Source organism: Ziziphus jujuba, chromosome 1 (assembly GCF_031755915.1).
Source record: "Ziziphus jujuba cultivar Dongzao chromosome 1, ASM3175591v1".
Classification (NCBI taxonomy): Eukaryota; Viridiplantae; Streptophyta; class Magnoliopsida; order Rosales; family Rhamnaceae; genus Ziziphus; species Ziziphus jujuba.
In genome coordinates, this window is record NC_083379.1 from 28,874,554 (window position 1) to 28,946,642 (window position 72,089).

A 72,089-nucleotide genomic window follows, 5' to 3' on the forward strand; every position below is an offset into this window, starting at 1 on the left:
ACCATGGAAAAATGATCAATAATATTGAAACGAAAAGGAGTGTTGCTACTCATAACGGAGGGGGAAATTTTTTCTTTAACACCGGAAATAAAACAAAGGAAAGAAAGAATCTATCCAAGTTAATTATAAGTCAAAATGGATAAGACAAAAAAACATTTACCAAAAAAATAAATCTCTCACCTTTTTATCAAAGCAAAAGCTACTGAAGATGATCAGTGACACAGTTTACCCAAAAATATATATTACATATATCAAAAAACTAATGGTAAAAATATCAACAAAGGCCAGAAAAAGTAGAACGAGTTATTTACAGGGGACATCCTCCAGCACTAAGGGTCCTATTATCGGCAATAAAAATCATATTACCCACAATAAGACCTTAGACGGCCAGCATAAACTGGTTGAAGTTCTCCCTAGTAGAAAATTGTGTATCTATATATATATATATATAATTAATTTATTCATGTACCTTGGTAAATTACACCCGGTGGGCTGCCATCTAAGCTTCAGATAAAGTTTATCTGGACGACCATTCTTCTGGCAATCAAACTCCTTCTCAATGAAAGGACATTCTGATGTATCATAAAGAGGATATGATGCATCATAAACCCAGTGTCCCTTGTAAATATCACATCCATTAGTATTACTACTACTTCCAGATTTTCCTCCAAATTTATTCAATAACTCAAACCCATTTACATGGTCAAGAAGAAAAAGCACCACAAATAATTTTTCAACAATGGCGCCTAGTGCTTCCATGAAAGAGAAATAGACAAAGGGAGATGAGAGAAAAATATTTTTGTGGAACTCACAACGTATATGTGAGATAGAGCAGACATATATATATATATATATATATTTATATATTTATATTTATATGTGTGTGTGTATATGAATAATAGAGGGGTTTAATGAAAGGGACAAGAAGTAAAAGAGGGGGAGATGTAAGATTTTCTATGTGCTCGGTTTTCTGATCACTCTCTGTCCTGCTCAAGAATCCTTTTAATTTTTCGAAATTCAATAATAAATAATTTTGAAAACAAGTAAAACCCACGTCCCAGGCAAATTTGAAGCGGTTGGTGAATTGGTGGATGAGTGGATGACACCAAAACTGTGGCCAAAATGGGTTTACCAAAAAGTAAGTGTAAATTGAAAGCAATCTATAGTCAATCCCATGGATCATTAACAGTAACTGTCTTATATAAACATTTTTTTTTTTTTTTGCATTGATGGGCTTGAACTTTTTCCTATTTCTCAATTTAGTCCCTAAGTTTTTCTGTATATGGAATTAATCCTCTAAACTTCAGCAACAGTGTAATTACACCCATAAATGCAATTTAAATTTAGATATTTAAAAGTACCAATTTTTACGTGTGAAAGGTTAAATTAAGGAAGCAATTTATACAAGCTCAAAAAACAGCACTAAATGGTATTTGTAAGCTTGGCCTTGAATACGACCCCACCCCACATCCTAAGTACAATGTGACCTTGGTGAAATTCTCTTCTTCTTTTTTTTTCTTTTTTTTTTTTCCTTGAAAAAAAAAAAAAAGAAAAGACCAAAAATAACTTATGTTTAAATTTTGGAAGTTTGAAAGTTTTAATGCAAAAGTTTAAAAAATGATTTAGGAACTGAAGTGTGAAATCAGAAAAAGAAAAAAAAAAAAACTAAATAGGGATATTGAATGAAAACTACTTTATTTATATATATATATATACATTGATTAAATAAAGGAAATAAACATCACCATATTGGCAAAATGTCATTTCTGGAATAAAAATAATCCTAGCTAATTCTACGAATTGAAGAAAATAAATTTTGGTTGTCTATTCTCAATTAAGCCACACTTTGCTACCAAATACTAAATAAAGTCGTAAAGGTTCTTAATAATACATATTTAACACAAAATATGAAGGGAGATTAATAAAATTGTTCATTTTGTAGTTAGACATTCGTTAAAGTGTTATGATATGGTTAGAAGATGGGTATTTTCAGCTTTCCAAAAAGCTACTGTTCTTTTGAAAAAGTCATGAGTTTGGGCCTCACGTTTTTTATATCCACCAAAAAAAAAAAAGGCTATGGAACGATGTAATAATCTCGATATCTTTTAACGAATATATATATATATATATATAAACATCAAGCAAATAATCAAAAATAATTATTATAAAAATGAGTTAGAATAATATACACTTTATTTACATACTCTTGCTATTTCTCATTACTTGCAATCTATCATTACCAATGACACTGTTAAATTGTCATGTCAATATTTAAAAGCTCATTGTTCATCATAACCATTTATCAAAAGTTATAATTTTTCAAATTTATAAGGATGATTAATCAATTGGAAATTGCAAACATAATGCCTGAATGATTTTGACGTGATAAAAAGAAAGCTTTATGATTATTGCTTGATAACATGGCTCATTTATGCGGCGCATGCCCATTATGAAAATCCATAACCCAATGATGTATGGGTAATAATTAACTGGAGACACATATGAAAATCCTACATGTGATAATAAAAGTTATTCAGGTATATACATCATCAATATGTTACATGTCATCAAATGTTGTAATGGCAAAAAACCTCGGTAAAAAAGGTTAGTAAGTATAAACCGAATAAAAATTATTCGAGATAACTTAGCTTCGAGATCCGACATAAATATTGGATTACCAAAAATAAAATACATGAGCCCATCTATCTTTGAACAAATATCGGGATATTATTAATAAAGATCCTAAAGCTCAGGAGTCAAATGGGTAATAGACAATTGAAATGGGAAATTAAAGCATTAATTAAAAGAGGGTACTTGAAGGAGTTCAAGCCAAAAGGAAAGAAGCCAGACATGGAGGAAGATACACCTCAGAAGAAGTATAATAATATTATAAACACCATCCATGGTGGATTTACTTGTGATGGAGCCTCAATGAAAGAAAGAGCAAAGCATATTAGACTGGCAGAAATGGCATCAGTAAGTACCCCTAATCAAAAGTTGCCTAGATTAGAATCAACCCCTTCAATTGTATTTACAGATCAGGATACAAGAGGATTGCACATGTCGCATGAGGACGCATTGATCATCAAGATCGACATAGTAAGCAATTAGGTTTCGAGAATCCTGGTAGACTATGATAGCTCAGTCGACATCATTTTTCTGTCAACGTTAACCAAAATGAAGTGGAAGAGTGATGATATTGAAAAAGTTGACGCAATGAATCTAGTTGGATTCAATGGTGAGACAAGCCAAGTCATGGGAAAGATAATTGTGCCTATTTTGACAAAGGGCAAAATGGTGATTGATGCGGACTCCGCATACAATGCTATCCTTAGAAGACCGTGGATCTATTCCATGGAAGCTGTGCCATCTTCCTATCATCAGGTGGTGAAATTCCCCATTGGTGATCAAATCGTGACCGTGAAGGGTGATCAAATCAGTGCCCAAATCTGCTATGTGGTGACCATGAAAGGAAAAACGCATGGCGACAAATAGCAATCATAATACTTTGAGACTACAACTATGGAGTTAAATGAAGTTGAGAAACCTAGAACTGTAGTTGAAGTAGCATTGGATAAAGGGAAGCCGGATCAAAAAGTAAGAATTGGTGCAAGATTGCCTGAAGAAATGAAAAAACAATTTCTCAAATTCCTAAGAGAAATAGAACATTGCTTCGCATGGGATGTCTCGGACATGGAAGGAATAGATCCAGAGATAATCACTCACCGACTAAACATAGATCCGAGTTATAAGCCAGTAAAATAGAAAAGAAGGAAATTTACACCCGAAAAAAGTCGAATCATCAACGAAGAGGTGTAAAAATTGGAAGATAGTGGACTTATTATTGCAGTACACTACCCGAAATGTCTTGCAAATGTGGTAGTGGTGATGAATAAGAATGGGAAGCCACGGGTTTACATCGATTTCGTAGACTTTAATAAAGCTTACTCGAAGGACAGTTTCCCTTTCCCAATGATCGAAACCTTGGTGGATGCAACAGTTGGTCACGAGATGTTTACCTTTCTAGATGCATACTTAGGATACAACCAAATTTTGATGCATCCAAAGGATCAAGAGGAGACTTCATTATGACTGATAGAGGAATATATAGCTACAAGGTAATGCCCTTCGGACTAAAAAATGCAGGAGTAACTTACTAGAGGTTGGTAAACAAGATGTTTAAAGATCAGATCGGGAAAATGATGGAGGTCTATATAGATGACATGCCCGTGAAATAAGCAAAAGTGGAAGATCATCTAGATCACTTGGGACAAACTTTTAATGTATTGGAGAAGTACATGATGAAATTGAACCGAACAAAGTGTACTTTCAGAGTTCTAGGGGAACATTCCTCGGACATGTAGTCATTCAAAAGGGGATCGAAGCAAACCCAAGTCAGATCAAAGCTTTGATTGACATGCTATCTCTTCAAACTAAAAAAGAGGTAATGAAGCTAAATGGCAGAATCGCAGCTTTAAGCCGATTCATATCAAGGTCCTCAAATGAAAGCTATAAATTCTTCAACATCCTTAAAGGATGTCAAGATTTCGTTTGGACCAATGAATGTGAAGTAGGGTTTCAAGAGTTGAAGGCGTTTCTCGGTTTACCTCCCCTTTTGGTAAAACTGAATCTTAGAGATGTACTTTAGTTGTATCTCACAGTGTCAGACAAGGCAGTCAGTTTAGGTTTAACAAAAACCGAAGGAAGAAGACAACATCCAATCTTTTATGTAAGCAAAGTTTTGTCAGACGCTGAAACCCGATATACTAACACGAAGAAACTAGTTTTGGCACTAGTAGTAACAATCCGAAAGATCAAGCCATACTTTCAGAGCAACAAAGTAGAAGTCATATCATCATATCCCATATGATCTCTACTACACAAGCCTGATATAACAAGAAGAATGGTAATCTGGGCAGTAGAGCTAGCTGATCATGGAATTGAATACGTCCTAAGGTCAACCATCAAATCCTAAGTGATGAGAATCCACTCGAACTCGTACAACCGACAACTTATTGGGGTATTGACACGATACGTATGAAGACTGGGCCGATCTCTAGGGCTCAAGCTAAAAGATTTAAGGACAACTTAACTGCTTTTATCCAAGAAGTAATTAATTCTTAAAGGGGTTTGTAAATACTCGAAGATACAAGACCTATTTTAAACATCTAAGTGGTGAAGGTCGATACAGACTCGAGTAGCTGTTTTTGTGCAAATATGGACTCCGTGTAGCAAGAAATGGTTCCAAAACTTTATGGATTCAATTAATATCATTAAGAGGACATGGAATCTAACCAAGGTAGAATCAAAAGCATCTAAAATGGCCTTGTATGAATAGCAAGTAAATTTGATCGAAAATGTGATGTTTGCCGCTGGTTTTTATTGTTCTTCTTGTTCAAGCAAGTTTGATTTATTCCAATCAAGGAGCTACATGTGTGAATCATTATTAATCATATTTGGCATCCTACATGGTATATAAAAGCTGATTTGGAGCCCAAACAAGCTGAAGATTGGTTAAAGTTAGCTTACTTAGAAAGATAGTCAATTTGTTTCCTAATTTGATTTTGACTTTTTGTTTTAGGGAAGTTGTCTTTTATTTGGTTTCTATTTATTTATTCACTAGACAAATTAAGTTAGGAAAGTTATTATTTTATTATTTTCATTGTAAATTAATTAATTTCTATTTCCAAAATTAAGGAATTAATTAATCCAAATTAGATTAGGAAAGGAGGTGATTTTCGGCCATCATTAGATTTCCTATTCTATGTGGCCGATTTTACCTAGTTAATGAGGATTTTATTTTGTAACTTTTTAGCCTATTTAAGGGCTTGTTTTATCAATAATATTCAGTACATTATTCATATAGAAAATTATTTGTGAGGTTGAATTTCTCTTTGTTCTTTTGAATACCCAAAACACCATTAGAGAATGAGTATTTTAGTCTTGACTTATCAATAGGATATCCATCACCTATTGTGGCATCTTCATTGTACCAAGATTTCTAATCACAAGTTGGTTAGGGGTTGAGGTCAATCCATTAAAATCTGAACTTAATTGAGATCTGTGCTAATAGAATGCGGGAATAGGTTCATGTCGAACTAGGTTCATATCACTAAGTATTGGCATATTTTATAGCTGAATTTGCAGTATCAGAAGCCAAATCATAAGAAGGATCCGAGCAAGAAAACACTGAATCATGGAACCTATTTGTTGATGGATCTTCAAACGAAAGAGGCTGGGGAGCAGGAATTTTACTAAAAGCTCCGATTGGAGAACTTCTTGAGCATTCTCTTTGATTCGAATTTGAAGCCTCGAACAATGAGGTAGAAGATAAGGCATTGATTGTAGGATTAAACCTAGCCTACAAATTTGAAGTAAAAAGGCTAAAGATACACAACATTTCGGCACTTGTAGAAACCAGGTAAGTGGAAGTTTTATGGCAACCAACCTAATGATGGCGACTTACCTGAAGAAAGTGAAACAGCTGCTAGAAAAATTTAAAGAAGCTGAAGTAAGACAACTTTCAATAGATGAAAATAGTCATGCAGATGCTTTGGCAAATATAGCTTCTTCAGTTAAGTATAATAAGAGAATACCTTCCTAACAAAAGCATAACCGAGGAAGAAGATCTCTCGGTTAATGACCAAATTGATAAGGAAAGCTGGATGACTCTAATCAAAGGGTACATAAATAATGGCATTCAACCATCGGACAAGTCTGAAGTAAGGAAATTGTGAATTAGATCAACCAAGTATTGCATCCTCATGGGAGAACTGTGTTGAAGATCATACCAAGGGCCATTATTGAAATGCTTGGGTTCAACTATAGCCTTAAAAGTCATGGCCACAGTACATGAAGGCCACTATGGCAATCACTCAAGAGGAAGAGTGTTATCTCGAAAGGTGATGCTACATGGTTTCTATTGGCAGACTTTAATGAAAGACTGCGAAAGGTACGTGAGAATGTGACAAGTGTCAAAGGTTCACACCTCTACACCACGTACCATAAAATAAACTCATAAGTGTATCAAATCCTTGCCCTTTCATACAGTAGGGGCTTGATATCATGGGACCGTTCCCTATGGCAACAAAACAAAGGAGGTTCATCCTTGTAGCAACTTACTATGTCTCGAAATGGATTAAGGCCAATGCATATCCAAAGGTTAAAGAGTCACACCTAACAAATTACATATCGAAGTTCATCATACGTAGATTTGGATTGCCAATGGTAATAATCTTTGACAACAAGCCCCAATTCATCAGCAAAGGTTTAAGAGATTTTTGTAAGGAATGGAAGATAGAGCTCTGATATTCTTCACCAAGACATCCAAAGGGGAATGGCCAGGCTGAAGCGTAGAACAAAAGTATATTAAATACTCTGAAAAAATGACTCGACGACTCGAAAGGTTTATGAGTTGAAGAATGTCTAAGAGTCCTTTGGGCTTATAGAACGACCATATGAGCTCCAATAAACCAAGCTTCGTTCTCTCTCGTCTATAGAGCTGAAGAAGTTATACCAGCCAAGATATCAGAAAGAAATTTATGCACAAATGGAAACCTCGGACAACATAATAACCAAATGATGAACCGGACCTTGATGAAGCTGAAGAGACGAGAGAAGCTGCATCTGTCAGACTCGCCCAATATCAACAAATAGTAGCAAAGCATTACAACTCAATGGTCAAGCCTTGGATCTTTCAAGTTGGTGATTTAGTCCTTACGGAAGTTTTTTCTAGGAGAAAAGGAGCACAATATGGAGAAGCTAGGGCCAAACTGGGAAGGACCTTACAAAATTATCTTGGTTGTTCGGCCTAGAACTTACAAAATTCAGGATCTTAAAGGAAAAATTATTCCAAGAAACTAGCATTCAGAAAATCTAAGAATCTACCACTTAACTTCTTTTTTCTAAAGATCGAGCGCCACAAATTGTAAACGATGTATTTACATTATGATAAATTTTGTATTACATTCGTTAAAGCAATAAAAGCAACAAAGTTAATTAAAAAAGACACAATAAATGCAATGAAGTAAAAAGGATTTTATTTATTTTTCAATAAAATTTACAAAGCATAGCTATAAAACCAAAAACCCTGGGTATACATCGGGTACATTTATTTGATATACATATAAAAAAATTATTATATCTTGGATCAGCAGCTTTCACAACTTTCCTCTTCAAACACCAGTTCTTCTACAACTTCGAGATTCCGTTAGATGAGAAGGGGCTCTCTTGGATCAGTGGTTTTCATCTTCTGAGGGATTTCTCCTCTGAAGAAAGTCTCCGCCTCTCTTTCTCCTCATCTCCTCATATGATCAAAAATATTCCTTTTGAACAACTATGAACACTGGGGAAATATTTTTGAGATATGACTACCTCATGAATTCTGTCAATAGTCATCCCGAAATGCAAGAGGTAGTCGAGTGGTTTCATAATATAAGAGAAGTGTGGATAATTTCATTGATTTGGAAGTGAAATTATCCACACTTCCCACTAAAATATCAGACCACCCAAAAAGGTCGAGGACCCTATTATAAGCCCTCGACCGTTGAGATCAATATTTCCAGTACTTTATTGCCATCACCGAGAGAATAAAATCATCAGTACTAGCATCCCCCTAAACGTTTCCACTCTTCAGTAAAAACATAAAAGATACTAGCAATGATGAACTCATTGCCTAGGTGAAGCAAAGCTAACAAAAGCAATAATTTTTCTAACAGAAAAAAGAAGAGAAGAAGAAGACGAACAAAGAAGATAGATAACAAACCTGAAAGGAAATGCCACATTTATAGGAGAGCAGCATAGCCACCTCACCCTATATTTACGCATCTTTAGAACATGCCTCCTCAAAATCTACGGCCTAACATGCACCTTGAAAATAAGGAAGCAATTCACACCGTATACGTAAGTAAAAGTTTTTTAATCTAGATAATTATGTCTACTGTCATAATTATCTCCAACTGTGATGACCCTTGAAAATCAAAACATCACGACATTATCAAGAAAGATATGGAACGACCCACATAAGGAACGTTTGACCTAAAAACTCGAGCCTCCACATAAAAGGCTCAGTTAACCCCAGCTACAAACTAGTCTGGGACTAGATCAACTAAAAGATAATTCGGCATGCACACACAGGATGAAAGATAAGCTGGACTACACTTGTTGAAAGCATCAACTAGTCTCAGACTAGACCAACTAAAGATAGTTCAGTACGAAAGATAATCCTATTCATTCCGATTTAAAGCGACAAACAATCTCAGACTGAGCAACAAAAATCATAAAAGGCTTGATTTGGTATGCAAACGAAAGGGTTTAACAAAACATAATTGAGCAACAAAAGAGTTAAAACATATGTCATTTTAGAATGCGTCAACCCAACAACAACAGCATGCATTTATTTCAGAATGCTTATATATCCAATCAAGTATGCATTTCATCCATAAACAATATTCCAAGATATCAAAATTTCCATCCCAAATAGATATTTAAATATGTAATAACAAAATAAACATGATCAAAGACACACAAAAAAATTTAACAATTATAGTCTAACTGGAACAAAAATTAAGTTATAACCTCAAATAAACCTACCCAAATTTTCCGTACCTATTTTTTCACTCTCAATAGGAAGAAAAAATGAAAACACAAAGCAAATTTTCCTAAATCCTAAACCCAAATAATTTTCCAAATTTTCTATTTTTAAATGAAACCTTAAATTTTGAGGATAATTTTCAAATATCTAAAGCACAAAACAAAAACCTAACCCTAGCATAAATCTAAAACCTAACCCTTACCTAAAACAAAAATCAAAACATGAAACAAAAACCCAAACAAAAACTAAATTTCCTAAAGAATTAGCTTCATATTATCCTTTTTTTTTTCCTAAAACAAAATCCGAAAAGAAAAAAAGGAAAAAAAAAAAGAAAGAAAAGAAAACCTAAAAACCCAAACTAAATCACAATTGAAAAGCTAACTGAGTAAGGGTGCCAGATCCTTGTGTTCTTTGCTTTCAGTATCGAACCCAAATCCTTATCTATCTTCAAACCCACAATAGCACTCGATGCACTTCCTTACTTTTCCTATGCAATCTCATAAGCATTGTAGGAGTAGGATAGAAGGAAAAACATCTTTTATCCACATCAAATTAACCAAGCATAAAGGCAACAAAATGTTAAGAAGAATAACATTATGTAGATCACCTTTTCTAAGTTGAGGCATACAAACAGTTAAGTTTAAACCTCACCATAGAAGGGTGAAAGCGATAAACATACGGCTACGACTTAAAGATAAGAATTAAAGGTAATCGAGTGTTTTTATATCGATCTTCGGACTTAAAGATCATAAGACTTAAAGTTGGAATACAATATAGCGACATAGATAAAATCACAACGAGGTATCAAATCCAATTCATTTTTAACAAAATGAAGTTTTATTCCATTTATGAATAAATCAATTACAAAATAAGATCAGACAATCAATTACAATAGTAAACTTGAGTGCCACGTAAAAGCTACAAAAAAAAGAAAAAGAAAAAATAGAAAAGCTACAAAAATTGCAGAAACATCGGTGTCATACATCGGTGTCATACGATTTCACTAAGCTGCTTAAAATCATCTTCAGGAGTGGAAGGACAAAAGTTTTCCACCTTAGAGTAGATGAACAAATCCACTTCTCAGTTGGATCCCTTCTCGTTGAAGAACCAAAAAGCTTAGAACTTTGAAGCCTTTTTCAAAAGATACTCATGGAACTTGAGGAAGGGCCATCTGAAATTGAAGTAATAATCTTCAAAAAGAACATTGCAACAGTATTTTTATTATCCAATCAAGCTTTGGAGAAGTTATTCAAAAGCAACGGCTTGAAAAACATTGATTTGTTTGAAGGCATAAAACAAAAGATCTAGCTCTCATTTTATTGTCCAAATAAGCACAGGAGCAAAAGATGGAACTTTTAGTTTCCACCGCATTTTGCCAAGTCAAAAGCTTGATTGAATAATAAAACAAAAGCTAGTCGTTTGATAGGAGAAAGTATGAAATTCAATATGGCGACACAGGCTATAAATAAGTAGTCTAAGGAGAATTTTAAATTTCACAGCAGATAGAGAAACTAAGAATTTAAAATTCAAAATCAAGAATTATCCATAAATAAGATAAGGAAAAGCTACGGATTATGTTCATCAACAAACATAGTTATCAGAAGTATGAATTCATCCCACTGTTATCAGAAAAAAAATAAATAAATCAAATCCTGCAAGTTGAAGATTTCCAGCCACAGCGTCAAAGTTTTCATCCTCATCAATCATGATTGGTGACTTCGGATCCACTGAACTAGATGAAACTGAGCTATCGTTCGGGTTTGCCAAATTAAGAGGAATTAAGCTGGGATTGATCACTTCTATCTTGGGATTTGTAATAAGCTCAGAATCCCCTTAAAAACTTTATTTTGATTCGGATGTGAAACTTCCTCTTCACTTTCAACGTCTAAGAGATTGAAAATAGCATCGCTTGATAGAGAAGCATCGAGAGACGAAACTAAAGAGCCCTCGATCGCATACTTCTTTTCGCACTCACTCCAGCCGCCACGATATCCTTTGTCTAAGCAGTCAATCTTAATGAGACTTGCTAAAGCCATAGCCTTCTTCAAATCCTTTGAAAGTTTTAAGGCCTCAGCAGTCTTTATTTCCAATGCACTAGCATTATTCTCAGCTACTACTGTTCTCTCTTTCAAATACCTTTACAAGGTCTCGGACTCGGATCGCAGTTTGTCCCTCTCCTTTTCAACCATGGCAATTTTATCCTTAGCAACATGCAATGTAGCCTCAACCTCACGGTTCTTCTGAGTTAAAGACGAGTTTAATATGGTCAACCTTTTCACATTATCTTCCAATGATTTAACCCTGTCAGCAGTCACCGTGCAATTTTGAGCCATTACGTACATGTGAACGGCGGCCTGCTTCATGAGTGCCGAAGTAGTGTTGCTCGACATCATGGCTCTCATCCTCAAGAGGTACCATAGCATAGTGAAATTAAGCAAGTCTTGATCCGATTTGCGAATCGAAAAGCCTTCTGGAAAAGTAATAACAACCTCATTTTCAGTAGACGATTCAGATTGGAGAATTCTTCAGACATCACCAACACCTTCGGATCTCACTTAATTTGAAGGAAGACCTTTCTCCCTTTGACTTGCAAAAGGACCACTTAAGTTTGCAGAACCAATAGAAGGGTTCGAAGATGTGACTTGAGCTTTGTCAATAGCTCGGGAAGCCATGGAAACAGCATGACGCTTCTCACGCGAAACTTCCTCAACATGAGATGTCTGGAGATTTTTTCCTCTTTTGCACCCTGGCTTTCTTAACTTCTTTAATATTTTGTAGTCTAGATGGATCCATGTCAGCCACAACTCTTTCACTAGCCATACAGAGACCAGCTTTCTCAAAATTCCCGACAGTAAGAATTATAGGCAAATAGAGACTCTCTACTGTTACCAGTTGAATTAAAGCTGCAATTTGTTCTTCAGAATATTCTGGAGGAGTATTTAAAGCAGGATCCGCAAAAGGAAAAACATATGGTTAAAATCAAAGTAAGAAATATCTGCATATTTGCGGAGAGACACAAAATAACGAAAAGCTCACCAAAATGAAAATTTCAAGCTATCCTAAGTGGCCTTGAATCTAGGACCTCACAACCCCACTCACCTGAAATAAAGAAATATTTCTTCTTCCAATATTTATCACCAAAAGAATCTTCCGTGAATAATTTCTTGTTTTGGCGGGCATGCAAAATGTATCGGTGATAGTCCAGAGAATTCTCTCTAACCTCATACCACATCAACAAAGTGTTTACGTTAAGTTTGATGTTATAGTGATTTACCAAAATCTGAGTAACCAAGAGAACACGCCATGTGTTAGGCATTAATTAACCAGGGGCGAGGTTGAAATATGAAAGAAACTCACGAATGAAAGGTGACAGAGGAAAATGGAGCCCTAAGTAAAGAAAGTATTCATACATACATGCGTAACCAGCCCGATATGAAGGCGCACGATCATTACCCTCAGCCAGAGATAGCCTAACTGAGTTGGGAATCCTATATTTAGCTCATATACTATTAAGGTCTTCTACAGATTTATAAATGGTTCTAAGACTAAATGGATCAGTCTTTTTCCCTTTACCTAAAGGAACCGATTCATCTTCTTCATCATCTTCCTTGAATTCTTTATAAGGAATAGGGTCATGAACATAAGGGTCATGAAGATGCTTAGTTCTAGTTTCGGCCCAAGAAACATCAAAGTCATCATTAGAAGAAGAAGATTCGCTACTTCCAGTAGGAGGATCTCTATACTGGATGAAATTTTCAATATTACCCTTAGGGGTTGACATTTTAGCTAAGAAAAGGACAGACACGCAACAATGAAAAGGAAAAGTTAGACTAAAGGTAATGGTGAGAGAATTAACTCGAAGTCAAAAGAAAAACTTTGAAGGCACCAAACGCAAGCACTCTGTGACAAGTAAAAGAAGTGAATGCCTGAGGACCCATGCCAAATCTCCTATGAATGTCACTATTTTAAGAAAATAATAAAGAAGATCTCTCTAGGGCTCCACAAGACATTGGGGGATGAGATAAAAGAAGAAAATCCTCTTATATCCTCAATGAAAGATGATGACCATTCATTTCGTATCCAACAGTTCAAATCGAAAATGCCTTCTCCAAGAAAATTGAAAAGACATATATTGAACATATGTCCGACGCACAAGAGCCATAAAGGCGAAAAGGCACCAATAAATGAGGCATTTTAATTCCGGTTACAGCTTTTCCAAGTGAGCCAACCAATCACTAGCAAGAGTTCGGGGGGGCTAGCTGTGTGGGTAAAATAATTAACCAGAGACACATCATGAAAATCAAGCCACTACTGTGATAATCATAGTTATTCAGGGATATACATCATCAATATGTTACATGTCATCAAATGTTGTAACGGCAACAAAGCCTCGGTAAAGGAGGTTAGTAAGTATAGACACAATAAAAGCTATTCGAGATAACTCCTCAAGATCTGAGATAACTTAGCTCCGAGATCCGACATAAATATTGGATTACAAAAAATAAAAGACATAAACCCAACTATCTTTGAATAAATATCGGGATTTTATTAACAAATACCCTGAAGACCAGGTGTCAAGCGGGTAAGGCAACAACTGAGATTCTCTTCAGGAAGGAAATCAAATCAAATTCGAATTGGGTCAACAGAACCCCTCAAATCCTCCTGAGATTAGGCTATTCAATATATTCAAAATATTTGAACTCAAACTACTATAAAAGATACAAAGGCATCCCATTTAAAGGTATGAGAAAATCAACCAACAAAAAAATACTTCAAATTCAACAATTCATTATCTGACTTAAGCATGGGAGTGCCTTTGGCAGTACCACACCGATGCCTATGTAACTTGTCATTCATTCTCCTATCTTGCACGTGTTCATGTTCTGCTCTAGTTGCCATATCCTTAGCCCTCATGTCAATATTTTGCTGAGTTGGAGGTTAGCCGAATTTTGACATCAACAAATGACCGGCCAATTCCATAGTCGAAAAATTCACCAAAAAAAATTCCATAGCCGAAAAAACCAAAAACATAAAACAACAGCTATTAGCACCTAAACCTCTAATACAACTATGCCATTTATAATCAAGATTCAAAATTTCGATATCAATGAAAAAATCAAATATTGAAAATATAAAATTTTTCATGAAAATATCAAAAAATATTGAATATCGATAAATATTAAAAAAATGATAAAAATTTATTTAAAAAATTAGAAATTTTTGTTGAAATTTTAGCATTAGTTTATTTGACCAATCAAATATCAAATTTATTATAAAAACTGAAAAAATTTTGAATCTATATTATATTTCTCTTAATCAATTTAATTTATAATAAACAGTAACAATCGTAAATAAACTATTATTGATAAAAATATGTAAAAAAGAAGAAGTATATATTTGATAAAATTATTTATTAATTAAGTTAAAGCAATTATTACAATTACATTATATTTCATAGATATCATCTTACTACTCATAGAACTCTTAGTTAATTGAAAATTATTGGTTTCTTCCTCGTTCTTATTTTGAAATATGAAACATAAAAACTAATTATTAAAAGATGCATATCCTTAATAATTTTCATGTAATTATTAAAATGTAAACTATAAAAAATATTTGTTAAATATAGTTTTCATTGACGTTTAGTATAATATATTTTATCAATTTTTTTTATTTGCATAATGTTATTAATTTAAATACTATCAATACCAATTGTACGTGATATTGTATTTTGATGTTATTATTTTATATTATTATTTTCATTTTTATATAATCAATTATTAACTTGTAATTATAGGATTTTAATGAATCCATCTTCTACAAAATGTATAGCAAGTATATATACATATATATTATTAATGAATAGATACCATCAAGGTTATTGAATTTAATTTGCTTTGTTTTTTTATATCATTAAATACTTAAAAGACAATCTAAAGGTAAAAAAAAAAAAAAAGTTTCATTAAAGTTAATTTGATAAAATAATTTACTAAATATCAATAACATTTTTGAATTTTTTATAAATTTTTTTTAAAAAATTTCATAGATATTTTCAAAATTTTTATAGAAATTTCAGAAATTTACATGTAAATTTTTTATCGATATATGGATTTTTTAATTAAATTGTTAAGGATTTGATATAGATATTTTGATAGAAATTTCCATGAAAATTTTTGACAACATTTCTAAAATTTCGATGGATATTATATAAATTCTACTCGTTTTCATTTGAAACCTGAATTTCCTTTTGATCCCTTAAAAAATGGAAATTTTCAAGAAATTGAGAGGAAAATTTCATATTTAAAGTCTTGTTTATAACCAGCCTTAAAATATTTTCAATAACTAATTCAATTAACAGAAAATCTGTGTGTACAAAAATGCAACAATTTTCTTTTATCCAGACATACAATCCTTTTTTTATTCTCCTCACACTCCCAATATCTGAAGCTAAACGTTTCAAAGTGGTTCGTCATCTAAGACACACAATTTGAACCTACACTTTTTCCTCATAGAAATTTCTATAAAAATGATATTAAGTTGTTGGGTTAACTTGGAATTAATCGCAGCATAACAGGATTGGCTACTGTATCATTGCCCTACAACTTTTTTTAAATATTTATTGTCCTCACTTTCATTGCTGTTTAAATAAAAAGGCAAGACTGGAAGTCTTTATTTATTTATTTATTTATTCTTGGGTCAATGACAAGATTGGATGTCTGGATCATGGAAAATCATAACAAAGATTTAATATCCCCCTTTTTTCTTTTTATTTATCTTTTAAAATACAAAAAAATAAAATAATAATAATAATAATAATATAACCTACCCAACAAATGTCTTATATAAAAATAAATAATGGAATATATCTTTTAAAATATGCAAATAATAATAATAATAATAATATAACCTAGCCTTCCATTCAAATCATATCAACTAGATCCGATAACATGATGGTTTCTTAATAAGAATCAATGGAATAAAATTAATCTATACATGATTGGATTAATATTAAGATGATCTATAATTTAATACATATCTATTGCATGTTATTCATTTACATAATTAGAGCATGAAGAGTGTTTATTACTTAGTGTTTTTTTATATTGAAGTTTCGTGCATTAGAGATAAGGTATAACAAAGCAATACCAATGGAAAACAATTAATGGTCAATGCATATGCAGTCATGGATGCGATCATTAGCACTCAATTAGCACCGTCAGCACCAAAAGGTGTAGGTCATTGAAGAGTCATAATACATTATGTAAATACATGGTAGTTAATGTGATTTTTCTCATAAAAAACACAATAGATCATCCTGCATAATTCAAGGGAAATTGATAAATATACATATATAGTCCGTCAATCGTGCAGACATCTGCATATTTTTATCATGTGGACTTTAATATTGAAGATGTTTTTGAAAAAACTATCGTCAATACTATCATACAGAAACAAATATCGATGACGGTTTCTTCAAAAATCATTGTCAATACTGAGGTCTGCATCTCGTTATGGTGCGACATCCTTAAAGACGATAGTTTTGTTTTTCAAAAACCATCATCAATACTATAAACAAAGACGACAGTTATTTAAAATTGTCATCTTTGAAGAGATCTGCAAATGTCCGCATCATGTTATGGTGCGAACATCCTTAAAGATGATAGTTTTTTTTTCAAAAACCGTCATTAATACTATACACAAAGACGACAGTTATTTAAAATTATCATCTTTGAAGAGATCCGCACTATAGAATCCTTTCATTTATGTGTATATTTATATATATAATATTTAGTTTTACAATACTAGCATTACCCTTCTTTCAATTATGCAACTTAGACATAATCGAGGGAGTATTGGTCCAAATAACCCCAATGCTTTTGGACAAGGTCTTAATTAATCAAAAACTTATTACATATAAATATTTTTATCAGGAATAGAACAACAATAGATTAAAATCAATCAATTCAGATATGTATATATTATATATGCAGTCTCTTAAAAGTCGAACAATTAGATTTCTTCCACTTTGTTTAATTGGGTTTGACTTATTTTAAAATTATCTCTGAAGCCTAAATGTTCATAGTGGTTCATTATCTAAGACACGTAATTTCAACTACACTTTTTCCTCATAGAAATTTCCATAAAAATGACCTTAATTTATTGGGTTACGAACTAATAGCAGGATAACAAGACTCCCTACTTTGCCTTGCCCAAGAACTTGTTTTAATATTTATTGACTTTGCTTTTATTTCTGTTTTGGAAAAAGGCAACATTGGAAGTCTATATTTTTTTATTTGTTTATTTTTTGGTTCAATGGCAAGATTGGAAGTCTGGAACAAGGAAAATTAGAATGAAGGTTCCATATCCCTTTTTGTCTTTAGATATATTTTCTAAAATATAATAATACCAATAAGAATAAGAATAAGAATAAGAACAACAACAACAACATATCCTACACAGCAAATATGACTTATAAAATTGATCAATTGTATAGAATACATCCATACATGAGCAGATCAAATATTAAGATTGATCTATAGTTCTTTACATATATATATATATATATATATATGTATGTGTGTATTAATGCATCTTGTCCATTTATATACTAAGATAGTAAAGAGTGTTTGTTACGAAGTTTTTATATTGAAGTTTCATGCATAAGACTTGAGGTAAAACAAAGCAATACCAATGAAAAACAATGGTCAATGCATATAGTCATAGATGTGATCATCATTAGTATATATGCAATTAGCATTGAAAAATGCAGGTCACCGAAAAATCATCATGCTTGATGTAAATACATGATAGCCAATGAGATTTATGTCAGGCATAAAATTTGTCTATTTTATAACCTATTTTTATATTTATTATTTTTTTAATAATTTGAATAAAAATGTATTGTTGATTCGGCCAGAACCAAACTTACCACTCAATTTTGATGCTTGTGTTGATTCGGCCAGATTGTCTCTCCTTGGCCGATTGGAACTTCCTTCCTCCAGCTTCGATTTTGGCCTTAATTCAAATGCGGGATTTCATTACCAACCACTTGAACTAGTCCTCCCACTATTTGAAACACCTCTAAATCATGAGCTACTACCCCTCCTCTTGAGTTCTCAATTTTTATGGCGACATGTAGCATCTCTTCCAACTCCACATATTGTTGTAATTTCACTTGGTTAGCAATCTTTTGGTCTAAACATCTAAGAAACCTAGTCATTGTTGCCTCACGGTCTTCATTCAAACTTAACCTCATCATGAGCATCTCCTTCTCCTTATAATAGTCCTCCACGGTCCTACTTCTTTAGGATAAAGATTGTAACCTTTGATGCAACAACCTATGGTAATGGCTTGGTACAAACCTTTTTCCACATGGCTCCTTTCCTTTGTCTCTCAGTGGTTATTAATTCATCTCTAACTCTCCTTCGGGTAGTTTACTCATTGCTCCACCATTGTAAAGCATAATTTCCAAATTCCAATAAGGCCAACTTAACCTTTTTAGCCTTTGAATAATTATGACAATGAAAGATCATTTCCATTCTTTCTTCCCATTCTAAGTAAGCCTCCAGATCACTCTTACCCAAAAATGGTGCTATGTGTACCTTAATATTTTTGAGATCATCATCTTCTTCTTGGGTTTGCCTTCTATGGTTTTTCCTTCCTTGGAGTGCAAATATGTCTTCCTACTCCTCCTCAAGGTTATCTCCAAAATCACCTTCTCCAAATTCTTTCCTAAAATGTCTGTGGCCTCCTCGACCTTGACCACGGCCTCCATGTAACTCCATCCTTGGGTTCGATCCTCCTTTGGAATTTTCAAATCTATCCATTCTTTGATCTATTTGATCAAAGCAAGCATCCATCATTTGTAATTGCTCCAAAACCACTTGCATGTCGATAGGTGCGGATGAACTCCCGAAAGCTCTAGATTCTCCTTTGAACCCAATAAAATCCTCTCCAAGTTCTCTTATTGAATCATCTCCTTTTCTAATCCTTGAATCTGACATGTTAGTGAAATAATACAAGAAAACCTCACCAAAATTCACTCCCTCAAATATATCACTCGAACAAGGTCTCGTTCACTCGTGTTTACACATTAGTTTCAGTTTTTGATCCTTTTTTAAGCTCACACTCTCTTGCCTTTTCCATTCATAAGAATATCTCAAAGTTCGTTGTAAAACACACTTAAACAACAACTAAATCACAAGTACGTCTGGTTAAACTTATAAAAAAAAAGTAGCAACAAAGCAAGCAAATACCAAGTGAATTTTTAACACCTAATTCTTGGCTTTCTAACCAAAAAGAAGGAAAATTAACAAAGGAAATTTTTCGATTTAGCAAGGAAATAAACCAAAATATTAAGGACCAAAAATTTGAAGATCAAATTTAGAAAAAGATTCAATCAATTAATAACAAAAAGAAAAAGTGGAATAAAGTATGAGATAGTTGTCGGTTGTAGTTCTCGTAATTTAAGTCTATGTTTCAAATCCTTAAACCAATTTTAATCCAATCAATTAACACCAATATTGAAAAATCCAGCAACCAATATTGAATGAATAAACAGCAACTCCAACAAACACAATTGAATTTCCAAATCCAAATTAAATTCAAATTTTCAACTTCTGCAAATCAACCTTTTTACAATTTTTTTTTTAACTTCAGCTTTTTTTTTTTAATCACAAATCATAATAATATCAACACAAGCTCCAACAGCTCAATCACCATAAAAATCATAAATTTCAATGCCAAACAACTTCCCAGAACCGAATCTATCTTCCAAGTAAAACAAATTGCAAATTTTAAGGTTTATGCAGTATGTTTTCAATTTATTTATTTATTTTTTAATATATGAGTGCAACTAATTAAGATTAAAACTAGCAAAAGAAAGTCAACAATCCAAATTACCAAGAACTAACACGCAAAAAACCCAACAAACTAGAAAACAACAATTTGGCCAAACAAAAAAATCCTAATTTGGCTATGAATTTTTATTTTTTTTTAATATGCAGAATGTGTATTAGTAGGAAACAACCTTATCTTAATGTTAAAATTGCAGAATGACACAAAACAAAAACAAAGCAAATAAGATCGATCAAAATGAACAAAAATTCAGTTATGATACCAAATGATACGAACCTACGTCGACTTACTATTAAACCCATATTATATTAACCCAGATCGTAATTAAGTTCAGACTCTTATCGTCGCCTTGACCCCTAATTAACTTGTAATTAGAAACCTTGGTACATGATGAAGACACAACTATTTGATGTTTTAGGTGTTCAAAGAGACCAAAGAGAATTCTTTCTCACAAATAAATTTTCTAAATAATGTTGTAATGTCTTTTCCACTAAAAAATAATCCCTTAGATAGGTTTGACTTACAAAACAAAAACCCTAAAACAACTAGGTTTAATACCAACCAATAGTGACTAACCATGGTATGGCCGAATTTCCAAGTCTTTCCTAAACTAATTTGGATTAATTAATTCCTTAGTTTTGAAATAGAAATTAATTAATTTACAATAAAAATAATAAAATATAAACCCCTAATTTAATTTTTTTCAGCAAATAATTAAATAAAAACCAAAATAAAATACTATTTCCTAAAACAAAAAGTCAAATTTCATATTTGGGAAATAGTTGACTAGTTTTTCGAATAAGCTATCTTTGTCCAATCAATAGCCAATTTAAGCTCCAAATCAGATCCAATATGCCTTGTAGGATGCCTAGTAGGATTAGAATTGATCCCCACATGTTGCCATTGATTGGAATGATCAAAGCTTGCTTGGATTACAAGAACCACCTTTGAAGTGCCAAAACAAGCAAAACCAGTCACTATTGAAATGCGTGTGCAAATGTGGCATTTGAACAACTTTGCTTCTACCTTGGAATGATTCCATGATCCCTTGGTGAGCTTAATCACATTCACAAGTTAACAAATCGATCCCTTGCTGCCTAAAGTCCATAGATGCACCAAAACAACTTCCTGGGTCCATTTCCGCCTTCAAAACTTAGATGCTTAGCACGGGCTTGCAATCTTCGGGTATAATCATGCCTTCTAAAGATTTAATCACACATTGTATGAAGCTAATCAGATTTTCCTTAAACCTCTTGGCATGTACCCTAATAATTGGCCCGATCTTCAATTACACATGATCAATACCCCAGTGAGTTGTAGGTTGTGTAGGTGTAGGTGGATTCTCATCACCAAAAACCGGATTAAAGGTTGTGCATAAGACTAACACCTTGTGTACAATACTCTTGGCCAAGTGAACCCAAAACTATGCTAAAATCCAACAGGTATCTGATACGAACCTGGGTCGACTCGCACCCAAACTTATATTATATTAGCCCGGATCTTAATTAAGTTCAAGTTTTTATAGGAAAACCTTAACCCTTAATGAAACTATGATTAGAAACCTTGGTATGATGAAGACATCACAATAGGTTATGGAAGTCCTATTGATAAGTCAAAACTAAAACACTCACTCTCTAATGGTGTTTAACGTGTTCAAAGAGAACAAAAAGAATTCTATCTCACAATTAATTTTCTGAATATTATTGAAGGTGCATTCTCATTGAAAAATAACCCTTAAATAGGTTAAACTCACAAAGCAATAAACTCTAAAAATCTAAGAGGAAACCAGCCATACAATGTCAATTTCCTAATGTGGCCGAAATTCCATTCCTTTCCTAATTCTAATTATGATAAATTAATTCATTTATTTTGAATTAGCAATTAATTAATTTACAAAGAAAATAATAAAATAATAATTTTCCTAAGTTGTTTTTTCTAGCAAATAAATAAATAGAAACCAAATAAAAGACTAATTTTCCAAAACAAAAAGTCAAAATCAAATTAGGAAACTGGTTGACTAGTTTGACCACTAAGCTATCTTTGACCTAATTCCAGCTTGCAAAGGCTCCAAGTTAGCTCCCATATGCCATGTAGGATGCCAAATAGGATTATTTATGAGTTCCACACGTTTCCCTTGCTTGGAACAAAGAGAAAATGTCAAATCAACAAAATACGGTAAAGCTAGCAACAAATACAGCAAAACCGACCAACTATTCCCTCTGTGCGCAAATGCCCATTGTGGTTGCTTTTGATTCTGCTTTAGCTTGATTCCATGACCTCTTAATGATATTCATTGAATCCATGAAGTTTTGAATCCATTCCATGCTGTCCGGAATCCATATTTGCACGAAAATAGCTACTCGGGTCCGTATCGGCCTCAACCACTTAGATGCTTAAAACAGGCTTTGTATTTTCAGGTATGGGAAAGCCTTTTTGAGAATTGATAACTTCCTATATAAAGGCAGCTATATTGTCCTTAAATCTCTTGCCTTGAGCCCTAGTGATAAGCTCGGACTTCATCTGTACCCTAGCGGGTAGTCAATTGTGCAGACACGGGTGGATTCTCATCATTCCTCTCCTCTTGAAAAGGATTTGCTCTCGAATCAAAATTATCACCTACAGCAAAAGAAGATAAGTTAGTAACATTAAATGTAGCACTAACATTATATTCACCCGGTAAGCCAAGTTTGTAAGCATTCTCATTAATTTGCTCCAAGACTTGAAAAAGGTCAATCCCCATGCCGTATAAGCTTAGACTTTCTTTGCTTGGGAAACCTCTCCTTTCTTAAGTGCAACCAAATCCAATCTCCTGGAAATACAACAAATCCTAGAAATACAAGTTTATTTTGGCAAAAATCAAGCTCATCAAATTCCTGTAAAAAAGAAGATATAGAACTTGGCAATACAAGTTCTTCACGATTAGCTTGATCATTTAAATATGCATCTTTATAAATCACAATCAGCAATGGTTTCTTATTAAAAATTGCTTTATTAACATTACCAAAGCTAAGATAAAAAAATTTATTTTTCTTCTCTTTTCTTTCTTTTTCTTTCCCACTCACGGGTTCGACTTTTGCACTCTCACTCTCGACTTTTTTAGATTTCCTCACACTCTCGAGTTTTGCTCTCTCTTTCTTTCCCATCAATTTTGAGTTTAGGATACTTACCTGGTTAATCATGTTCGGCTTTTCCCCCTTGGATAGGAGTTGAAGCCATGGGTGCCACACTTGTTCTTTCTTTAAACTTTTCGGCCTCCCTCCTTTGTTGTATTTGAAGGTGGTCTCTAAGTACCTCATTGGAGTCAATGGTTCTGGCTTGACCTTTTTACCTTTAAATCTAAAAACAGTAGCATTCTCTCGACCATAATGTAGATTATCTTTATCAAATTGCCATGGTCTACCTTATAAAAGATATTCGGCATGCATAGGCACAACATCACACAAAACAACATCCACATATTTATCAATGCTGAATTTTACTTTGGCTTGTTTGTTTACTTTCATTTCACCATTATCATTAAGCCATTGTAATCTATATGGTTTGAGATGTTTAATTGTTGTTAAGCCTAATTTTTCCATAAAATTATTACTAATTACAGTTGCACAACTTCCATTATCAATTATCATGCTACAAACCTTACCTTGGATTTTACAACAAGTTTGGAAAATGTTCTCTCTTTGAATTTGATCCTCATCTTTGTACATGGTCAAGACTTTCCTAGATACCAAACTCAAGTCGGCATGTGAAGCATTTAAGGTCTTGGGTTCATCTTCAAGTTCTTCCTTTTCTTACTCGGTTTCACCCCCATTTTCTTCACTTTCGGATTCTAACTCACCATTACCTTTCAGCACCATGATTCTCCTATTCTGGCATTGATCGGCAATGTGTCCTCATCCGTAGCACTTAAAATAAATAATATCATGAGTTCTAGAAGGTTTAGGATAAGATTTACCTTCATTCCTTGGTGCTTGGACAGATTCGGCCTTGGCTTCCCTTTTTGGCCGATTGGAGCTTTCTTCACCTAGTTTCTGTTTTGGCTTGTAATTATATGTGCGGTTGCTTCTCCAAGCACTTGGATTTGACCTCCCACTGTTGGATACTCCTCCAAGCTGTGTATTTATGCCCTTCCTCTTGAATTGATTCTCAAGTTTGATAGCCACATACAACATCTCTTCCAATTCCACGTATTGTTGTAATTCCAATTGATTGGCTATCTCTCAATTCAAACCACTTGGAAACCGTGCCGTGGTTACATATCTTTCATCATTCATACTCAATCTCATCATGAGAATCTCCATCTCCTTGTAATAATCCTTCACGGACCTACTACCTTGTGATAATGATTGGAGTCTTTGATGCAACAACTTATGGTAATGACTTGGTACACACCTCTTTCTCATGGCTCCTTTCATTTGTCGCCAAATAGTGATGTGTTCATCTCCAACTCTTCTTTAAGTACTTTGCTAATTTTTCTACCATTGGAGTGCATAATGACCAAATTCCAAAGCTGCCAATATAACTTTCTTGGCCTCCGAATAGTTATGACAGTTGAATATCATATCCATTCGCTCCTCCCACTCTAGGTAAGCCTTCGGATCACTTTTTCCCATAAAAGGTGGTATGTTAACCTTAATATTTCCAAGATCATCATCCTCATTCCTTACTAGTCTCCCACAGGTTGGTCTTCCTTAGAGTGCAAAAAGATCATCAATTTCTTCTTTAAGATTATCTCTAAAATTACCTTCTCCGAATTCCTCTCTAGGTTGCCCTCGGCCTCCTCGACCTCGCCCTCGGCCTCCTCGACCTATATGTACATCAAATCTTGTAATCTACCACCTTGTGATGTTTCTAACCTATCCATCCTTTAATCTAGATGATCAAGGCAAGCATTCATCCGTTGAAGTTGTTTTAGAACCACTATCATGTCGGTAGGTTCACCTCCAATTCCTATAGCTCGAGAATTACCCTAGAATCCTATGGATTCCTCTCCATTAATTCTCAATGATCTATCTCCTTGCCTTATCCTTGAATCTACCATGTTAGTAAAGAATAATACAAAAAAATCCTCACCAAACTCACGCCTTCACGTGTTTCACTCAAATAAGGTCTCGATACTCGTGTTTGCACACTAATTTTGGCTTTTAACCCTCTTTTAAGCCCACACACTCTTGCCTTTTTACACTCAAAGTTCTAATTAAAACACATTTAAACAACTAGATCATAAGTGTACCTTAGTTTAAATTTATCAGCAAAACAACAAGCAAAAATAATCAATTACTGAGCAAATTGATAAAACCTAGTCTCGACCTTTCTAAGCAAAAACAAAGTAAATCAACAAACAAATTTTCAGAATGAATAAAGATCTAGATAGAATAAAAATAAACCAATAAATCAAGGATAAAATCTAGAAAAGAGATTCAAACAATGAACAAGAAATAATTCGAACAAATATGGAATAATTGTTGGTTGTTGTTCTTGCAATTTAAGTCTTGTCTCAATTCCTTTAACTAATTTCAATCCATTCAATTTAAGCACTCAAAATTCAAATATCCAGTAGCAAGATTGAATTTCTAGCAACTCCAAATATGAATAAATAAGCAATAACTCAGCAGCTCCAACAAATTTCCAGCAAACAAATTCAAACTCCAAGTTTAACCAAATCGGCCTTTTTCAATTTTTTTTTATTATTATTCAGCTTTTCTTCTTCTTCTTCTTCTTCTTCTTCTTCTTCTTCTTCTTCTTCTTCTTTTAACTCATAAAATATAATCTAAACTGCAGTAGCAAGAGTTAACAACAAAATTGCAATTCCAACACCAAAATTCCTCCAAACCCGAGATCTCACTCTAATAATTACAAATTGCACAATTTTTAGGTTTTTATGCAATATGCTTTCAAAATCTCCTTTTTTTTTTTTCAGAAAATCTAAGAGAAAACCGGCCATACAATGTCAATTTCCTAATGTGGCCAAAATTCCATTCCTTTCCTAATTCTAATTTTGATTAATTAATTCCTTTATTTTGAATTAGGAATTAAATAATTTACAATCAAAATAATAAAATAATAACTTTCCTAAGTTTTTTTTTTCCAGAAAATAAATAAATAGAAACCAAATAAAAGACTAATTTCCTAACATAAAAAGTCAAAATCAAATTTGGAAACTAGTTGACTAGTTTGACTACTAAGCTTTCTTTGACCAAATTCCAGCTTGCAAAGGCTCCAAAGCAACTTCCATATGCCATGTAGGATGCCAAATAGGATTATCTATGATTCCCACATGTTTCTCTTCCTTGGCATAAAGAGAAAATGTCAAATCAACAAAATACACTAAAACCAGCAGCAAATACAGCAAAACGGCCAACTATTCCCTCTATGTGCAAATTCCCATTGTGGTCGCTTTTGATTCTACCTTGGCTTGATTCCATGATCTCCTAATGATATTCATTGAATCCATGAACTGTTGGATCCATTCCATGCTGCCCGAAGTCCATATTTGCACGAAAACAGCTACTCGGGTCCTTATCGGTCTCAACCAATTGGATGCTTAAAACAAGCTTTGTATATTTGGGTGTGGACAAGCCCTTTTGAGAATTGATAACTTCCTATATAAAGGCAGCCAGGTTGTCCTTAAATCTCTTGGCTTAAGCCCTAGTTATCAGCCCAGACTTCATCCGTATTGGATTAGCATCGACAGATTCTCATCAGTATCAGAGCTTTGTTTGAACCATTGAGTGACCTTTTGAAATTTTTATCTAGCCTATTTTCTTATGTGAGAACCCCCCATTTCATTTTTGGTTTGAAATGCTACAAAAATCTAGCTAGAAAGCTCACTAAAATCTAACCCGAGAGCTACTTCTTCAAAATTTGATTTTGTGTCATGGCTTCTCAAAGTTTTACACCACCCACTCCATTAAAATTTGAGGGCCAAAATTACTCCATTTGGAGCATAAAGATGAAATCCTACCTATAAGCCTTTGGACTTTGGGATGTGATGGAAGAAGGTTATGAAGTTGAGAAGTTAAGAGTAAATGTCACACAAGCACAAAGACTTGCACATGAGGCCGAGATAGCTAAAGGATTCAAGGCCTTAATAGCCCTTCATTCTTTGGCGAGTGATGCCATCTTCACTAGAGTCATGTCTTGTACAAGTGCTAGAGAAATTTGGTTAAAGTTGCAAGAAGAATTTCAAGGAAACACTAGGACTAGAAAAATGCAAGTTTTGAACTTAAGAAGAGAGTTTGAAACAATTAAAATGAAAGAAAATGAGTTGGTTGAGGACTTAACTGATAGACTACTAAGAGTTATAAACTAAATTAGAGTCCTTGGAGAGCCATTGACCAACCAAAGGGTTATAGAGAAGGTATTAATGAGCTTACCCAAAAAATTTGAAGCTAAGATTTCTTCCCTTGAGGAATCAAGGAATTTTAATGAGATTACTTTGACTAAGCTTATCAATGACCTCCAAGCAGCTGAATGAAGAAACGCCATAAGAAAGAAGGAGTTTTTGCAAAGTGCTTTTATGTCTAGTCGAAGCAAAAAGAAGAACAAAAGGAATAAGAATAAGAACAAAGGAGGAACCGGCCCTAGAGGTTTCAACAACAACAACAACAACAATTTCAATAACAACAACAATGTAAGGCAACAACAAGGAGGACAACAATAAAATCGTGGGGGTTATCCACCATGCTCCATTGCAAAAAGCATGGACATGTACCAAACAAGTGCTTTTGGAGACCAAATGCAACTTGTGATAAATGTGAGAAAGAAGATATGTTGGCAAAGTATGCAAGCAAGGACGGCAACAAGCAAATGTTGTAAATGAGGAGGCTGAGACCTTGTTTGTGGCTACATGCCTTAAAGATACAAGTAGTGGTCTTGGTTGGTTAGTGGATAGGGGTTGCTCACATACATGACTTTTGAAGAAACCAACTTTATGGAGCTTGACCGATCATACAAGACAAGGGTGAAGATTGGGAATGGAAGCTTCATGGATGTAGAAGGAAAAGTAGACATCTCTTTGAACACCAATAAAGGTACAAAACTTATCCAAAATGTTCTATTGCCTTCAGTGTGTGAAAACTTGTTGAGTGTTGCACAATTGGTTGAAAAGGGTTATGTTTTGAACTTTGGTTATGATGGTTGTTTGATATTGGATGTTTTTGGAAATGAGTTGTTTAAAGTTGCCTTAAAAGAGAAAAGCTATAGGTTGAATTTACTAGATAGTGAACAAGCTTTGAAAGGCAAAGTTGAGTCAATTTCTCAACTTTGGCATAAAAGGCTTTGTCACTCTAGTGGTGCAATGAAGAATACTAATGCTTTAGTGAATGATATGCCCTTGATTAATGATATGAAAAATATTTGTGAAGTTTTTCAACTTTGAAAGTCCACTAAGTTTCCATTTCCTAATATTGGTGCATGGAGAGCCAAGGAGAAGTTAGAACTTGTTCATTCGGATGTGTGTGGTCCTATGAGTGTGTCTTCCTTGAGTGGTTGTAGATACTTTCACACCTTTATTGATGACTACTCTAGGATATGTAGGGTTTATTTTCTCACACATAAGTCATAAATTCTAGAAAAACTTAGTGGTGAATACCCTTCGAAGTGCTTGAGGATCGACAATGGTGGTGAATACCCTAGCCTAGGTCTTAAAGATTTTTACAAAGAAATGGTATAATTTATCAATTTACCACACCATACACACCATAACAAAATAGTGTGTGTGAGAGGAAGAATAGGACATTGATAGAGATGGCTAGTGTATGATACATCAAAAGAACATGTCAAAGAAATTTTAGGCCGAGGCTATCTATACTAGTTCTTACATTAAAATCTAATGCTTCACCAAATCCATTGAAGGCAAGACACCCTATGAGTTGTGGTTTGGAGAGAAACCATCTTTGGAGAATATTAAAGTGTTTAGTAGTGTGTGCTTTCTCCATATTCACTCATACATGAGAGATAAGTCTGACAAGAAAGCAAATGTTGGTGTCTTGGTGGGATATAGTAAGGTTACCAAGGGTTTTAGAGTCTATAAAGACCAAAAAGCTTATTGTAACTAAAGATGTGAAGATTGATGAGAATACAAAATGGGATTGGATTAAGGAGGAGCTATTAGTGAATGAGGATGAGCCATGGTTTGAAGAAGAAAATGAAGAAAGAAATGTTGAAAACAACACTGATGAAGGTGACCATGATGAACAAAGAATAAAAAACCAAAAAAAAAAAATACAAAATACAAAATACAAACAGAAAAAACCTCCACTTTATAATTTGTAGACTTGTTTAATTGCACATGTATACTAGGGAAAAAAAGTACCTTTCATTGTTATTCAATATTCCAAATAAATTTGCTTTGTTGCACACATTTAGTAGGAAAAGGAAAGAATTGTCCTGTTAATCATTTAGATTAAAGCATTAAAGCTATGTACTAAAGCATATTCTGCCAGTACCATAATAGAAGATATTGTTTGAATATCCATATTAAGCATATAGATCAAGCATTATTACTTGCCATAGTAACTTGCTCTGTTACACAATACACAAGGAAAAAAAAAACTCATAATCTTTGACTGTCAATATTCCAAACAAACTTACTCTATTACACACATATACCAAGAATTTCAGAATTTATGGACTTGGTCAATACATAATACTATTCAATATTCCAAACAAACTTACTATGCTACACACAAACACTGGAAATTTTAGAATTTGTGAACTTGGTCAATACATAATAGCAACTAGACTTGAATAAGAAATATGAATATTTCGTCATTTAAATTTTTGTAGATATTATAATTAGAATTAATATAAGCTAAACCTCTAAACCTAAACACTTAGCCAAATTTAAAATCTTAGCATGAAAACTTAGCCAAATTTAAAATCCTAATTGTCTAACCCCAATCCTAACCAACTTCCAAAAGGTTGAATGCATTCTTTCACTTTTCAATATATACATTTAATTCAAAAACAAAGAAATCATTTGAAACATAAAAATAGAGCAAATCACAAAAAAAAAAAAAAAACAAAACAAAACAAAACAAAAAAAAAAAAAACAAAACAAAACAAAAACAAAAAAAAAAAACAAAAAACAAAAAACTAAATAAAACAAAGCTAAACTAAAATAATAATAGTTAACCATAAAAAATTAAAGCATGGTTAAGTGAACGATATAAAAAACCATATTAAAAAAATTAATAGAACACAGGTAACTCCATTTGCAAACTTTTGACTTATTGAACAAAAAATAAATGTAAACAAAATAAGTTTTTCTTACACTTTGGGCGTCAACGCTTATGATTGTCTTCTTCAAATCATATACCATATCAAATAGAAAATACATATATATATATATATATATGTATAATAATGAGCTTAAGAAAAATTGCTTACCAAGTTTAGCTTTGATGTGGTTTGCTTCTACCATTAAGGGAAGATAGAAAATTTATGTTTGTGCAAAATAGGGAAGACTAAGAATTTGTTTGTAGATTTCATCTACAACCCAAATCTATAGAGTTTTTAATGGAAAGAATAAGCCACCAGATATTATCATGCGAGCATAGAGGAAAATGAAAAGATGGAAATTGTTAAAGTGGAGTGAAAAAAAGGGAAAACTAACCTCACTTGATATGTTAAAGCCCAACCAAATCTTGACCATCAGATCTGATAGTTTTGTGAGATCCAACGGCCAATATTAGAATCTTAGATGTTAATAAAATCCAGGAATCATGGATAAGAGCCTCTTTAATTAAATAATACTATTGTTTTTAAATAAATTAGTAAAAAAAACCTACAAAATTACAAATGTAATTTTTCAAAAATAAAATAAAAATATTTATATATACTAGATATCTTAAAAAAAAATAAAGACCAACAAAAAATTAAAACATGCATGAAATAATATTTACTACAAAAGTAAAAATTTTATTAAAAAAAATGCATATTAGAAAAACTTATAAGCATCTTTTTTCCAAATAATAAATATAAATAACCTTGATAATTGCATCATTATGCCTAGGCTGTGAGGGCTTCTTGCCACATGGATAGTTCAATGTGCTCATCAACCTCTAACCTAAGATATTGATCATCCAAGGCACATTAAGCATGGCATACTTCTTCTGTTTGAATTGGGGTTTGAAACTAAACTTCTCCTCTTAAGGATAGATGGAGTGATTCAAGTGAAATCAAATATATATTCAACTTTCTTATACACTTGTGGAATTTGGGCTGTCTAGGAGGGACCACCATGGTTCCTATCTTCTCTAGAATCCATATATCTCTTATCAATAAATGGACACCTATCTCTCGAGCACATATTTAGGTTCAGCCTCAATGGGAAAATAAAATGGAACACCTACAATGTATATTCACAGACCAAGAACTATAAGATCGCCCTTTCATTTTGTTATGACAGTGCTGATAATATAAAGAGCACATATGGATATGTGTTTTCTCTTGGTTCAAAAGTATTTTCTTGGTAGTCAAAGAAGCAAAAAAATATGGCTCAATCATCTGCAGAAGCTAAATATATATATATATATATATATCAGCATCTCTAGCATCTTCTAAAGCAATTAGCTTAGAAGAATTTTAGAAGACATTGGTAAGAAACAAGTTGAAGCCACTGAGTTATATTGTCACAACAAATCAATAATAGCAATGGCAAAGAATGTTGTTTTTCACAAGAGAGCAAGGCACTTCAAGATTAAGTATCATTTCATAAGAGACACAATTGAAGATGGTGTAAATCAAGTTCAATGTTGCAAGTCTAAAAATCAAAATGTTGATATTATGACCAAGGTTTTTCCTAAAGACAAGTCTCAATCTAAGAGTTACATTGGAAGTTCAAGAACACATATTAAGTGAGAATGTTACTGCCTAATGTGTTATAAAAGAAAAATCTAAATTAGCTTGGTTGAAGTAACTCAACTTTAGTTAATTTAATACATTTTTTTTTTGGCCGAAGTAATTGTTTTGTAAACCAAAACCTGAAGACATGAGCCTACAAGGAGGAGTCCGCATGATGGCCACTCTTCTAGGTAACTAAAGCAAAGAACATGCTAGAAAAAGTATCCAACGACAAGACTCCTATGGTGAAGTTCTTTAAACACCAATTACACACAAAGGGTGCTAAGAAATTAGCATTCCTTGGAACCGTGAGAAAGACATTTCCTAAAACCAACTTTTAATCTTCAAAATATCATTGAAAACTCCTTCTTATGCCTAATGTATAGTTTGAAGGTTAGGAATATTCAGATTGAGATCAAAATTCCTGATATTTGATTCACATCAAACTCTAGTCTACCTTTCTTCATGCGCCATAATCAAGGCATGTAAAACCCCAAATGCTTCAGCCAACTCTGGTATGTCAGTATGTAATTGGACAGCCTTGATTTTTATCACTTTTTCGAAATGGTCTATCGCAACAACTCAAACTATGCTAACTCCATCATTAATAGCAGCATCTGAATTGATTTTAATAACCTGCACAGGGGCGTGCACCACTTGGGTCTACTAGATAAAGCACGCATACCTTCGATAAAGTGGCTGGAAGTCACCCCTTGGCCTCTTTAAAGCTGTGCTTCAACAAAACCATAGTATTCTCAAGGGAGAATACCTTATTGTCAAAAACAGCTTTGTTTTTAATTTTCCATAGCTAATCCAGAATGAGAGAAGCATAAAGAAAGAAGTCATCTTTATCATTAGTATAGACTAGGAGAAATCCAACAAGATTGCTTAGAAAATTAAGCTTTTTTTTTTTTTTTTTTTTTTGGGAGAGACCAACCAATCTATCCTACTTAATGCTCCAAGGCATGGCAAACCAGATGGCTTTAGCGACACAACAATGGAAGAACAAGTGGTAAATGGATTATAAACAACCACAGCCATGCACACAATCGCCATTTTCAACAACGAATTTACAAGTGAGTAGGGTGGAAGCAATCGGTAGTCCATGATCCAATTTTCATAAAAAATAAAAAAATAAAAAAATAAAAAAATAAAAAAAAATAAAAAATAAAAAACTTAAATCTCTCATGGATTTTGGAAGTGTAAAGATATTTCCACTAAGGGAAAGCAAGAATGTTGTCACAGAACCCCATGTTGTAGTTGACTTTACAGAAAAACAGCCATTGCTATTTCTATACCAAATTAAAGTTTGTACAAAGGATCTTATAAATATTTGAGACTGTATCTCTATCAAACAAACACTGAAGTTCCAATTACCATCCAAAAGCCTAAGAGCATTAATTATGCCACAAACAACACTAGCATCCTTGAAAACAAGAGTTGGTTGGAAGTTTGGGTTATTGGGAACCCATATGTTAATTCCATCCCTTCTGCCCAAATAAACTTCCTAGAAAGGAGGATGTTATTCCAAGTCCAAAGGCTGCTCTTCTTCCCGCTACACCTCATGAAAGAACTTCTAGGAAAGTATTTGGACTTTAAGCTAGAATCTGTGGATGATAACCACCCCAACTTACTAAGGAAAACCAAATTCATATCCTTCAATCTTCTTAAACCAAGACTTCTAGAAACTTTAGGCCTACAAATTTTTAACCAAGAGATTGGGTTGTAAATACTACCATTCAACCCTCCACCGCCAAAAAACTTACTCTCCATGTTTTCAATACTTCAACACCATTTCACTGGAAGCTTTGTAGTGACGGTTGACTTGATCAGGGTAAACCTGCTTGCCAGCATAAAAGCATGGACTTCCATCCTTGAGTTTAGCCTTCACTTTCCTTTTCAAGTCCTAATAAGCCTTTGAATGGTTTCTTCTGATAAACATTAGGTTGCCAAGATACTTGGCCTTTTTCGGCAACTCATTCATTTTGATAATCCTTTTAATGCGTGACTTAACTTTCCTTGTACATTTTAGAGAAGAAGCACCCAGACTTAGAGTAGTTAATCTTCTGACCCGTTCATCTACAATAAAGATTGAGGCACTTCTTTACCTCTCGAACCTCATCAAAGTTAGCACTGCAGAAAAGTAATATGTCATCCATGAAAAAACAAGTGAGAAAGGTAGAACTAGAGTAATCCAAAAATCACTTTTTTGTTCATCTAATACTTGTGTTTCTCTAACATTGACATTTATGTGGCTAGAATTGTATATCTAGAATAATCCAAAGATCGCTTTTTTGGTTTCACAATGTAACCCAAGGTGTGGGTGTAGTAAGAAAGGTGGAACCATTAGATGTGTATATATACAATGTTGTTAAAAAAGGACGATTCACAATTCGAATCGTCCAATTCATATCGTAATGGATGTTAAATGATACAAATTGTTTATTTGAATTGTTTTACAGGTGAATGGCACGTTTCATCGAATTGAATCTCACGATTCGATTGAATTGTAAATTCACCGATTTCAAACTTTTCATTCTTTAATTGATTTTAACCCACTAATTGCAAAATAATTTAGAAAAAAATATATTTAAGAAGTGGAGAAGAAGATAATAACGATAGACGATCTATAAATAAGTAGAAAAGATGGAGAAGAAAAGAAGATGATTATTCATGATGAAAATAGAGAAGATTCAGAAGAAGAAGATGCAGAAGCAGAGAGAAAAATACGCAAAGAAGACGAAGAGTCGAAGATGATAATGAATAAAATTTATTATTTTTTTATTAATTTTTATTGGTTAAGGGGATGGTGATAAGATGGCAAAGCACGTGGTGCAAGTGAATAAAGAATAAATAAAATAATAAAAAATTTATTATTATTTTATTTTATTTTTTTAATTTTTATTGGTTCAAGAAATTGATGGGATGGGAGACCTCGTGAAATAACAAGTGAATAAAATTTTTTATTTTTTTATTATTTATCAAGGTGTGACATTTTAAATTTGCGGCACTTTATCTCAAGCTCCACATGCAATTTCAAAAACAAAATTCTTTTTAATATTTTAAATAAATAATAAAATAATAAATGATAGTGATGAATTTTTTAATATTAATAATAATTTTTTAAAAAATCATCATAAAAAACCGTCACACCATAAACAAACTAATATAAATATAAATATGTAAATATAATATAATAATAAACTGATATCAGATTTTTAAATATCTTACTCTTCATATTTTGTTTCGATATATGTTTTAAAATTTTAATAAAAAAATTTATGTTTATGATTTGATAATATTGTGTATATCTATATATATATATATATATATATTGAATGGGATAGAAAGAGGGGTGAGCTCTCTAGTTATCAACCATTTTTAGCTTATTTCGTAACCAATCAACAGATATAGAAAAAAGGTTGCATTTCACTCTCGGTCATTCTCAACACATTTCTACAAATTACGATACACTTCTTCCTTCCTCTGTATTGTTCTTTGCCAACAACTCCGTCTTGATTCAATATTTAAAAGCTAGCAAATATATTTCAGATTTTCGATATAGAAATAGACTTGAGTTTGCGGCCATATATATCTTGTGTGGTATTTTCACTGCAGTTCACACCTTGCTGTCAGCAACCAACAGTAACCACAATGCAAATTTACTTCCAGTTTCTTTATGCTTGGTGTGATAACCAAATCAAGAAAGAAAGTCTTCATTTTGCTGCACCACCTCTCAACTTGAACTCATTCAATTAATGGCTATTGAAAAGTATCTTTACCTTGGAAGAAACATGCGAGCTTGGGCAAAAGATTAATAAGTGTCAAAGAGCTTATCCGAGAAAGCATAATCTTACCTTCTATTTCTTCGCTCACCTTTTTACGGTGTAGTGATTACTTATTTATTAAATGCTGTATTAGTATTTTTAATTAGTAAAATAATAACACTTTATCATTTCCTAAATAGATTTTTTAATGCATCTAAAATTTTTCTTGAATAAAGTGCAAAACTACACGATAGTAGGGGAAAAATCTATTTTTCCCTGTTTTCATGAAAGGAAAAATATATAACGAAATTAATTGAATGTAACTTCAACAAATATTCTCAAAATTTGATGGAGTATTTTTTTTTTATATTTTATTTTTTTTCCCATTAAAAGTTTAAAGTTTAATTAATGAATTTGATGCGCGTATAGTATTTTTGTATTATGAAAAAACCTCTTTTTTTATTTTATTTTATTTATTTATTTTTTTTTTTTGTTGTCCTTTGTCGAAATTGAAGCGTGAAGCGGATTGTAATTTGAGCTTCCCGCGCAGTGCATTGCGGCTCTCAGGGAGAGAAGAATGTCGTCGGGAAGCGAACAGCCCGAAAATGGAGGAGCGGACGACAAGTCGCTGAAGCTCGCCGTAGCGATCTCTCTTCTCCGTTATAAGTTCCTCCAAAAGCAACCTCCTTTTCCCAATCCTTCCGAATCCGATGCTCACCGATGGAAGCGAAAGGTCTTGCTCTCTGTCCCTCTCTTAACCTCCTAAGTTGTACTCTTTGTTTGGTTGCCGAGAAAGTTTTCTCTCTCTAAATTAATTCTGTTTCGTTGTTGTTATCCTATGCGACAGCCTTTATTAAACTTTTTAGTCAACTAATTTGTTAGTTTTGAGATTTAGGCTAAAGAGCGAAAGCAAGAGATTTTAAGACTCAGAGAAGATCTCAAGCAAGCTGAAGGTACAAAAACGATACTCTCTTCTCTCTCGGTCTATCTTCGAGTCTTTGCATCTTATAAGTGTTAATGAATTGCTTTTTAAGTGCAGATGCTTCACAATTCGATTTATTCCCGCAGAGTTCTTCTTGCAAGTGCTATTTCTTTGATCGCTTGGGGAAATTAAGCCCTAAGCCACTTTCAGATTCAGATTGCTCTGATCGCCGATTCAATGACGTTTTGCGACGGAGGTTTATCAGACAAGGTTCTTAATCAATCATCATCTTCTCCAGTGGATGGGCTTTTTATATCTGACATGAATGTCGAAATTTATTTCAATTTTTATTTGCAGTAAGGTTCAAGGAAAGGAGAAAAAAAACAGGTTGCTCGGTACAGGGACGTTGTTTATCAGGTTTCTATTAAATGACTATTTGAGAATCTCGTAGAATTATCTTTGTTTGCCTGTGTCTTATTCAATTTAATCCTCAAATAGTTCTATTAACTTCGATATGTATTACAAGCGCAGCCCTTAGCAATGAAAATGAATTGGAGCAGCTTGGGGCCTCGGTTGATTTCATTGTTGAGCTTTGCAACACTGTTTCTCCCGTCAGATCGCATAACTTTGTCTTTCATCTTAATTTTTGTTCTAGAGCATAAAATGTAACAATTTTTCATTTGGAAATTTTAAGCCCATTGTTGTTTCAGGTGGAGGCAAATTTTGCAAACTGGTCTCACCAAGCTGTAGACTTCATTTTAGGTAGTGATGCTTTTTTTTTTTTTTTTTTTTTTTAAATAAATAATTGTTTATTTATTATTATTATTAATTATTAATTTTTTTATTTATTATTATTATTATTTTTTTTTTATATTTTGGCGCGGTTGGGACGGTTTAGAAGGGGGCAACAAGGCATCTCTGCTATGGCTTGTAGAAGCTGATTCTACTTTGCTATCCATAAGACTCAATAGAGTTTGGCATGCCATGAATGGATATCTCTAATTCATATAGCTAGTTTAATTATTTGTTGCATATTTCTGTAACTTTTTTGAGGTTTCAAGCACATAGATATTATATTTTACTTTATTTCATGGTCGAGATTAAAAAATATGTCTATAGTAGTTGAATATGTGACTGTCACAGTAGAAGGGATGGGAACACCAATAATAGCATCAAGTATCTTCTCGGATAAATATTCATTGATTTTGTTAGGAGTTACAAACTCCAAGCTTTATGTGGTTATATCAATTAAGATATAAAGCAATTGAGTTATTACTTATAACTGGAAGTAGAATAGCTTATCAATAAGATCAGGAATGTCTTACATCAGGAATGTCTTACATACTTTTAATTATAGTATTCTACGATTCTGAATAGAAAGCTCCAATAGAGGAAGACCCTTTCGCCTGTGCTAATTGAGCCCTCTTATTCTGCGATGAATTTTTCATTGTATTTTGTATGCGCTCTTCTTTCTTTTTAAGTATCTTGTTTTCCCCCTTTTAAGGCTGCAATATTGGCCGCTACTTTCCTAGCTGACTTTTCTCAGTAAATGATCTTTGTGGCCTTTTTAAGCTTCATTGAAGAGTTTGTTATCAATGGAAAAGAGCATGGAACTCATTGAAGGAATTATTAGCAGCTTAATTTCACGGTTGGTTAAAAGGATGTGTTCCCCCATACAAGAAAATGGTAATCTGTTTTTTGTGGCTAGATTCTCTTTTGCAAATCTAAGATCTAAATATTGGAGGAGTTCTTTTATCGACTTCTAAATAATTTTCAGCCTGCTGGGCATGCTATGACTTCTTTTTATACAATGGTTTCTTTCTTTTCATTTTCCATGTTCTGTGCAGGATCAAATTGTAACAACATGGATGCTCAGTTCTATTTTCAGCATTTGATTCGTAAGCTTGGAAGTGAGCCCTATATTGGACAACGTGTGATACTCTTCATTTCTCAGAGAATTTCTGTTCTTGCAGAAAGCTTACTTTTCACAGATCCATTTGATATTGCCTTTCCTCACATGCATGAATGTATGTTCACAATGTAAGTGTATTATTATAAAACAATTATGGCCATAATAATCTCTTCAGTCATTTCAAGTTTGTTTTCTGTTAATGACAGAAACTTGGCAGTGTAATATTAGAATGAAAGTGTTTTTTTCATCTAGTTAACATTGAAATCCCTGAATTGTTTGATAGTTTGGCTCCATTATTTGCAACCATTAAAGAAAGAAATTTCTTCAAATGGATGTGTCAGTTGCTTCTTTTATGTGGCCAAAGTGTCTTACAAGGTCGATTTGGTTCCTGCACTCAAGGAGGTTTTCCTTCCTCTCCAAGAATCTACAGAAATGTAGATGATTACTCACCTCAGTTGCATTAGTTTTAAACTGCATTGTATGTTTCAGAGGTTTTCCAAACAGGAAACTACTTTTCAACGAGTTCTGGATATCACTTTATTTTCACCAATTGGCCTTGTTGTTTACAGTCGGTTCAGACTTCTTCACCATGTTACAAATTGCTATTTCCCTCAAATCTTGTTATCATTATGTATTGCTTTTTCTTTAGAGTCAGATCCTCATTATATATTTAGGACTTTCGGGATAACTTCTTATTTTGATTTATTATATGGTAATTTCAGCTTATAAGTCTAATCGGTTTCTATAAATAACAGGATCCAGCTAATTGAGTTTTTGGAATCTGACTACTTATCAATTTGGTCAAAGGATGAAGGCTTTGATAAGAGTATGTTCAGCTTCATATGTTCATTCACTAAACCTATTTTGCATTCCAGCTTAATTTTTTGCTAAACAATTTCAGCTCTAGCATAGTTTAGTTTATGGACAGACTCTTCGGTTTGTATCTGGCACCATGAAATCAAATGTAGTACATAAATGCTCACTGTCTCCTATATGCATCTTGCAACTTTGAAATATTTCTTTGATTACTAGCCCATAAGTTTATTGTATGGACAAATTTGTGCGCATACAACTACAATCGAGGAATGATAACCATAATTGTTTTGCAGTGCTCTTTGAAGAATGGGTGGCATCAATCCTTCACGCCAGAAAAGCGTTAGAATTGTTGGAAAGCAGAAATGGACTATATGTGCTCTACATGGATCGAGTCACAGGTGAATTGGCTAAACAAGTAGGCCAGATTTTATCACTCCATGATATAGGACCGGAGATTCTTGATAAGCTGCAGCGCTAACCACAACTTTTGGAGAAAATCTTAAGAAGTGAGCCATTGAATCTTTTCTCCAGCCAAAGATTATGAAGCTAATCTTGTGACTTCAGGGATGCCGGATATACTTGTAAGTGGTTGCACTTGTCTGATTAAAATCTTTGCATGCTTTGAGTGTGTTTGGGTGCTTAAGAGTTTTGATATTGGGTTTTCCATATATCGGGCCCGCTTTTTCTAGTGAAGTTGCACACCACATGCCGGGCGACAGCCATCAGAAAAACCACATGATCTATCTGATTCGACTCTACGGATAGATGTCCACCTCCATCTGATGGTCACCTTTCTCCGCCATAGCATTTTTACTCCATATATATATATATATATATATATAATGTATATATGCACCTCATCTTCCCTCTTTCCCACTCTCTTAACTCCTTGTGCTGACTTCGCTTTCCATTTCTTTACAAATCCCATCACAGTAGACATTTTTTTTTTTTTTTAAGCTAAATCCATCGCATAGACTTACATCTTCTCAATTACGCTGCCCTAATGCACTTAAATATTAGGGATTTCGTTAGTGCTTTTTATTTTTATGTTTTTTTTCCTTTCGAAAATTCTTCACCAAGACTTTGCCACTCTGTCTTCCACACCCAGCAAATAAGCTTTCAACAATGTTAGTATGCATAAAAATAAAATAAAATAAAATAATTAATTAAAGGTGTTTTCGTGTATTACACTCCAAAAATACAAAAGCTACTCCCGCGGAACCGACTTAAGAAGTCAACAGAGTGGAAGACTTTGTTCTTCCAGCCAAACCAGGACCCTGAGAAAATGTAGGAGGTAAAAGGAAAGTTTTACCATGAGCCACTCGAATTCAACTGAGGGACACCGTCTGTGATCCACTTGTCATATCTTTTTACATTATAATTCTAGCAAGGAGTAAGATGTGAATAAGTCCTCTCCCACTGTACCTGTAGAGGCAGATAAAAATTGGGTTCAATGAGTATAAATAAGAAAAATGCTCAGGAAAAAGACAATTCAAAGTTTGTGCTAACAAATACTTTTTCTAAAACCTTTTTCATTTATTTGTTTTCTTCTTATTTGAAACCCTCTGCATTTTTGCTTAAATTTTTTTCCAAAACGCTTCGTATCCCCCATCGTTCCTCCCACACCTCCCATACCTTTTTTGTTACAGTGAGAAGCCATTAGGACTGTTTTTGCTCTTCCTCTTCTTCTTTTAAGGATAAAAATGGTCTAAAAAAACTAAAATTTAATTTTATTAACTTATGCATTGTTCTCAAGGTTTTAAATATCTGAAATTTTTATCGAAATTTTTTTACAATTTTATTTTTTTAAAAGGGTAAAAAAAAATTTAAATTTCAAATAGAAACAGATATTATTATCTATAAAAAAATTCATAAATATTACTGATGTTTAATAAATTATTTTACTAAATTAATTTTAATTATAGTTTTTTTAAATTATTTTTTAAATATTTAATGATATAAATAAAATATAGTGAATTAAATTGAATAATCTTGATAGGTTTTATTTATCGATAAAGTATATATATATATATATATATATATACTTGCTATACATTTTGTATAAGATAAGTTTATTAGAATTGCATAATTATAAGTTAATAGTTGATTATATAAAAATAGAAAATAATAACATGGAAGTAAAATATTATTTACAATTGATATTGATAGCATTTAAATTAATAATATTAAGCAAATAAAAATAAAAAGATGATAGAATATATTATACTAAATATCAAAGGAAACTATATTTAATATAAGATTTTTATTATTAATATATTAATAATTTCATGAAAAATTATTAAAGGGATACATTTTTAATAATTACTTTTTACATTTTACATGTTAAAATAAAGTGGAGGAAAAAATCAATAATTTTCAATCACCTAACAATTCTATGAATATCAAGAAGATATTTACGAAATATAGTATAATTGTAATAATTATTTTATTTTAATTAATAAACAAGTTTTATTAAATATATACTTTTTTTTATATATTTTATTAATAATTATTTATTTATGATCATTACTATTTACTATAAATTAAATTGATTAAGAAAAATATAATATATATATATATTTAATATTTTTATAATCAATTTGATAATTAATTGATTAAATAAGTTAATCTAAAATTTTAACAAAAAATTTTATTTTTTAAAATAGTTTTTATATATTTTTATCGATATTTGATATTTCTAAATAAAATTCTATAGTTTAAAATTTTGATATTTTCATCTATACAGAAAATTTAAACTTTGATCGTTTTAAGTGGTTCAATATTTTTTTTAACTTAATAAATGATGATGGTAGAGGAAGCGTTTTGAAAACAAAACAAAAATTAAAAAAAGGCCGAGGGTTTTTTTTTAAAGAAAGAGTAGAAGCAACTGAGTAGCCATTTTGGAAAAATAAAATAAAAATTCTAGCGTTAAATTGAATTGTCAAGAAACAGAGGGCAAACGGAGTAAGAGAGAGATAAGGGTAGATGAGGTGGAATTTCAAATTATATGTCAATCTCTGCCTAGTAAGGCAGGATTTAAAAAAAAAAAAAAAAAAATCAAACTGAATCCCATTTTCACGCATATCTTAACCAGTCAAGCATATCTTTGACTTATATTTCTTTACGTGGGACAGTGTCCCTCCACTCTTCTGAATATATCTTTGACCCTTTAATATGTGCTTGACTTTGTTCATTGTCGCTATGAAACGGATCTTCCTTGTTCCTGCTTTTAACACATGTTCATATTGTTCTTTACCCAAATATGGCAACTCGCATAGTAAGAGAGAAGAATCGCCCTTGCAGTTGGTAGCTATATTATAAACTAACTGCATATGTCAACTACATTAACTCCAATATTATTTGTCAAAGGCACCGTAGCTTAAGACACCCAACTCCACAAGATGATATCTTTTCTTTTTTCTCTCTCTTTTTTTTTTTTTTTTTTTTTTTTTTTTGTGTGTGTGTGTGTGTGTGAATATAATATCTTTCTATGTCATAAGAAAAGCATATATTCACTCAAAAAGAAAAGCATAAATATATTTTTATTTGTTACATCACAAGAGAAAGCATATATGTAAACCATCCATTAAAGCTTAGATATCCCTTCTTCATTTGAAGCGTTTTTTGCTTGGCAGAGACATGGCTGAGATGAAATTTACGGTCGGTTTCTCACTGGTTGTTGTCTTAATATTATTGTCTCAATCTGTTCCAATTTCAGCTCGTGAAGGTGCTCTGAATTATCCACTGGTTAGCAGGTTTCAGGGCCAATATATGCAGCGATGGAGGCAATCAACTAATGAGGATGTGAATCTATTTCAAACTCAAACTCTCCAAGTACATGACAGAAGAAGGAGTGGTGGAATTCCAACCCGAGCTCGCGGTAAATCATCATCAGCTATACCAACCAGATTACCTTGTCTACCTCATGTTGGTTTTTTCCTTTGTCTGTCTTTATCCTTGGGCATCTTTCTGTTATAGTGTGCTTTGTATTCCAGAGTATTCCATCTTCTTCTACTACTGTAGAAAGAATTAGTGCTCTGGTGGAAAACAGGTCCGAATCAGAAAGTTCTCATTAATATGAACAATGATTCATGTTCCAGACTCCCCCATGTACTTACTTAGAATTAGGGGATGGTCTTATTTCATTTACTTTTCTTTTAATTATACCTTTTTAGAAGGGGTATCTTGTGTTTGTGTGTGTATGTGCGGCTTGTTTTTTTTTTTTTTTGGGTATGAATCGAAAGGAATGAATAAAGACAGTAATTGGATGACAGATGATGTATTTAGCTTTGGATAGTTTATTTGTCTTTTTGCTTTCTGTTCCTTTGCCCCACTACACAGTTTTTTTTTTTTTTTTTTTGGTTGTCTTATATTAATTTTGTTATTTTTCGGGAAATGTCTTTCTTAAGTTTAAAGGCAATGAATTGCAACATAGTTATATAATTATATTTTTCTTTTTCTTTTTTTCTTTTGTTTTTTTTTTTTTTTGGGGCTTTACACGTATATGTATATGTAAAGGCAATAAATATATATATATATATATATGTATATGTTTTTTTGGGGAAAATAGGATAGTTGCGTAATGTTATAGATAAAGTAATTTGATTACAATATAAATAATCCACTCCCGTTGACGTGTTCTTATATTTAAAAGTTAGAACCCATTCTTATTATTTAAAAGTTAGAACTTATAACAGGATTTAAGGTTTAAAATATAGAAATATTTATAGAAATATAAAAAATTATTAGATATCCATAAAAACTTATAAGAAATGATGAAATAGTGAATAGATACTATATTTATCTTAATCAATTGGTTTATAATAAGCATTAACAGTTAAAAATATGCTATTATTAATAAATTATTTATTAATTAAGATATATAAAACAATTACTACAATTATAATATATTTTATAAATATTATTTCAATATTATAAAAAACTCTTGGGTGGTTGAGAATTGTTTTTATTTTTTTTATTTTTATTTTAAAATTTAAAATGCAAGAAATAATAATTAAGAGATATATCTTCTTAATAATTTTACATGTAATAGTTAATATACTACCGAAATGAATATTTGAGAGTTAAATTTAAATATATCAAATACCATTGATATCGAAATTTTGAATTTCAATTTTCAAAATAAATATTTCCTGTATATCTTTTAATTTTTGTCTACATCCTAATTTTTATCTACTTTATAATATCTATAAATATTAAATTTAATATTTTAAAAAAATAGTAATAGATAGTTAAATTTATAACTTGTGATACTAATTTTCTTTAAAAATATAATATATATAGATTCGTCTAATGTAATTTTGGACATTGTTTGTTAAATGTAATTTGTTTTATTTTTATTTGCCTATGTAAGATCATTAAAAAGTAAAATAATATCAATAATATTAATTTGGCAAAAAGTTTTACTGAACATCAATATTGTTTATAAAAAATTTTTGTAAAAAAAATTAACAAAAAAGATATTTTGAAATTTCTATGGAAATTTCATGGAAGTTTTTGAAATTTTCATGAAAATTATAAAATTTTTTAACGAAAGTGTGAATGATTTGCTGTGGATATTATGATGGAAATTTCCATAAAAATTAGTAAGAAATATCGAAAATTTTGGTCAATAATGGAAATTGTACCCGCTTCTACTTAAAAGCTAAATTTCTTTACAATGTGTTTAAAAAATTGAAATTTTGAGAAAATTTTGCAAAAAGTTTGGATATTTTAAATGATACTTCAAGATTAATTTATTTAATTAATCAATTATTAAATTGATTATAAAAATTACTAAAATATTGAATAGATATTATATTTCTCTTAATCAATTTAATTTATAGTAATCTCTTAATTAATTTAATTCATAGTAATTGATAATGATTATAAATAAATTGTTATTAATAAAATATACAAAAAGTATATATTTGATAAAATTATTTATTAACTAAGATAAAACATTATATTTCATAAATATTATCTCAGTACTTATAGAATTTTTAGGTGATTGAAAATTGTTAGCCTTTTCTTCTTTCTCATTTTGAGATGTAAAGTGTAAAAAGTAATTATCAAAAGATATATCTCCGTAATAATTTTTATATAATTGTTAATATGTCAACTATAATGATATTGTATTAAATGTGGTTGTTTTTAATGTTTCATATAATATCTTCTATTATCTTTTTGTTTTTATTTACTTAATGCTATTGATTTGAATGCTATCAATACCAATTCTATATAATATTGTATTTTCATATTATAATTTTTCATTTTTATATAGTCAACTATTAATTTGTAATTAAAGAATTTTAATGATTCCATCATATACAAAATGTATAGCAAGTAAATATATATTTTATCAATGAATAATTTTGACAAAATTTCAGCAGAAATTTTTATATTGAAAACATGTATAAGAACTAGTACCATTATCAAATTATATTTGATGGTTTCATCAAGCCTCTCATTTAGTTTTTTATATTTAGAAATTAAAATTTGAGTTAATTGGGCAATGGTATCCTAAATTTTCATACAAATTGCAAATTGGATACTCAATTTAAAATGTTTCATATCAATTCTCAATTTCTAATTTGTTTCATATCAGTTTAATTTTTAAATTAATTTCAAATTTACTAACAAAAAAATTAAAAGTTGAGAAAATTAAATAGTTTTTTAATATATGAAAAAGTTGAGAAAAATTTTGATTAATCAATTAATGAGAAAACTGCTAACATTTTTAATTTTAAAATTTTTATTAGTCAATTTGAAAATTAAATTAATATAAAACAACTTATAAATTGAGGGTAGATGTGGAATATTTTAAATTCGTAAGTTTAATATACAATCTATCCAAAATATATGTATTAAAATGCAATTAACCCTTAAAATTAATTTTTCTTTCTAAAGTTGCGGGTATACTTTAAAAAAATAATATTTATTCATTCACATAAGTTTATTGTAACTGAGTACTTTTGCTCTCTTTGCTGGATAAAACTTATATTTACTTAATTACCTACATATTTTCGTCTCCGCCATGAACCCATAAATTTAAGTTTTTCTTGAATCTCTATTATTTTACTTTCGCCCGCAATGACTATAAAATGTACTTCTATTACCTGTGTGGATAAAAGCTTTGCAAAGAAAATTAATATTAACCTCTGAGTTAAGTGAAACTATGTCACAAGAAAAATGATTAAATAAATAAGTCTTTAATTTAAATGAAATTTATAAATTATTTAAATTTACTTTTATTATTTTTAATAGAGTAAATGCTCACAAATATATATAATATATAAAAAAAGAAGAATATGCATCACGTATCAGTATATTTTTTTTTCAAATTCCTTTCAAAATCACCTTTTTAAATTATTATTCTATTTATTTATTTATTTATTATCTTACATTTTATGGTTATAACAAAACATATATATATATATATATATATAAAATTAATTTTTGATATTACTATTAATAATTATCAAAGTATTAATAAAATAACATATTATAATAATTTTGAAATAAATTTAAAATAAACAGAATATTTAATTTTATTATATTCACCAAATAAGTCAAATAAAACAAATACATAAAATATATTTGCATATATATATATATATAGTTTTCTTAATTAAATATATTTTAAATATTTTTACATATATTGTTACATAGAAATTAATAAAGATATCTTTTTATTTAAATATAAAATATAATATCATAAATAGTAATTGTTAAATATAGTCATAAAATTTATTTTCATAACAAATTATTTAATCTTATTTTATTATCAATTAATATATAATTTTTATTATTATATTAGATGAATGGCAAAGGAAGATTAGATTTTAATCAAGTATATTCGGGCTAATTAGGAAAATCTTGAAGATCATTACCAAGAATGCAGCTATTACCCTTTTTAAATTATATATTATTATTATTATTATTATTATTATTATTATTATTATTATAATATAATATTATATTATATTATACAATTTAAAAAGGATATATTATTATAATATCAAAATTGTAATATTTATTGATTCAATAACTATATATGGTAATAATTTTGAAATAAATTTAAAATAATAAAATATAATATTTTATTTTATTTTATTTACCAAATAAGTCAAATATATTTGCCTTTAAATTAGTAAGTGATATATTCCGGTTATTTAAAATTTAAGTATTCAATATTTTGTCAGTTTTTATTTTCTCATATTTCTATTTTAGTTATTAAAGTTTTTTTAAATTTTTTAATTTCATTTTTTTTATGATCCTAAACATGATCATGTTAATCATAAGTATAGATGTGAGCTATGCTATGGATTTTTGATTGAAATTGACGATGCTGAATCAAGATATGTTGTATAAGCTAATAAAAAAGAAGAAGATATTTTTGAAGAAGATTCTTTGATTATTGATTCGCCTTTATTTATCAACTTTTTCAAGATGATGAAGAACAAAAAGATAAAAAGGAGAAGACACAAGGGATTATTCAGACTAAGGGCATAGAAGAAAAAGCAATATGATTATTCTAGCAATCAAATGATACCGTAATTCTCTGATTTTGCTACAACTTCATTGAAAAAGAAGCAACTTAAAAAGATTAAACATTTTTCTTATAATGCTTTTTTTATTGGGATTGAAATAAAAAAAAATAGTTTTATTTAGTTAGTATAAATTACAATATAATTTATTAAGGCAGACAATATTTTTATTTTTGTGGTTGATTAATATAATTATTCTATATAATTGAAAAATAATATTTGATTTTGTTGTTTTAGCTTTTAAATGAACCGATCAACCTTTTTCTGTTAGTATTATTTTTTTCCCTTCAATTTCCACGTTTATACTATATCTTCATCGAATTCCAAGTTATTGAAAAATGATGAATATATATATATATATATATATAATAGAAAAGGATCTATTAGATAAGTCTAATTATATATAGTTTTATTCAACAAATACAATGAAATCAACCAAGTATGCATTGATCATACATATAAAAAAAGAAAAAAAATTACTTATGGCGCATATAACTAATTATTAAGTAGAAATAGTTTTAAATATAATGTCAATATTTTTCTTTTTTAAATTTGGATATCAAAGTAAAAATATCGGGACAATTTGGAGAGACAAAGTACACTTAACCTTTTATTTTCAAAAAAAAAAAAATTAACTAAATGGTTAGCTATACAATTTCACACAAAAAGATTTCTTAATTTATATGCCCAGCCCACCGTAAAATCAAAATGATTACACACATAAACATAGGTATTAATTTCTTTCTTTAACATGTTAAAAGAAGGTTTTAATTGTCTTGAAAGAGGAAAAAGTGGGTCTCTTTCACGGTTTGTCCATATTATGCCGTATGAGTTCAACTTTAGGTATCTTCTATACACATAATTATATTTTGATTCATTCAATTTTTTTGCTTTTTCTCACATGGTTTAAGGGTAATGGGGTTACAATATTGTACACAGCTATTGAAAAAAAAAAAAAAAAGTTCATATAATATAATATAATATAATATAATATAACCAACCATATTTACACTCTATAGCCATTGTAATTTTTATCGGTTTCTTTTGTGTTTCTTTTTATTTTCTGTCATGTTAGAATATAAAATTTTCCAAAAATATAGAAAATAAAAAATTAAATACCAAAATTAATTATTTGCAAGGAATTAATTAAATAAGTCAATATTTTTTAAATTGAATTCTATAAATACTTTACCTTAAAAGGTAAGAATGTGTTATTAGGATAAATAATAATAATAGATTATGAGTAGTTAAAATAAGGAAATTAATTATTTTCATGAAATCAAAAAATACATTTGATTTTGAATTTTAATTCCATAAATGGTAAATATTATAAATAAATACATTTAAATTTGAATTAAATTATATAAATAAATCTTAATTTGAATTTGAATTTGAATCCTATAAATAAAAAAATATTATATTAATACATTCGAATTTAAATTAAATTATATAAATACATATGAATTTGAATTTGAATAAGTTTCAATTTGAATTTGAATTTGAATCCGTAAATGGAAAAATTAAAAAGATAAATATTCTTAATTTAAATTCCATAAATAATTTACCTTATAAGATAAAATTTATTTATAAGATAAATAGTAATAATAATAATAATAAGTTATTAAATTATATTATGGATACTTAATAGAGAAAAATTATTTATTTTCCTATGGTCAATCCAATTCTACAGTTCATGATATGCTAATCTAATTTTCTCTTTTCTATTTTTTAGAAGTATTTTGATTACATACCATTGAAAGATTATTTGGTTTACAATATTATTTAGATTAATTTTCTCTAATTTTAATAATATTATGTGTCATGTACCGTATTAGGATGATATCTAATTTTCTCTAATTTTAATAGAGGGCAATTAAATATTTGCCTATGGTCAATCCAATTCTACCATCCCTGATATGCTAATATAATTTTCTCTCTTCTATTTTTTAGGAGTATGTTGATAACATACTATTACAAGATTTTTTGGTTAACCATATTATATAGATTAATTTTCTCTATTTTTAATAATATTATGTGTCATGTACCATATTTGGATGATATCTAATTTTTTCTAATTTTAATAGTTAGCAATTAATCGTTTGCCTGTGGTTAATCCAATTGTATCATCCATGATATGCTAATTTAATTTTTTCTCTTCTATTTTTTAAGAGTATTTTGGAAGATTATTTGGTTTACCATATTGATTATATGTGGTTCAAACATTATATATTATTAAATATTTAATAGGATAATAATAATAATAATAATAATAATAATAATAATAATATTAATATTATTATTATTATTATTATTATAAGAAAATTAATTATTTGTAAAAAATTAAAAAATACTTTTGAATTTGAATTTGAATTACATAGTTGGAAAATATTATATAAATACATTTAAATTTGAATTAAAATATGTGAATACATATAAATTTGAATTTGAATTTGTAGATAGAAAAAATTAAATGGATAAATATTATTTAATTTAAATTCCATAAATCATTTACCTTATAAAGTAAAAATATATTTATAGGATAAATAATAAATAATAATAATAAGAATAATAACAACAACAAAAACAAATAATTAATTTATATTATGGGTGTCTAATAGAGGGAAATTAATTATTTGTCTATGGTCAATTGGAAACTAAAAATATGGATTCTCATTTTTCGCCTAATAATTTATGTTATATAATTGATTATTGACAAAGAATTAAAAAATATATTTGAATATGAATTTAAATTCTATATAAGGAAAATATTATTTAAATATATTTGAATTTAATTAAATTATATAAATGCATTTGAACTTAAATTTAAATTTCATAGATGGAAAAAATTAAATACATAAATATTTTTTAATTTGAATTTCATGATCAAATAATATTATATGTAGATGTCAAGCTTTTAGTTCTTGACAAACTTTTATAATGTACACTAAAAAAAAAAAAAGATCCAAATATATTTATTATCAACAAAATTTTTAAATCAGTTTTCAAATATGACTGAACTAGTCGATTTTATCAACTGGATCAATGCTAACAAGACATAGTGGACATTTAAAGTTCGAGTTCTAAGATTTTAAGAGGTTCCAAGTTTTGATGATAAATCAGAAATAAGTAGTATTGAAATTGTGTTAATAGATGAGCATTTTTTTTTTTAATAATTTTCTTTTCATTTTAGTGATATTATTATTATTATTATTATATTATACAATATAATATTATATATATAATATTATTTATAATACATATAATATCGTACATGTCTATGTAATGTAATATATATTATATAATATATAATAATATTATATATCAATTCTTTTGTTTAAGGTTTAAAAGTTTTTTCAAATATTATAGGGTGGAAGAATTTATGCTACAATGAAGCATTTATTGGTTTGTCATTTCAAACCATTGATTTATGAAAGCCAATTATATTTAACGCGAAATTTTATAATTGGATTCAACAATATCAAATTTAAGACCACAACTTAACTTTATGCCGAAAACTAATATTGTTGACGCTTTGGATGAAAGTTTTCCAATCAAAATTTTGCTTTCAAATTGTTTGTGAAATTTTGAGTGCAACTATATCCAATGAACAATAATTGTTTGGTAAGTAAAACGTTTATAATTGTGCAGTGGTTTATGCTTTGGAATTTTATATATAACTTTTTAAATTTTTTTGAAGATATTATTGAAGTTAAAATTTTTTAATGATTAGTATAATTTGATTGTTTATTTGTTCCACTTCATAGATTTGCATCTAACTGACAAAGAGATAAAATATTATACTCTTCTAGAGATTGAGAAGATCTTATGGAGTAGTGGAAAAAGTCTTTGTGACTTTCCAATGATGCCTCTCCCTAACACCATCATTGTTGCATGCCTGCCAAAATAGCCTTATACAGGATGAGCTGCATTATAATAGAATTGCTTTGGCTGAAGACCATAATAAGTTTGTATCAAATCTCACAGCTGAATAAAAAAATGTTTATGAAACAATTATGGGTGCTGTTGAAGGTGTCAAACCCAGTATATTCTTTGTGTATGGATATAGAGGTATCGAGAATTTTATCTGGAAAATTCTATCAGTAGTATTGAGGTCAAAGGGTAAAACTGTGTTGACTGTAGCATCGAGTGGTATAGCATCTCTTCTTCTACTGGGAGGTAGGACAGCACATTCAAGGTTTGCTATACCTCTTGCTTCCAATGAAGATTCAACTTGCAATATTAAACAAAGTAGTCCACTTGCTGAGTTGATTGTTAAAACCGAACTTATCATTTGGGATTAAGCACCTATGATGAATAGTTATTGTTTTAAAAGGTTGGATAGGACTATGAGAGATACTTTAAGATTTAGCAATCCACTATGTTTGAAGTAACTTTTTGGAGGTAAAATTGTTGTGTTTGGAGTAGATTTCAGATAAATTTTACCGGTTATTCCAAAAGGAAGTAGGCAAGACATTGTCCTCATAACTTTAAACTCATCATATTTGTAGAAATATTGTAAATTTTTAAAGTTGACAAAAAATGAGACTTCAAAGTATTAACTTGGACATTGATAAGGATGAATTGAAGACTTTTTCAGAATGGATATCAGGTATTGGTGATGGAACAATTGGCCGTCCGAATGATGGTCAAGCAATGATTGATACACCTGATGATCTTTTGACAAAGGATACAGAAGATTCAATTGCATCTATTATAAATAACACGTATCATTCTTTCTTTAAGAATATTAATGACCCATCATATTTGCACGAAAGAGCCATACTTGCTTCGACTCTTGAAATTGTTGAATTGATAAATGAATACATGAGTTTCCTTAATCGAACTGAGGAAAATACATATTTAAGTTCTAATAAAATTTACAAATCGGATTCGAACATTGATTTTATAGGAGATCTTCATACACCTGAATTTTTAATTACTATAAAATGCTTTGGGATGCCTAATCATCAATTGAAATTGAAGGTCGGTGTCCACGTTATGATATTAAGAAATATTGATCATTCTTCGGGGTTGTGCAATGGGACTAGATTAGTCATTACAAGGCTTAGCAATCATGTTCTCGAAGGCAAAGTTATTTCAGGAAGCAATGCTAGGTGTAAATATTTTATTTTAAGAATGAATTTAACTCAATTGGATCCAAGGTTACCTTTTAAGTTTCAAAGAAGACAATATCCTTTGGTTGCATCATATGATTTAACTATTAATAAGAGCCAAGATCAATCTCTTTCGCATGTCGGACTTTATCTTAAAAAATCAATTTTCAGTCATGGACAGTTATATGTTGCATTCTCTAGAGTTACAAATAGGAAATAATTGAAGATATTAATTTGTGATAAATATGGAGAACCTGCCAATTCAACCAAAGAAGTTTTCCAAATTTTGGATTAGTTATGTTGAATTAAAAGTTTTGATTTAATATTGTTTTTACGATGCTTTATATTTGATTTGATTATAATTTTTTTTTTATAACTTATTATCAAGATAATGTATCACAATTATATATGTCATTCATTGCACAGGTATGTATGGTCTGTATGGTATGTATATAGTATATGTTTAAAATTTCATATGCATTAGGTCCCAATATTTGTTGAATCAGCCATGTTTAAAATTTCATGCGCATTAGGTCCCAATATCTGTTGAATCAGCCAGCTGCTCATAATTAACTTGGTCAACGTATTAATGTTGTATGCTTACTTGATCAATAAAAAATAAAAAATAAAAAATCCTTTTAACTACTGTCAAATGTTAGTATAGTACTAAATTTTATTTAATTTTGTAAGACTAAAATATTACAATTACAATGCATGAGACATCACAGTTGACAACTCGAGATTGACTTTATTTTTAGGTCAAAAAAATATAAAAAATAAAATAAAATAAAAATAAAAGCCTAAAGATTGACTTTATACCGTACCAAAATGTGAGTCCAAGATCTGGTAATTTAGTTTACACCTCTCGGCAGACCAACATTTTTAAAAAGAAACAAACAAACCAACCAAAAAAAAAAAAATGTTTAATTAGGACTAGTGAGCGAGTATATATCAATAAATTTGAAAGAAAAAGAAAGTGGTAATTGTATGGGGAATGTATATGCATCAACGAATTTGTAATCCCGCCTAGCGATAGCATGGTTTATCTTCATATATATATCTATATATATGTATATATCCAATATTTCATGAAAAAATCTAAATGAATTTTCAATTAATACTTTAAAATATTGAAAATTAAAAATACATTTAAAATTTTTATGAGTTTTAATATGATTTATTTTGTTTTTCTAAAATTTTAATATTTTATTAAATTTATATAAATTTCAAATATATTTTAAAATAAACATTTAAAGAAATTTAAAAGTTATAAGTAGATGTCCTAACGAGGAATATACTATATGTATATATATATATACAGTGTCCTAAAATTAGATTTTTTTTTCCCTCTGTCTTTTCCTTTATTATTTATATTTACTGGGTTATAAGTACTGGGGAATTCAGAAATTTAAGACATTCACCGCAAATTATGGGCTGCAAATTAAGCCTTAATAAGTATTATAACATGGTTTGGATAACACTTTATAAAATCCCGCTTATGGTAATGTTATGACATCAAGTTGTTTAGTAACTGATACTACCACAAACATGCTTTTTAGCTATATATTATTTCAGCAACAAAACTTAATTTTGTCATTAGGACTACTGTCTAGCCATAAAACTGTCAATAATTTTGGTTTAATAACATTAATAAATTGTCACTCAACTTCGTAGCAAAAATTAATAGCAAAGTTTGATCTTAATTGTTTTTTGGTGAATAACTTTGATCATAATTTTTTTTCTATTATACTAAACAAATCAATAACAAAAGTATATTATGACATTAAGTTATTTACCCTCGGAAATTGTGTAGTCAACAGTGACAAATAGTTTATCTCTAAACTCTTTTTTAAGCTTCAAACATCCAAGCATTGTAACTAATCACTTTTAATGACATAGATATAGCAACCTAACTACGTATAAAATTGATCACAAATGAGTTTCAGCAGTGAAGACAATCTTATTGTTATTATTTATATTCAAAAATCTTGTGTTTGGGACAAAATGAATTGTGGCTTGATGCCCACTTTGTTGTAGTATAATATGTAATATAACATGGGAAATTAACATATTTTTATTTAGCTTATATTTAATTTTTATTTATCCATTAAAAAATTTATTTATCCATATTTAAATTATATTAATTTTTCAGCTAATAGTACGTCATATTTTATTATATCATTTAATAAATAATAACTTGCTGTATATATCACTAGTTTAGTACCAGGAGTATCATAAAAAAACTCTCTATTTGTCCAACATTATTTATTTTAAAAAAATAACTTTTAAAAAATAATTTCAATAGGCTCTTTTTATTTATTTTTCAATATAAAAAATATATTTGACTTTCTATTAAATAGTCAAATTTGCACTTTATTCAATATTATCATTTTAATTTAATACATCATAAATTCATATAGCATTATAGTATAATATTTAAAAAATAATTTGGATTAAAAAAAAATACAAAAAGAGCAATAAATATTTGTTGATAGAAGAAAAATAAAAAACATAAATAAAGAATTTGATGAAAGATGTTTTAAAATTTTACTATTTATCTTAGAGCATTCTTAAAGGGTTCTTCATCCATTATATATTCTTTATTTTGAAGAATCTACCTTTAAAAACAAGCTCCAATCCATCTTATATTTTGACTTTTTAAGATACAGAATAGGTTTGCTTCTTCAAATTTGAAGAGCCAGAAGCATTTTTTATTTTTAATATTATTTATTGCTTATCAAATTTCAAGACCATTATATTATATTAATTTATTTTAAAAATATTTATTGTTAAAAACAAAAAACAAAAACAGAAGGAAATAAACATAACAATAAATGTTCATTGAAAAAATAAAAATAAAAAATGTGATACAAAAAATATTGTTGGAAAAGTTTTAAAAGTGGATTCTTTATGTTTAAAGATACTTTTTATTTTTAAAGAGTCCTTTGAGGATGCTTTTAGAAGATATTCTATATAATGAAAAAGATACTCTTTATTTTTATATAATCTTTTGAAAATGCTCTAATCCCACATAATACATGATGTACCATGTATCAACCGCAGTCCCCCTGTAGCTCTGAATGAAGCTTCCCTTGGTAAAGACCTAAAGGCATTATGGTTATTAATTCTAAACAAAAGCTATTGCAATTTGCATGTGCTTTACAAATGAAAACCATTGGCGTTACAAAATTTCAAACATTTAAAAGCATAAAAGTAAACAATAAGACGGCCATGCATTATGTGTTAGATTCTAAACTTTATTCCTTTAGTTTATAATAAAAGTTAGGATATAATACTTTGCTTAACACTAACCGAAAACAACTATATATACTTCTAGAAAAAAATTATTTTTTCATTGTGTCATATTTTTCTATTGGTGGTCGCGCTAACTAATTTTTTTAATAAGACTGTAATAAATTGTCATAGTTGAAGTAGACATGGAACTTTAATTATCACCTTACCAATATTTAGCTGTTAACACCATTTTCCATGCAATTTCTTGGTCGGTAAATAGTGATTATTATGATCTATAAGATAAATAGTGGTAAGGTTTCATGTCAACTTCAACTAAGAAAATTTGGATAGTATTTTTCTATTTCTTTTTTCTTCAAAGTAAAGTTTGAAAATTGAAGAATAATAGCTGATATATATATATATATATATATAAGATCCAATATACGGTTCAATTATGTACTGCACAAAATACTAGAAGGCATAGTTCTCTAGTATATATATGTCTCCAATAACCGACATGTCATTATGATTCTAATTCTTGCTATATTGTTTTCCCTTTGAATGTCATTCAAAATTGAAAATCTTCTGTTCTTATTTTCTTCTACAATTCGTGATATAATGCCATTTCATTTAAAAAAATATATATTTTTTTCATTTGGTTTATTTTGTCTCTTTGCTACTACTTAAAGTGACAACATATCACTTGGTGAATACTGATGAATACGATGAAGAAAGAAAATCCTTATCTACAAAAGTTCAGTTTAGAGAAACTATATTTCTTGAAATAATTTTGAACATTGTGGGAAAATTATATCAGAATAAACTATCTTAGAAGTCATTAATTGATTATTATCTTATGAGATTGATTGAATGATGACATTGTTGATGTTTATGATAAGCCATGTTCCACATCTCAAGTATTGGGGTCCAGATTTTCTGCTCTTTTTTTATATTCTCATCTCTGTCTACAATGATATGATATCATCTCATTTAAAAATATTAATAAATATAAATAAAATAAACAACTTAAAAAAAAAATAAAAAACTCTACTTTTTAAAATTAGATAGGATTTTTTTGCTAGTCATGCAAGAATGCAAATAGAGATAGAAAAAGAAAAACAGAAACAAAACATTCCTATGCTAAGTATTTTTCGTGAAACTTAGCCATTTCCTTAGTTAATAGCATACGGATGGCATATATATATACAAATCTGATCTAAACAAGATATCTTGAATATATAAAGTCGGAATACAGTTCAAATCAGTAAAGATAAATCGGTCATTTTCACTCTAATCTAACATTTTTATACTGTATTCTAACTTTATAAAATCAAAATATTTTAATTTATTCTACATATATATAGCTAGATAGTATATAGGTGAAAAAAAAAAAAAATGGAATATGTCTTTCATTACATGTGCAAGATGACCAAAATTCAATTCACCGAAAAATAAATAAATAAAAGATGACCCAAATTGGATTTTTTTTTTTTTTCCCTCTTAAAAAAACATACATCCAAAAGACATAGCATTCACCAGTAAACGCTTGCTTGTCACCTAGCAAGCATCGTATTCTTTGTCGCTCAAATTCCCTGCAGTTTTGGGCCCATGAAGAGATGTCTAAGCTAGAAAGCATCGATTCTGGGCCCATTTTATCTGTTTTTTGACAAAAGAATATGTCGTTTGATGGCTTTCAAGCCGTCGTTGAAGGAAAGGCCGGCGCACTACTAAACTATGGTCTCCGCCAATTCACCAAAAGTTAATTTTGATGCTTTCGCTAATCTTCAAGAGTCCAACTTTGGTTTAAGAGAAGATTATGGTTAAAAAGAAATAGATAATACGAGAGATTCAAAATTTTGGGTTTTTGCCTAAACCTGATTCATTTGGAAAACCAATTGAAAAGCTAGGAAAAAATGTATACAAACCCATATAACGTGAGCTATTTGTATAAATTGTTTACATTTCTTAATAGAGTTTTGGACAGAGATAATAGCGACGGACTTAAGGATCTTATTTTATTGGCGGTTAAAAGTTTATTTACATTCAAAAGAAAAAAAGAAAAAAAAGACCAAAATTCTAAGATTTGGAGACTCGATCGGACAAGGTTCTTAATATCATCAATACCATATTTGTAACATATATTGAACTTCAGAACGAGCCTTGAAAAGTTGTCTAATGTGAAACTTTTGTCTCTAGGTAAAAATAATTTCATTTGGGTTAGTAACAGTTCTGTTACCCCTTTTTTTTTTTTTTTTTTTTTTTTTGTTTCCTATATAGCATTCTATATATAGTGATATAAACCACAAGTTTGATGAAGGCCCGTTTCTGCTGATAACTATATAATTATACACTTGCCCACCACAAACACTTCCACAAAATTAGCATCCATTCTCCATCTAATCAAAAGCCATTTTGCTTGGTTAGCAGACATGATTGAGATAGGGAAATGTTTATTCCGTTATTCACTTTATATTATTATTATTGTCTCGAACTGTCCCAATAAGTTGTTGTGGTAACGAAGTCGTATTGCATTCAGTTGACAGGTTTTTTCTAGGCCAACGTGCATGGCTCTTTTCATAGTCGAAAGCTCGGAATATATGAAGTTGTTAGGATACGGGATATTGGAGGCAGAATGAGAGCCGCACATTATTGTAAAATGTCATCATCGGCTATTCCAAGCAGACTATAGTTTCTCTTCATGTGGCCTATTTTTTCTATTAATTTGTCCCTATCCCTTAACTAGTTTTTTATGCTTTTGTAGTATTACATATATGTCAAGGTGTGTAAGAGATCCAAATAAAAAAATGCTCACGACCATTGAGTGAAACCAGCTTGATTCATATTCAAAACTTTTTATAAATGTGTTGTCATCATTTTAAAGTGTGAGATTGCTTTTTTCGGTTTTTGGCTTTTGTTTTTTTGTTTTTTTGTTTTTTTATTTTTTTTTTAATGAATAAAATGTGTGATTGTTTTAGTTCTTTTTTCGTTGTCATGTTATACATTTGGGCCTTTTTAAAGGGGTTATGCTCTTGTTTATTTTCACTTCTTTTGTTGGACCAATTCGTTGCAAATTTCTAATGGTGGGCCTTACACCATTTAATTTTCATGATGTAAATATGTTGTTTTTCTTTTAGATAAAAAGGGCAGCTTTTTCGTTGGTACCATCTCAAGAACTTATTCATGCATGCAAAAAGCACAGCTAGCTAGTAGACTGGGAGGCCCCCTTCTTATTCTTCTTCTTCTTTTTTTTTTTTTTTTTTTTTTTTTTTTTTTTTTTTTTTCTGTTCTTGTGTGTGTGTGTGTTTTGTTATCCTTAGTTTGGGAATAGTTTATTTTGAGGTCTTTACTTTTTTTTTTTTTCTTTTCATTTGGTACTTTTAAAATTTTAAAAAGTTGCATTTTAATGACAATTTGTTAAAATGTTTGATGAAAACCTTAAGCTCATCTATTTTTTTTTTTAACACTTAAATCTTTTTTTTTAATCATTAATTCATCCTAAAATAATTCAGAATTTACTATTTAGTACAGTGCATTTAACCCTTTTCTTTTATTTATTTATTTTTGTTTCAATCAACAAAGAAGGATAATCGGGGTTTACTCATCAATTCCGTTAGCAATCTATTTGTTAGCATTTGGTGTTACAGTGTGTTCATCCTAGTATGACTCTTTGAGTGATTAAGGAGAGTAGATTCAATTAGGAGTTTGATGGATTTTAAAAAAACTAATATATTTAATGGAATTTATGAATTTTCTTAGAATTCTATAGGCTCTATATGGATTTATTAGAAGCCGATATAGAGTTTAATAGTTTATAGGATTAATATTATAGACTTTAACATATTTTTATGGAATTCTAATTATTTTTATTTTTATTTTCATATAACTTATTTTACTATATTGGTGAATAATATAATTTATTTTAGTAGAACAACTATACCATAAGCATAGTTTTTTTAATTATTCATTTTTTATCATACCATAAGCATTGTTGAATATTTATGATATCAGACAAATCAACAAATATTAACAAATAGTCAAACAACATATACATGAATATTAAACTTTACTAATATCATTCTTGAAATATTTTTTTAAAAAAAATGAAAAATAGAAAAAAAAAAAACACTAACAAGATGAATTAAAATAAAATTAGATAAATATATCAAATAATCTTGTACCATCTCTATTATTTATTATTATATGCAAAATTTTATTTAAAAAGAAAAAAAAAACTTATTGATCATTACTTTGATTTCTTCCATTCTGGACATCTATCCACATATTTGAAGCCATTATAGTTCTCCATTTACTAGTGTTCTCTCATTGTTACTTTTCATTTTCAAACAGCTCCTCAAAATTTTTTTTTTTTTTTCAGTTTTTTGTGTTAATAACGATGATGGAAATTTATCATTTGGCTCTATACGAAACTCATTAGCCGTGAAGAAAATTATGCAATCCCACACAAGCTAAAACTAGCTCTACTTGTGTCTTAAATGGAAATGGAGGAGCAAACTTAAAAATTATGAATCTATATTTGAATGTACCAAATCTTCTCAATTACGTTTCTTAAAAAAGAATGATAGAGATTGAACAATTCAACTGCAGTTTCGAGGTGATGACTTGCACCATAAAAATTCACCACAACCAAACTAATAGTCGAAAAGCAAAGCACATTGAAATTGGAAGTGAAAAAGGATAGAGCAGAACCCAGATAAACAAAAATATAAAAAGAAAAAATACGATTGGGTTTTTTCTTCTTTTTTTATATGTTTTACTTATATCCAAAAAGTCAAATCAAACTTTTATATATATTATATTAAATAAAATTACACCAATTACTTTTTTGTTTACTTGGACCATAATTTACTAGGAGATGTATTATTCTTCTATTTTACAAAGAGCAGTAGTAAAAAAAAAAAAAAAAAAAAAAGCAAGTCAAGAACAGCAATGACTCGACATGCACCATAAAGAAAAAAACAGCAATGACTGGACACATATAAAGAACACATATAAGGAAAAAGCAGAAAAATTGAATCATACCCAAAAGCCCAAAAGCTTAGATCTAGCAAGGAAGCATGTGGAGAGAGCCTTGGGTTCGATCGCCCGTTCTTCCTTTTGTGTGTCCATTTTTTGTTCTTTCTCAAAGCAGGGGTCTCATTTGGTGTTCTAAAATCTGGTGAAATCTGTGGGGTGGAAGCTAAATTTGTGAAAGCCTTAGCATCTCAAAATCTAATTAAATCCATCAATTTATAAAATCCTTTGAAGTTAATGACTTTTTAAATACGAACAAAGTTTTATAGACTTTTAAAAAGTTATAATTGTATACTACCAAATTTATATGGATTCTATAAAATTCTAAATTGAATACTCTAAAACTTTAATGAATTCCATAAAAATCTTAATTAAATACCTTTTGATTTTTAAAATCTTTTTAAATCCAACAAACTCATGATTCAATATACCTTTTAAATTCTTTCCTAAAATGAATTGTATAGATTTATATCTCAAAGGTTAATATTATATAGATCTTTTGCGGTTTTACCTCTATTTCAAAAAATATCTTGTAGTTTGAAATAATTAAAAAACACACTTTATGCAATTAATTTTCATTTGGAAAATTTTCTTTCTCCTCCATGATATCATAAAATGACTTGAATATCCTTGCAATTAAAAAAGACTTCATAATTATTTATACATTTGATAATTACTTTTATTTATTAGTATTTTGGCAAATACCGTTATAATAAAAAAATATTGCTTATTTAATGTTATTAATTTACTATACTCATATTTTATTACATTATTTAAAATTTAATACATAATTTCCATTTTGTTCTCTGCATACAATGGAAAAATTTGTACATTTTAAATTTTTCACAGATTATTTTTTCTCTTTTTATATATATATATATATTTTTAACTCTCCTTCATTCAACTTATTTTTACTTTGTTCTAACTTATCTATTTTCACTAACTATTATTTCTTTTGCCTCTGAGCATTTCTTTACATGTAAATTTTCCATTAACAATTTTTTATTTCCCCCCTTTTTTTTTTCAAACTCCATTACAATTTTTGACCCAAAAAAAATTTATATAATTTATTTTTTTATTCATTTTGTTATTGATCTACTTTGTTTATAGGGATAGGGAATAGATAAGATGTGAGAAAATATGAAAAAAAAAATAAAAATGATAAGTTGTCAGAAAATCGAAAAAGAATGGATGTCAACCACAAAATTTTCTTATCCGATTGAGATCAACCTTGTAAAAATAACAACGAAGAAGAAAAAAAAAATATTCTTGATACCCAAAAAAAATAACTACATTTCCCTCACCTATCACTGCTCCATATTACAAATCTACAATCCCATTAAACTTTTCACGTAACATAGAAGAAGAAGAAGAAGAAGAAGAAGAAGAATTCAGGATTAGAAAAACAACAAAAATAAAATTCTTTCTTATTACATTTTAGAGATACCACTTTGCTTTCCCTTCCTCTCTCTCTCTAAAGTCTAAACCTCTCTTCTAAATTTTATACGTTCCTAAATTGTTACACCCACCAGTAGTACTTAGTCTCTCACATTGCATTCATAGCTATCCACTTTTTCCCTCTCTCATTCCCTCCTAACGTTCATGTGCTTCAGACCCACATTTCCTTTAGCTTTAACCCATAAGAAAAACGCACCCTCCCTTTGATTTTTTGAGGAATTTTCAGAAAGAAAAAAACATGTCCAAGATCATCAAATTCCTGGAGATTTTCATGCTGATATTCCTCTGTCTTACCACCCAAATTTTGGCAAATGGAAGTGCTTCTTGCAAGCTCGACAAGAAAGAGCTAGAGGTTTATAACTGTTCATTACATGCACGTACGCTTCTAAATGCCCATGTGGTGTTAAAGCGTGCTGGTTCTGGTGGTGGTTCTCGTGGCGGTTTTCGTGGCGGTTCAATTGGAAAAGGCAGAGTGAATAGAAATTATTACGGGCATCATTCTAGGCCTCGGAGGTCTTCAAAAGCAAATGTGCCTTCAGCCATCTCCATCAAATATATATGTTACTTCTCATCTTTGATTTTTCTTATTTTGTTCCTATCTTGAAGTCTACCATGTTCAGAGAGAAAGAAGTGAAAATATTATGCAAGCGATCTATCATTTTCCTTTGAAAGTTTTTTTCTTTTTACTTTTGTTTTGTTTTGTTTTTGTTTTTGTTTTTGTTTTTTTATTTTTATTTTTATTTTTTTTTTGGTTTCTATTTTTATTTTTTTTGCTTTTTGGTTTGTCTGCAAATTTCCTTAACCTGAAATATAAAGAGATTTGAGTCCCTTACTAGGAGAAAATTAAGGAAAGGGTTTATTATTATTATTATGGAAGAAAACAAAGGGTTAATAAGAGAAATCATACATTAGTCAAAAGCTGGAATCTTAATCCAAACCATGTGTTTATTTAGGTCCTTTAAGGTCTTAGAGTGGCTATCATTGTTATGACCCGATCAGCAAAAGATTTTATCAATCCCGTCATGTTAAGTTTGTGGAAAATATCTTTCCCTTCCAGTTCTTATCCTCTCGGTCCTCCTCCTCAAACGAAGTTTCATCTGAAAAAGAGTCCTACGTTCCTTTGGACTCTCCTCTCAAACTCCTTTTTGTCTCATTTGCATCTCATCCTACACAACCAGCCTCACAAGTTCCCTCACCACATCCATCTTTATCTAGGGTCAGGTCAAGGATATCCAACACTCCTACCTCATCAGTTCAAAGATCACCACTTCTATCCTTACCCACATCTGGTCCTTCAAAGGTTGCTCCAACAGCGTCTCTGCCAGCAAGTAACACTTCACCTGAGCAGAAATCTTCTTCTCCAAGAACTGCACCATCCTTAATAATTCCCACACCCAAACATATACATGCCATGTGTACAAAAGCTCTTAACAAAATTTTCAAGTTGAGAGTGCTCTTTGAATTGTACTTTGTTTCCAAGCAACCTGATGCTCTTACGGTTGAACCAAGAACACCCTTACAAGCACTCAAAATTCCTGAATGGAAAAGCAATATGACATCTGAATATGAAGCACTGATCAACAATGTAACAGCCCAGACCACCTGCATATAGATATTGTCCGTTTTGGATCTGGAGAATCCTCTTACAACCCAGCCCTCACGGGTTTAAAACGTGTCTACAAGGGAAAGATATCCACATGCTTATAAGCCATGCTTCGTTTCCTTTTCTAACCGAGGTGGGATCTCACAATCCTTCCCCCTTGAGGCCCAGCGTCCTCGCTAGCACACCGATCCGGGTCTGGCTTTGATACCATCTGTGACAGCCCAGACCACCCGCATGTAGATATTATCCACTTTGGATCTGGGGAATCCTCTTACAACCCAGCCCTCACGGGTTTAAAACGCGTTTACAAGGGAAAGATATCCACACGCTTATAAGCCATGCTTCGTTCCCCTTTCCATCCGATATGGAATCTTACAAATAATGGTACATGGGAACTTGTACCCTCCAGTCCCTCTCAAAATATAGTTGGATGCAAATGGATTTTTCGCATCAAACACAACCCTGATGGATCGGTCAATAGGTATAAAGCTTGTTTGGCTACCAAAGGGTACAATTAAAGACCAAGAATTGACTATTCAGACACATTTAATCCAGTTGTCAAGCCGGCCATAGTGAGGATCTTTCTATGTCTCGCTTTGTCCCAAAACTGGCCATTGAGACAAATGGACATTAACAACGCTTTTTTGCATGGTGCCTTACAGGAAAAGGTTTTTATGGACTAGCCATAAGGTTTTGTGGACAGCTCCCATCCTTCACATGTATGCCGTTTAAAGAAAGCAATCTATAGATTGAAACAAGCTCCAAGGGCATGGTTTCTTGCTCTCAAAGATTTCTTAATCAGTTTTGGCTTTACAAATGCTTATACTAACACATCCTTGTTTATTTTCTCAAAGGACAGAAACATTTTATATCTCTTGGTATATGTGGACGATATAATCTTATAGGAAATAATCCTTCTTTTATCAACTCCTTTGTTACTTCTCTATCCACAAAATTCGCTCTCAAAAATTTAGGTGATCTGAACTATTTTTTTGGTATTGAAGTCCCCCACACTGCCATGGGAATCTGCTTGTCTAAACAAAATTATATACCAGAACTACTTGAGAAAACATGTATGCTTGATGCAAAGGGTGCTACAACACCGATGGTCTCCTCCACCTAACTTACCTTGGATCGTACACCTCTTTCATCATCTACAGCTTATCGTCAAGTCATTGGAAGCTTGAAAAATCTAACATTGACAAGGCCTGATATTGCATATTCAGTAAATAAACTTTCCCAGTTTCTGCATAAGCCAAGTGATGTTCATTGGACAGCAGTTAAAAGATTGCTTTGTTACTTACATGGCACCATGAGTTTTGGTCTTCATCGATGATAACACTCACCTTTAACTCTTCATGCATTCTCTGATGCAGATTGGGCAGGGGACAAACATGACAGCATTTCAACCACTGGGTATCTTTTTTTTCTTGGCAGCAACCTCGTTTCTTGGACCTCCAGAAAACAGAAGTAAGTTTCTCGGTCTTCCACTGAAGCCGAGTACCGAGCAGTAGCTCATACCACCTCTAAGATCTGATGGCTTCTAAGTCTTTTTCACGAACTGCATGTTAACTCCCATGTCACTCCCACCATCTACTGTGACAATCTCAGCACAACTTATGTCTGCGCCAACCCCAAACTTCACTCCAAAATGAAGCACGTGCTGATTGACTTGCATTTTGTCAGAGATAAAGTTTCTGAAGGATCTGTATGAGTTGCTCATGTCTCTTGCAACGACCAGCTTGCAGATATACTCACCAAGCCTTTGCCTCGGGTTTCATTATGTTCTATCCGATCCAAGGTTGGTGTCTTGAACAAGAACCCAATCTTGAGGGGGCATGATAGACTAGTGTAACAACTCTACTGTTGGTATCATGTATCTTTATCTATTGCTTGTTTCTAGGATTAGTTGTTTGTGTATAGCTTATCTGTTGTAACAATACTCTCTTGTAATATGTATATATACGTGCTGGTTTTACTTAATAAAATAAGCTTTTCCGTAATATCTATCAGTGTTATAATATTTTAGCAAGAATATATACTGTAGTCGAAAACCTTCAATTTTAGTTTTTGATATGACTGAAAAGCACATGATTTGCTTAGTTTGATATGATCAATATTTTTGTGCCAAACTCGATGATTGAGGTACAGTAGAGTTAAAATATAATAAGCCTTATGTAATGGTGGCTTACTGAACATATTATTACTTTGATGTAGAAGGAAAATAAAAATTATATAGATATTTCCTTTAACCTTCCATATTGTAGAATGTTCATCGTTAATTTCTTTATGCGAAATTGAGCAACACAAACGGCTTTTTTTATTCTGTTATTAGTTATTAGTTTGTTACAGAATAATATATATATATATAGGTGTTTCAAGGGATATACTCGGCCCAAAAAGAAAAAAAGAAGAAAAAAATCCATTTTTCAAAAGAGAGAAGGTTCAATTCAAGTCTATGATACTTATAATTAATGCCACACTTGACACAATGTATTAAAGAGAAAAGAGGTTTTATTTATATTTTTATTATTATTTTGGAATAAAAGGGAAAGATTACGAGAGAAAATTAATTACGAAGAAACAATGTATTCAAGTAGTAATAATATTTAAGCACGAATATAATTTAGTTGGGAACCTTCAATTTTAGTTTTCAATGAATGAAAAGCACTTGAATTTGCTTAGGTTGCCAGTTAGGAACATTCTATGTCAATTTGGATGATTAAGGTAGAGTAGAGAGAATAATATGGCTTCTGTAATGTGGCTTCCACAAATATTACTTTGATGTAAAAAGAAATATACGCAGACACATAAATTTCCATATTTTAGAATCTTCATTTTAACTTGCTATTATGTGAAATTGAGTAAATGGCTTTTTCCTTCTGCGTAATTAGTCAATACTTACAATGATAACGTAGTGGTGTTCTAAGAAACATATATTCATAACAAAATCCATAATTTTTCAAAAAAGAGAAGATTAATTTGTTCAAGTCTTTCATACTTATAATGCTTCACTTGCAAATTAATAGCAAACCAAAATCACAAATAATGACGATATTCACAACGAATTAGATAGGAATCTCGCAACAATATGTTTGTGAAACTTTGATAAAACTGTGACTATAATACCATGTGATCCATGCCAAAGAAAGGAAAGTTCACAGCAAAAAATATGATAAGACTTTCCACACCATGCCAAAGTGCTTTACCATTTTTAACCAAAAAAACAAATATAAATATGTTTACTATTAGTAGGCATTCATAAAAAAGAAACGCCCAAAATTTCTTTGCCGTACATATGAACAATACCATTAATTCTCTATGAGCATTTTTTTGCAAAAATCTCACCTACTCGTCCAACTACCACACTCATTTGAGCATTGAGGTAGCTTCTACTTTCATTGGTTGATTTTGCTCATCTCTTTCCTTTCTACTTTTATCCCCTCAGTATCCGAACTTGGTAGTAATATTTAAACGTGAAATCTTTAATTTAGTTTTCGATGAATGTAAAGCACTTGATTTGCTTAGATTATTAGTAATGGACATTTTTGTGCCGGACGTGATAATGAATGTATAGTAGAGTTAACATATATATATATATATATTGTGCCTTATGTAATGGTGATTTCCCAACATACTATTAATTTTGATATAGGAAGAAAAAAATAATATTTCTTTTAACCTTCCATATTGTAGAATGTAGATGGTTAATTTGTTTTTGCAATTGAGCTATAAATGGCTTTTTTATTCTGTAATTTTTTAGTTCATTACAGAACAATAATTTTGGTGTTTTAAAAGAGAGTTAAAATCCATCATTTTTCAGAAGAGGGAAGGTTCGGTTCAAGCCTTTCATACTTATAATGCTTAACTTGCCACAATGCCAAAGATTTTATTATTATTATTATTATTATTGTTATTTTTATCATTTTTATCATTATTATTATTATTATTATCATTATCATTGTTGTTGTATTATTCCAGGTCAGCCTTAACAGGTCATATATACATTGCTAGCTCAGCTTGGCAGCTTAGTTTTCTGTTAAAGGATTCTGTTGCTTGTCACGTGCTTTGATTTTGTCTTCGTTAATTAGTTGGAGTCAGTTCAAAGCTCCTAGACTCGTATATAGCTAACGGTCTCTGTTGTATTTATGATTTAGTTGTGCGAAAATCAATAAAAAATTCCAGATCTCTCTCATTCACTTTCCCGAACTTTTCTTTCTTTTTCTTTCACTTTCTTGCCTTTTCTTTCTTTAATAGGCAGAATATCGTGCCTTAGCTCCTGATACAGCTGAGTTGTGCTGGCTTAAAAACCTCACCAGAAAGTTGAATTTTGTGTTTTTATGACCTATCATCTGGAGTGACAATACTGATGCAGCATCTTTAACATCAAATCCTGTACATCATGCTCATATTAAACATATAGAGAGTGATATTTACTTTGTCCGTGACAGAGTGGTGGATAGAGAAGTTGAGATTCGTTGAAGAGAGAGAGTGAAATATTGAATAGAATGCCGTGTTTTCCTTGAATTAGAGTCATGATTTAAATACAATTACAGAGGTTCTATATGGCAACATATCTGCCAGTAATACATGCCAAATATAAATACAATCACATGTTTGCTAGAGATGCAACAATTAATATATATATATATATATCTCTATATATACAGACAGAATAATACATATATGGATAAATATTAAGAATAGAATTAGGAAGAGATATGATCCTTATCATGCCCCTGCAATATGGTCCATCGGAGACACCAATCTTGGACCATAGGAGAGAAAATTGATTTCTAGAGAGAGCTTTGGTCAGAATATCGGCAAGTTGATCAATGGAGGAGACATGAGCTACTCGTATGCACCATTCTAAATTTTATCACTAACAAAGTGGAAGTCAATGGAAATGTGCTTAATCCTCGAATGAAACATTGGATTGGCACACAAATATGTTGCTTACACATTGTCACAATAGATCACTAGGGTAGTAGAAAGTGTAATACTGAGTTCCTAAAGAACTGATTGAACCTAACAAATCTCTGCAGTACTAGACGCCATAGATCTATATTCTATTCTAATGGAACGATCAACGATCTTTTGCTTCTTGGAGCTCCATGAGATTGGATTTTTCCCAATGAACAAAATATAAACATCCATATAAATAAGCATAAGAACAATTTGCTGCCCATCATTGTAAATAAATAGTGAACTATCAGAGTAGGAATTATGAAAACCATTGGAGAGGAGATAGTTGCGTAGCTCTTGATATCAAGCCTAAGGCGCTTGTTTTAAACCATAAATTGCTTTGCGAAATTTACAGACAAAAGATGGCCGACTTTCATCAATAAAGCCTAGTGGCTGATGCACGTATACATCATTCATGTAGATGACCTCGTAAAAAGGCATTATTGACGTCCAATGGGTGAATAGGCCAATTGGAGGTTAAAACAAGACAAAGAATGAGATGTACTATTGTGGGCTTAACAACTGGGTTGAATGTATCATTGTAGTCCAGGCCTAGATGTTGATGAAAACCTTTCGCAACCCGTCGTGCATTATAATGATCAATCAAACCATTAGCGTACATTTGATTTTGAAAATCCACTTACACCCAACCAAATGCAATGAGGAGATGGTGGAACCAACATCCATGTCCCATTTTTAATCAAGGCATTGTATTCATCACTTATAACTATTCACCATGTTAGGTCTTTCAAGGCTTGGGAAACAGTTTTAGGCTCACATGGTTGAGGATTGGACTATGTAATAGCATAAAAGAATTTAGGATTGGGCTTCTAGACATTATTTTTCGAACAGGTAACAATTGTGGAAGGTGGAAAACGAGAGGAAAGGTTAGATGAAGCAGTAGTGGGTACTGAAATTGGAGCTGAGGGATCCGGTTGCGAGGCTAATGGGATGGAAGGTGAAGAAATGGAATTTTTGGGTGATGTGGAACGAGACTCAGTTAGTGGAATTAGCCCAAATGGGTTTGACACGTGGTAGAGAGAGCTAGAGAAGTAGAAGTCATAGGTGATGAGTGACTTGGGGAAGACGAAACTGGAGGTGTTGAAGAAACAGTAGGTAATGAAGAAGGTGTAGTGAAATGAGCAATAGAAGGAGTGGTGGAGGTCAAGGGACTTCGAGTGGTGATAATTGAGGACGCCATTTAGGTGGGCAAAGGTGGTGTGGAGATCTTTAAAGGAGGAGAGGGAGATTGGTCATCAGAAGAGAGAAGTGATTGGTATGGGAACTAAGTTTCAACAAACTTCACAAGACGAAATGTATAGATTTTGCATTGAATGGGATCAAAACAGCAAAAAAAGCACTTTCAGAAGTGGAATAACCTAAAAAAGTACATGGGATAGATCGTGGCTCTAATTTATTTTAAACATATGGTTTGAGCCATGGATAATAGAGATAGCCAAACACTTTAAGTTTCGCATAGTTTTGTTGTTTCTGGATGAGAGAATAAAATGAGATTGCATTTTAAGTAATGGTATAGGTAGAGAATAAAACTGGATTGCATTTTAAGTAATGGTATAGGTAATCGATTTATGAGATACACAGTAGTGGAAAAGGCATAAGACCAAAATGAATGTGGTCAGGATGCATGACTAAGTAACATAAGACTAGTCTGAACGATATGACAATGTTAGCGTTCAAAAATGCCATTACATCGTCGAGTATGTGGTGGATTCTAAAATGAGAAATTCCATTATTGGAAAAAAAAAAAGCTTTTAATTTTATGAATTCTCCACCTTTGTTAGTTTAAAGAGAAATAATTTTTTTTTAAAAATAATTCTTAACGAGAGCCTTAAATTTAGAAGAAATTATAGAAACATCATATTTGTTCTTTATCGGGTAAAACCAGATATATTTGGTAAAGTGGTAAAAAAATATTACATAATATTTAAAGCCATCAATGGAAATAATTGGAGCTGAAACCCACAAATCAGAATATATAAGCTCAAGAGGAGAATTACTTGTCATGGAAGATTCTAAAAAAGGTAATTTATGCATTTAATTTGTATGACAGGAATTACAAGATTGAAAATTCAAAGATGATACTGGTAAATTAAAGGAATCACAAGATTGAAAATTCAAAGATGATACTGGTAAATTAAAGGTACGTAAAACATGACTCAGAATTTTAGAAGAACAATGACCAAGACGATTGTGCCATTCTTAGCATGGAATTTTGACACTAACAAGACCAGTTGGATTCGAAGCTAACTGAGAATCATAGGATGGCCACTCAAAAACTCCATCTTTGTTCTTGCCTTCCATTATTTGGGCCCCAGTATTGAGATCCTTCACCACAAAATAAGATGGATAAAATTCAATAAAAATATTGTTAATAGAACAAAGTTGGGATACAGATAATAAGTTG

General features: G+C 30.8%; 2 protein-coding genes across 6 annotated transcripts in view; one reads left to right on the top strand and one right to left on the bottom strand.

Moving 5' to 3' along the window:
- LOC107426486 (protein trichome birefringence-like 43) overlaps positions 1 to 1,037 on the bottom strand; it is a 6,903-nt gene extending 5,866 nt beyond the window's left edge. The window contains exon 1 of the mRNA XM_016036690.4: positions 470 to 1,037. Within this exon, the coding sequence (XP_015892176.3) occupies positions 470 to 759 (290 nt within the window). The 5' untranslated portion in view covers positions 760 to 1,037. The remainder of the gene's footprint in view (positions 1 to 469) is intronic.
- Positions 1,038 to 36,539: 35,502 nt separating this feature from the next.
- LOC107426496 (protein MULTIPOLAR SPINDLE 1) lies at positions 36,540 to 44,008 on the top strand. 5 transcript variants are annotated; one of them, XR_009638330.1, is made up of 11 exons: positions 36,540 to 36,793; positions 36,956 to 37,013; positions 37,100 to 37,252; positions 37,340 to 37,399; positions 37,514 to 37,593; positions 37,693 to 37,744; positions 38,555 to 38,668; positions 38,830 to 39,022; positions 39,650 to 39,720; positions 40,004 to 40,291; positions 43,346 to 44,008. XR_009638330.1 is itself a non-coding variant. In XM_016036698.4 (10 exons), exons 1-10 carry the CDS (start codon positions 36,638 to 36,640, stop codon positions 40,186 to 40,188), a joined length of 1,122 nt encoding a protein of 373 aa, XP_015892184.1. In that variant the 5' UTR covers positions 36,540 to 36,637; the 3' UTR covers positions 40,189 to 40,757. The 5 variants fall into 5 exon arrangements, 1 of the variants encoding a protein (XP_015892184.1); XR_003056129.3 differs by having other exon boundaries at positions 43,429 to 44,007; XR_007239818.2 differs by having other exon boundaries at positions 43,466 to 44,007.
- The last annotated feature ends 28,081 nt before the right edge of the window (positions 44,009 to 72,089 follow it).

Bases quoted from the DNA above. Each gene is read 5' to 3' on its own strand.
- LOC107426496 (XM_016036698.4), top strand. From the start codon at position 36,638: ATGTCGTCGGGAAGCGAACAGCCCGAAAATGGAGGAGCGGACGACAAG. The intron at 37,400-37,513 runs GTTTCTATTAAA...TTACAAGCGCAG, and splicing joins ACAGGGACGTTGTTTATCAG to CCCTTAGCAATGAAAATGAA. The intron at 39,721-40,003 runs GTATGTTCAGCT...ATTGTTTTGCAG, and splicing joins GGATGAAGGCTTTGATAAGA to TGCTCTTTGAAGAATGGGTG.